This window comes from Chenopodium album, chromosome 12, assembly GCF_948465745.1.
Source record: "Chenopodium album chromosome 12, dcCheAlbu1.1, whole genome shotgun sequence".
NCBI lineage: Eukaryota > Viridiplantae > Streptophyta > Magnoliopsida > Caryophyllales > Amaranthaceae > Chenopodium > Chenopodium album.
The window spans coordinates 43,358,945-43,431,033 of record NC_137845.1 but is presented as its reverse complement, the minus strand read 5'-3'; the positions used below and the strand labels follow the sequence as shown (position 1 = coordinate 43,431,033).

Genomic DNA, 72,089 nt, shown 5'->3' with positions numbered 1-72,089 from the left:
TCTCTAGAAACCCTTCTCCCTAAACTTTCCTCTTTTAATTTTCCTAATCCCTTCCCTAATAAGACTTTACTAAAATAAAACTTTCCTTAAATTAAACCCCAACTTAATTAAAATAATTAATTAAATAAACTTTCCTTTTATAAAATATTCCCAAACTTATTTAAAATAAATAATTAAAATACTTTAAATAAAACAATTCAATTTAATTAAATACTTCTCAAAATACTTATTTTAATTAAAATCGTATAAAAATACGAGGTATTACAGTCTACCCTCCTTAAAAGAAGTTTCGTCCCGAAACTTGGGAAACGAAATTCAAAGTTTTTCCTCACTTAGTATAATATTGTTGTACTTTTTGTCATACCTTTACCTTTTTGTGTGTAGACACCCAAATGTGTCTCGCCAAAACCAAACCCAGTGATAAATTCCTTTCACGTCATTTGATTATCGAACGAAGTAAAAGTGTGGAAAGTCTAGTGATGATGATGTTTTTATTAAAATATTTCTCTTTCTGTTTTCAAAAATATTTCTTTTCTTACTCTATTTATATAAAAATAGCCAGTCCAATTTGGTTTGGTCCATGATAAGGGTCCAATAATAGTGTAGTTGAATTGGGTTTGAAAAGAGCTTTCCAATGATATATTATAAGTCCAATTCCGATGAATTATGAGGAAGTTATGGATTAAATTAAATTAGGCCCAATGATTTTAAATGTGGTCCAATGATCTAGAGGAGGGCCTATTAATTATTATTCCTAAAGTAATTAGGATTGATTTTGAAGGTTCTCTTTAATTCTAATAAGATTAGGATTGATAATTATATTTTAAAAAAAGATGTTTTATTTTGAATAAATATATTAAATCTGATTTTAAATCTGCTTGGACGCAGAATTACCTGTAATCGGTTTAAAAAGTGATTCCGCATGTAAAAGCGCGTTGTACTTTTGAACCAGCGCGAGACGGCAGAGTCGTCGCCTAGCGCTGACTTTCGTCGCTTGGACTGACCTTGTCGCTTGGCGACGAGCTTATCGTCTGGCGTTGACTCCTGTCATTGACGACAGGAGGTATTTTATTTCGAAAATGACTTTCTTTGATCCCGTGCTATTTTTTCTATAAATAGGGGTTGTATCTCCCCGTTTTTAAGGATTCACAACAATCATCTATCTCTTTCTCTATTCTCTCTCTAAAAGCTAGAAGCTTTCCTTCTCTCTCTGTTCTTTTACAAAACCTTCCCTTTTAAAAAATTCCACATACATTAGCTCTAGACACACCTAGCCAAGTTCGAGATTGCCTTCGCCCTAGACGTGAAAGGTTGATAATTTCTGAGGGTTTGGTCCCAAATCCTATTTCAATTCTTTGATTAGATTTATTGTTTAATATTTTTCCTTGAAGTTACTAACATGTGTATTTTGTTATTAGAAAGAGGTACGAGGCATCGAAGTAAGTACTTTAATTGTTTTATTGATCTTTTGATATAGAAATCATGCTTAGATTATTTTGTTAATTCCTAGTATCATGTTAGGATGTCTTTATGATTCTTAGTATCATGTTTAGGGTAATAACTAAAATTTCTAATATCATGTATATTATTATGATGCTTCCTATTTCTTTCCTAATAGCATGTTAGTATCATGTTAGGGATAAAACTTTGATTTTTAATGTTTAGTGACATGCTAGGGTTTGTTATTAATCTTGTTAGTATCATGCCTAGGATCTTGCTAATATTATTATGCTTTGAGATTGAGAAGATTATTATGATTGATGATGATTGTGATTATTATGTTGCTTGATATATATTTATTGTTATTGCTTGATCACGCCCTCTCTTGTAGGTTTAAAGGGAATTTGTACTTGTAATCACGCTTAATAAGATAATTAATAATCTTGTTTAGGCTAATATGATTATAATTCAAGTGATCGCCAATAATAGATTTGTTTGTGCATTAATATTCAACCAACATAGATTAAACAGGTTTAGGGTTAATTTACTGGTTGCATGTTAGTCAGAAAGCGCACATGAATACGAGAAGAATAAAGTAGAGGCCTATTTAGGGCAGATTCAATCTCTTTTAGGTTGGATTTGTACCTTCATCCCCGAACTTCCAGTCATGGTTCCAGACCTATTGGAGTTAACGATCTCCTGGATCGTTAAGGGGTGTAACCTTCACCATGTGAACGGTTTACAAGTTCCTAAAACTTGTTGGCGACTCTTTTACTCTAGCTTCCTTCCCTTTGGACGCCACCATGCTTAAGTGTATGATCACAGTGGGGCTTAAGTGTGGAATGCTTGAAATATTCCCTACATTGTGTCTCACTGAGAACACAATAACTCAAAATACTTGTGCAAAAAGCACAAAAATAACTGAAAATATAGGGAAAAAGCGCGAAATTCTACCGCATTCTACCCCCCTAAAAGAAAACAAGTTACGTCCCCGTAACTCAACATACCTGAAACAACTCTAGGTATTTCTTTTTCATTTCCTCTTCTGCCTCCCAAGTGGCTTCCTCATAATCTTGGTTAGACCATAGCACTTTCACAATCTTAACATTCTTATTGCGTGTACTACGCACTTTGCTGTCAAGAATTTTGACAGGTCTCTCTTCATAGGTTAAACTTTGGTCTAGCTCAATGGTTTCAGGTTGTAACACATGAGATTTATTAGGTATATACCTTCTTAATTGAGACACATGAAATACATCATCCACTTTGCTTAGCTCTATAGGTAAGGCTAACCTATAAGCTACTTTGCCTATCCTTTGCAGTATTTCATATGGACCAATGTACTTTGGGCTCAGTTTTCCTTTCTTCCAAAATCTCATCACTCCTTTCATCGGTGATAACTTTAATAACACCTTGTCACCAACTTCAAACTCTTCTTCTCTACGCTTCAAATCTGCTATGATCTTGAGCTGCTTGAATCTTACCTTGAATTTCCCTTACTTGCTTCACTGTATCCTCAATCATTTGAGGCCCTAAAATCATTGTTTCACTTATGTCGTTCCAACATATTGGAATACGACACTTCCTTCCATATAATGCCTCAAATGGAGCCATTCCTATGCTCGAATGATAACTATTATTATAGGAAAATTCAATTAAATCCAAGCTATCTTTCCATCCTCCTTGGAAGTCTATAACACAAGCTCTCAACATGTCCTCCAAGGTTTGAATGGTTCTTTCAGTTTGTCCATCTGTGGCAGGGTGAAACGCTGTACTCATCTTAAGTGTCGTACCAAAGTTTTCCTGCACGCTTTTCTAGAATTTTGAAAGAAACCTGGAATCTCTGTCAGACAAAATATCCTTTGGAACTCCATGTAACCTCACAACATTCTTGATGTAAGCTTTTACAAGTTCCTCCATCTTCCAAGTCTCCTTCATTGGTATAAACACCGCAAATTTTGTAAGTCTGTCCACCACTACCCAAGTGGTATCATTTCCACTCTTCGATTTTGGAAGGCAAGTCACAAAATCCATTGAAATGCAATCCCACTACCATCCAGGAATTTCCAATGACTGCACAGTCCCTTCGGGTCTCTTGTGCTCTATTTTCACCTTTTGGCAAGTTAGACACTTTGCTACAAATTCCGCAACTTCATTCTTTATTCTAGGCCACCAATACACCTTTTTCAAGTCCTTGTATAGCTTATCCCCTCCTGGATGCACTGAATAGGGTGTATTGTGTCCCTTTTCCATTAGTTTTTTCTTCACTTCCTCACACTTTTGAGGTACACACCATCGACCTTTGTACCTCAAACTCCCGTCCTCATGAATTCTGAAATCTGTTGCTTTATTTTCTCACGAATCCTATCCAATTTCACATCTCCTACTTGGTTTTCCCTTATTTCATCGAATATGGTTGGTTGGATAGTCAAATTCGCAAGAATACCAACAGGTACTCCCCATTCTACAACTTCTAAGTTCATTTTCCTCATTTCTCTACATAACTCATCAGCCACTACTAAAGTGTTCAATCCATGATTGGTCTTACGACTTACAGCATCTGCAACTACATTTGCTTTCCCTTCATGATACTGAATGTCCAAGTCATAGTCCGTCGTATACTCTAACCATCTCCTTTGTCGAGAGTTCAAATCCTTTTGAGTGAAAATGTACTTCAGGCTCTTATGGTCTGTGTAAATTCTACATTTCACTCCATACAAGTAATGATGCCAGATCTTTAGTGCAAAGATAATTGCAGCAAGTTCTAAATCATGGGTTGGGTAATTTACTTCATGGGTCTTTAACTGCCTTGATGTGTATGCAATCACCTTCCCATTTTGCATAAGCACACATCCCAAACCATTCTTTGATGCATCACTATACACATCATAGATACCACTATCGTCTGGCAGTGTAAGCACTGGTGTTGTAACCAGCTTCTGTTTCAAGAGTTGGAATGCTTCTTCACACTTATCATCCCACCCAAACTTCTTGTCCTTCTTCATTAGAGTAGTCATAGGTTTAGCAATCTTTGAGAAATCTTTCACAAAACGCCTATAATACCCTGCTAGACCTAAGAAACTCCGAACATCAGATACTGTTTTGGGCATAGGCCAACCCTTCACAGCTTCAATTTTGGCTGGATCTACTTCCACGCCATCTTGAGACACAAAATGACCTAAGAATGCTACCTTTTCCAACCAAAATTCGCATTTAGAGAACTTTGCATAAAGATTGTTTTCCCTCAGTGTTTACAGAATTGCTCTCAAGTGTTCTACATGCTCTTCTTTGCTCTTTGAATACACCAGTATATCATCTATGAACACTACCACAAACTTATCCATAAATTGATGAAACACCCTGTTCATCAAATCCATAAAGATTGCCGGAGCATTTGTTAATCCAAATGGCATCACTGTAAACTCATAGTGTCCATATCTCGTCCTAAAAGCAGTTTTAGGTATGTCTTCATCTGCAATTCTCAACTGATGATATCCGGACCTCAAGTCAATCTTAGAAAACACGGTTGCGCCTTTCAACTGATTAAACAGATCATCAATCCTTGGAAGTGGATACTTGTTCTTTATTGTCACCTTATTTAATTCTCTATAATCAATACACAACCTCATGCTTCCATCTTTCTTCTTAACAAACAAAACTGGTGCTCCCCAAGGAGATGCACTCGGTCTGATGTATCCGTTGTCTAACAAATCCTGCAGTTGCTCCTTCAACTCACTCATTTCTGCATGTGCCATTCGATATGGTGCTTTGGATATTGGTGTTGTTCCTAGGACTAAGTCTATAGTGAAATCAATTGCTCTCTTAGGTGCCATTCTAGGGATCTCGTCCGGAAATACATCCAGAAATTCATTTACCACTTCTATATCTACTGGCTTAGTTACCTCATCATGATCCATGTTCCTCACACTGCAAAAGTACACTGGATGCCCCTTTTTCATGTGCTTTGCCAACTTTAACACGGATATCAACCTAGGGCATTTGGCTTCGCCATGCATCCAATAAGTCACTGACTCATTCTCACTTGTGTTCATTTTCACTTTCTGCGAACGACAACTGATTTCTGCATTGTACTTGCTCAACCAATCCATTCCCAAGATGACATCAAAATCCTTTAACCCAAACTCAATGAGGTCAGACTGAAACACTTTCCCTTCGATCTCTAAAGGTACATTCTTAAAGGTTTTGGTACAATTCACTACCCCACCCGTCGGAATGGTTATTGGTAAATCTACTACTTCTATTGTTTTCAAATAGTCTTTAAGTTTCGAAACAATTATTTTTCGAAATGAAAGAAAAAGTTGCACCAAAATCAAATAAAACTTTAACAGGAATAGAGTGAACAGAAAAAGTACCAGTGATGACATCTTTCGTGGAATCAGCCTCATGCCTACTCAACACATTTAATTTTCCTGCCGCTTCACTTTTCTGCTGATTGTTCCCATTGCTGCTGTTATTGTTATTCTTTGCTTCATTTTGTTGCGCTCCCTTATTTCCAGTGAAGTTATTGTTGTGTCCTTGAAAGTTCCTTTGGGTTCCTCTTGAATTATTGTTTTGCTTATTCCCATTAGAACCTTTGGAGAAACACTCGTATTCTCTATGCCCTAACTTGTTACAAGCACGACTAGGGGTGAACATGGTCTGGTTTGGTGCGGTTTGAGTCTAAACCAAACCAAACCGCAAAATACGGTTTGGTCAATTTTCCAAACCAAACCAAACCATATTAGTATTGAAACCAAACCAAACCAAACCGTAATAATGCGGTTTGGTTTGCGGTTTATGATGAGATGACATTTTTTCCTAAAAAATTGTCAAATATTAATACATTTATAATAAAGTTTAAATAATTAGCCCAAAGGGATTAAATTTTACTACAAAGTTTTAATAAAAATAACAACCAACAAATCAAGTGCTAAGTGCTAACACAATAAGAGCAATATGAGTTATATGACCTATTGAATTTTAAGTATTGATATTTAAGAATGAGTATAGAGTATAGTAGTATACTGATCGTATAGTCTTCTAATGATTTTTCATTTTTTTTTGTTTTTTTTTTAATTTTTTTATAATATATAATAACTATTTTAATTTGATTAAAAATTATATAAATATTAAAATGCGGTTTACTGGTTTATGGTTTGGTTTGGTTTATAATTTTCGAAAAATCAAACCAAACTGCAAACCATATTACCCCAAAAATCGAAACCAAACCATATTTTTCCAAACCGTAAACCAAACCAAACCGCTAAAATGCGGTTTGGTCTGGTTTGGTTACGGTCCAGACCAAACTGTGTACAGCCCTAAGCACGACAAGCAACCAGATTTCCATCACAGTCCTTTCCAGGATGGTTATTCTTGTATCTCTTGCAATAATAATGCCTCTCGTTTCTGTTATTCCCTTGGTTATTGTTTCTAGCCCTTCCATTGAAATTACGTCCTCCTTGACGATTGTTACTTTGGGAATTGTTGTTGTTGTTGTGGAAGTTATTGTTGTTATGGTGGTATTTTTGCTTCTTGAAGTTATTTTGGTTACCCTGTTGGTTCCCAGAGTTCTGTCTCACTTCTTTCCTCTTCTTTTTCCCTTCCACATCAGCCAGTTCCTTCTTTTTCTTCAACTCCAAAGCATACAAGTGTGCAGCTCAGCCATACACCTCATCAAAGGTTTCAAACACTTGTCCACATAACTTCAGCTGTAAATCAGTAGTCAAACCACTCTCAAATTTTCTAGCCTTTGCCTTCTCCGTAGAGACGGACTCTTCAGCAAAACGAGACAGCTCAATAAACTTTGTATAGTATTCAGTCACTGACATCTCCTCCATCTTGAGGTTTAAGAACTCCTCAACCTTTTGCTTCTGTAAGAAGCTAGGGTAAAACTTATCCCTCACCTTCTCTTGGAACTTAGTCCAATTAAATCCAGGTAATGCTCTAATAGTTGTCTCATTTTGCTGCCACCAAAGATTAGTTTCACCTCTCAAGTAATAAGTAGCACAACCCACCTTAGAATTTTCTGGGCATCCAACTGCCCCAAACAGTTTCTCAAACTCCCTTAACTAATTTTCCAGTATGGTAGGGTCAGGCTCTCCTTGATAGGTTGGTGATTTGCTTTGGGCCACCTTTTTGAAAAGTTCTCCCTGAGCATCCCCATTGTTGGTTGAATTCCTAGCCAACTGTTGGGCTACAACTGCCAATTGTCTCACCACTTCATTCAAATCACCCCCATTATTACTAGAATTACTTCCCCCTGCCATTTTGCTTCTCTTGAATTAAGAACAAGGGTTTATATTAAAAATGGCTTTGGTTAGCTCTCAAGGCATACACTCATCTATTACTTAACACCCTCAAAACAATCACAGTAAAATTTGAAGCTAACAAATTGGGATAGCAAAAGCTAAGAATTCCCTGAATTTGTAGCTTTGTCAATCAATTATTGATTGCTAATCAACCATGCATTTGATAAAGCATCACATAAATAATAAAAAGTAATTCCCATAGATCCTCATAGCTTAGAAATAATTTATTGGAACTAATTTGCTTGGAATTTTGGGTATTAGGATGGTGATGTGAAATGGAAGATTTTGGAAAATGAAATGAATTATTTATCAATAATATAAATAATTTAACAAAGAAATAAATAGGATTTTATATTAATTAAAATAAAATAGAATTACTGAAATAAAATTGAGTTCTAGAAACTTATGTACTACATAAGCTCACTGACTCACTGTGGTCATGCCACTTATTAATTTAAAACTGAAATAATAATAGTAATAAACTGTAATTAAAACTAATTATTCATATCGAGGAAAACTATAAAAATCTAATCCTTTCGGATGTTGTCTCTCTTGTCTGTCGATTGCTTGTAGCTACCAGGGTCAAACTCAGGATCATCTGCCTCCTCCATTGGTTCAGGTGACTCTGGTTCAGGTTCTACCTGCACGAACTCTCCCTCTTCCTCCTCATCAAAAGAAATTTCTATAATGATTGGAGTTGGAGGTGGATTTGGATTAGAAATTTCTATGAGTGAACTATCTTCCTCCCCTAACTCTCCATTCTCTGCTTGACCAACCTATGAAGAAGAAGAAGAAGAAGAACTTCCTGACTAATGACTAGGAGAAGGGGGATTTTGCCTCACTGGATTTTCAAAATAATAGTCATGGTATGGAAGGTGAAGTTGTCGACAATGGGCTTTCTCGACCTTAACAAGATAAGAAATCAAAAATCTGTAATCCGGGTACCATTGTCCATAATTGTCCCTATATTTGTAGTAGTTCGGGATGTCCCCTAGTAAATAAAAATCAGAAAATTTGGATTTGACAGCATAATAAGGAGGCTCATTAGGCAAGCAACGGACAATCATAGCTGATATACGATCAGGGCTATCAAAAACTCTGTCCCTTAAAACATTGCTCCTGTAGGAACAGTAAAAGCGATTCTTTTGAACGTAATCATAGGGATGTTCATTAGGTTTCTTAGTGAGAGTGCCTAGTTCGGTGATCTGCTAGGAAGATTCGGCATCTTGTAAAGAAAAGACTTAGAGAAGAATTCCCTTTCCCAAAGAAAACAAAATAATACAGTTCTTGCATGAAATAGGTTCAATATTCAATCAAACAATTTTCTTACTCCTAAACACATAAATATATATCTTCAAGCAATACATTCATGATTAAATATTCATAACCTAAATATTAATGCATACAAGAACATGATTATTTCTAACTTATATGCCCGAATTCTTTCCTACCCATTCTCACCAACATGCTTTTAAAAACTGTAAACACATAATACTTACCTTAATCCTTGCTTTCCTGCAAAATGAACAAACTAAAAAAAAAAAAATTTTGACTCATTTTTAATTTAATTTTCGAAATTAAATAGGAAAGAAGACCAAAAATTTCGGCCCTCCCCCCTTAAAATATTTTTTTTTCGGACCTTAAAAAAAAAAAATTCGGTCCTTATTTTTTTTTTAAAAAAATTCGAACCTCTGTAAACTAAAAAAAAAAATTTCGGTTTTTAAATTTAATCAATTAAATATTTGATCTTCTCAATATAAAATAAAATAACTCTCTAAAAATTTTCACCAATAAATAAGTACTTGGCCAAGTTTAAAATTAAAACACTTTAAAACATGTTTTTGGCTTTAGTGGTAATAAAATCTCAACCAAAGCTCCCAGATACCACTTTGTAACACCCTAGAAATTCCTTTCGTTTAAAATACCTGTTTTTCCCTGTTTAAAACTTTAAATAGGAATATCTAAGACATTACCGCCACCGTGAAAACGGCTAAGGCAACTATCAAAGATACACAGCGGAAGACTAATTTCATAACCATTCAAAACAAGTCAACTTAAAAAGTCAATCAACGAAAGTAAAGTCAAACTAAAGTCAAACGAAGTAAAATAAAATCAACCTACAACTTGGAACCATTATAGGCCCTTATTAAAACCAAACCAAGTTCAAAACTTTCGTGTTAGTCATGCATAATAATAATATCATAAATAATTAAAGCATTTAACACATCATATACTCATAGAAATTAGCACGATTCGCTCTTCACTCATGCCCATTCATGAATTTGCTTCTTCACCTGAAAAGCTTCTCTCTACTTGTTTCCACTACTCTCCATTAAAAATGGGTCATCATAGGGCCAAGATAAAGGCCAACAAACACACAAAACACACAATCAACAAAGCTGAGTACATAAGCGTAATTAACACACTAACATGCAATTACCTATTAACACACCGCTTACCTTGTTGCACCTGTCTTTCAAGCATACAACATTCAACAAAACTTCTCACTAGACAACTACATAATTTATTTAGCGTTGATTACGCATCGAACGGGTTTCCTCACTAACCTCCCCCAAATAAATTGAGGTTACTGACACGGGAGCTAACCGTGCCAGCATCAATAACCACTCGTAAGTGGCGGAATTCCTGCGCATAATAATAATAAAAGGAATGTACATCGTCCTGTACTCCAGTAGAAGTTATGATCAAATATAAAGTCACATAACTCCCCCCATATGTTCATACTCAAGGTATATACGTTCCAAGAGTTTTGGTGCGTAATCTCTTTCACTTTACGTTATTTACATATTATTAAACTTGGTGATGACTCTTAAACCATAATCATTCAATCAACAATAATTATTCAAACAATCAAACATACCAATTTAATTCTTGAATAATTGGTGACCACATAATATTTAATTTTACCTCGGTGCCAATGACACCTTAAACTCATAAAGCGCCACAAATCCTATCTCTCGGTATTAAAAACACCTTAAGTGCACTAAGGCACCAACATATAATTTATTCCTCTTGTACATAGACACTTACATAGCTCCTTTCCCATGCTTAAAGCATCAATAAAAATTATATGAACCATAATAAAATTCTCTTTTGATATTCCAAACCAAATTAAATATTTAGTTTAATTAAACATGCTCTCTATCATGCCATAAATAAAAGTGTGGTTCATAAACAACATACCAAACTATAATTTTCCAACCATTAATCCATCACAAATAATTCATGCTTCAATATGCAATCTCCAATAACAACCAATTCATAATTTCCATTTCAAATCTAGCATGATAGTACTTGTAATCAATTAAACACATTTAGCATGCTACTACCTCAATAAAATTATGCTAAGTAGGCGAACGTACCTTGTATACGATCTTAATATCGCCACAACTAATAGAAATCACTCACTTCAAAGTCTCCTACAATTTAAAATTATAGAAGAGTATTAAAATCCTCTCTACACAAATTTCCAGCAATATATACTATTTTAAAACCCCTCATAATTTAATTAAAATAACTTGAAATTATATTTAAAACATCATACTTTAATCCCAATTAATGGGTAATTAAATTCCTTAAAGAAACTAGATTTTTAAAGCACTACCAAAAATTCCAGCACTATAATTTAATTAAAAGTTGTTGTATTAAGCCTTAAAATACTTTAATCAAAGGTTTAAATCCTTATACATCATAATCTTTCAATAATTTATAATTCATGAACCTAGGGTTTTAAAAATTGGGGCTTTTCAATTAAAAATATAATCTGAAAATTAATTAACATAATACTCATAATCAAACATCAAAAATCAAATCACAAAACTCATAAATTAATAATTAGATCTAGGATTAAATTGATTTTTAAAACAAAGTTTTAATTTTTAATTTTTTTTTTCGAAAGAAAAGTTGGCAGCGGTAGCCACCAGGCCAGCTGCCAGCGCCGGTGGCTGCCTGCTGCCGGCGGCCACCTGCTGCTGGTGGTCGGGGGTGAGGGAGAGTGGTGCCGAGAAGGGGGAAGGGGAAAAGGAGAAAGAAAAAGAAAAAGAAAAATAAAGAGAAAAGGGAGAGAAGATTACCTTGGGTTTTCTCCACTCTAGGCAAAGTTTGATTTGGCTCAAGTGTTTAATATTTATACCCCTTCTCTAGAAACCCTTCTCCCTAAACTTTCCTCTTTTAATTTTCCTAATCCCTTCCCTAATAAAACTTTACTAAAATAAAACTTTCCTTAAATTAAACCCCAACTTAATTAAAATAATTAATTAAATAAACTTTCCATTTATAAAATATTCCCAAACTTATGTAAAATAAATAATTAAAATACTTTAAATAAAACAATTCAATTTAATTAAATACTTCTCAAAATACTTATTTTAATTAAAATATGTATAAAAATACGAGGTATTACAATAACTTTCAATTAGTAATCCGCGTACAATAATCACCAAAATCCCATCAAAGTACCTTGTTCCATCCTTTTCTTTCTCATTATACTCTCTTTACATCAACTGAATCTAAACCCCAAAAATTAGATCGAATCAATTAAGCTGCTATCACTTCACGATTTTTCTATTCTATTTTGAGCTTAATGCCTAGTTTGCTGTAAGGTTAGCTGGGGCAAGCTCTTCTGGCCAGCCCTGTCCATTGTAGAGGCCGAGATCAAGGAGAAGACGATGTTCGATGTGAAATTGGAGAAGTTTGATGCAGGACGAAGTTTCAGGTGATTAAAGAAGTGAGAAATTTACTTAATTGGTTGAGAAAATACATGCATTTGTGAAGAAAGGAGTTACTGAAGAAGAAGGTGAAGATATTATATATAAATTTCAACTTGAATTAACTTTTTCCAGTTTATTAGTCCGATTAAATCAGTGTTTTTCTTGTTGTCATCATTAATTGAGTTGAAAAATGCTACATGTTGCAGTGCATTAATTAGAAGTTAAAGTTGCTTATTTGCTTATCATATTAGAAGAAAAAGTGGGTGGAGGTTGTTTCAAGGCTTTAATCATTGTGTCAATCATGAGTTTTATTGGCTAGATTTGGAACACTTTAATATTTTTATTTTGTTTTTGAAGAAAATAATTTTTAAATTTGTTATTATTTGTTAGTGTTTTTTTTTTTTTTTTTCACAAGTAGTATTTTAAAAGAAAAGGTAGGGGAGATAATAGAAACTAATCACCATAGTAGTGGTTGCTTGTTGTTCGTAATTGTAACTAACAACGTATTATAAACTATCTCATTCTTGCTGCTCATGTATTAATTTAGCATGTTTTAATTGAGTTGTAAATCTGTAAGTGTAATGAATAATATGGATTATTTAAAAATTAAAATCTTTATATGATTAATGTGGTATGATTTTAAAAAAATATTGTGTTTTGCTTAAAATAAAAAATATTTGTAAAATTTGGGTCTAAATAAAAGATATGACTATTACACAGAGGGTAAGTTTGAGAAAACTTCTTTGTAGATGATGTTCTTTGTGCTCCTTTTGTACTTTTGCAAAGAATCATCAATAAAAAACTTTAGGCCTTCTGGTGAAGTTGTTCTTGAAGCTGCCACATAGAGTTGTCCATGACTGAAAACAGGATTTGGTAGGTATACTCCCACATATGAAAGTGACTGTCCTTGGCTCTTGTTTATTGTCATTGCATAGCAAGTCTTTAAAGGGTATTGTCTTCTTTTCAATATAAATGGCAGTTTGTGGTCTGTTGATGTCATTACAGTTCTGGGTATCAAAACTTTGTTTCCCTGTTTAAATCCTATTATGATCTTTCCTTCAATCACAAACTTCCCAAGATGCGTAATAATAAGGCGAGTTCCATTGCACAACCCTTGTGGTGGGTTTATGTTTCTGAGGAGCATGACCGGCATTCCTTCTTTCAACTTTAGCTCATGGTGGGGTAAGCCCGGTAACTTTAGACTATTCAAATACTCTGTAGGGTATGCATCAAATTGCTGGTCACATTTTGTTGAGGATAAGCATATTTCATCACAACTTTTGTAGGTCTTCTATGGGTAAGAGATCCATCATGTAGTCATTTATGCTATCCGTAGTATCATTTAGGGGTGTGAGTATAGCCCTCCCCCTCAAGTAGTTGGCATCACTTCTTCTTTGTTCAAAATCTTGGTAAATCGTCTCCACGTCCATTTTCAGATCAAAGATATCCACATTTGCTATATGCTCACTTGGTATTTCAATCCATGTTCCTTCGGCTTCATGATCTTCATTTTGTGTTTGAAGCCTTCCATCTCCCATAGCTAGCAGCCATTCATTGAACCTCTTATTTTTAAAGTAGTTCTCTGTCTTGGTGTCCCCTTCTCGTACCCTCATGCTTTGTTTCAGTATAAACACATTGCAATCTTTCCATATGTGGGATCTATTAATCGAAGCCTGGACAATTTTTTGTCTACCTCCCTTTGGCACGATGGGGAGTACTTGCCGGAAGTCTCCTCTGAGTAATACCACCTTGCCACCAAATAACTTAGATGCTGCGTTTGGGTTTTTGTACCCTGCAATGTCCCTCATAGTGCGATCAAGTGCTTCAAATGCAAACCTGTGGTCCATTGGTGCTTCGTCCCATATAATCAACGATGTTTGTAGTAGTAGTTCTGCTAGTTGTGTTTTACGACTAATATTACATGTTGATTTGCAGTTTGAAGATAAGTGACTGGTAAATATTTTTTTTTCTTCTATTTTTTGTTATCTTACCTAGATTAAATATCGTGAAGATGTGACTAATTTTACTGTTTTATTTTTAATTAAATATCACGTAGAATTTGAATTTAGTAATAGCATTTTTAAACATTAGTGCTTTACCTGATGATGCCACATTTAGAACAATTTTCTTTTTAGTACGAAGCCTTGCTGATATGGTGCAGTATAGGAAAGTCTTTCCAGTCCCTCCGCGGCCATATACAAAAAATATCTCTCCTGCTTCGTTCTATACAGCCTGCACAACTCTGTCATAAACAACCAATTGCTCTTTGTTCAGTTTTCAATACTACAAAAAGTGTGTTTTTTGGACGCTTTTTAGGCCTTTTTTCGACGCTAAAAAGCGTCGAAAAAATATTTCTCGACGCTACTAAAAAGTGTCGAGAATACGTGAGTCGAGAATTTTAAGGGACACAAAAAAGTGTCGAGAATATCGACTCTTTTATGTGTCCAAACTAATATACGAAGTGTCGGAAAATACTTATTTCGCGCATTATCCCAAATTTGTGTAGTTTTTTAGCGACGCTTTTAGATGTCCACATACTCAAATTTAGCGACGCTTTTTGTTGTCTTGCGTTTATTCGTGTTAGCCTATGGTATGGCGGGAAACTCTTGAAATGTGAAAATGTGCAAAATATGTAGACATTAAAAAGCGTCTAGAATTTTTTTTTTAAAGCTTTTTTTCTTTTTTTTTTTCCTTTTATTAAATTATTACCATCATACATACATTATAGTTATTTAAATTTATCATAAATTAAATTAATAACATTAAAATTAAAATAAACAAATATTCTATATAACTAGATCAAATTAAATTAAATAAATAAATAAAAAAATAAAAAAATAATAATTAATCAACAATAATAAAAGTACGTAGTTAATTAAATTACCAAATTTATAAAAGAAAACATCAACACAATTAATAAAAAAAAAGTCGCATATTCTAGTAGCTTGTCCTTAAATAAATACATCACTAATATAAATAAGACTTAAAAACCAAAATAGATAGATGATGGCGTTATAGACAATATAGTCGCTTGTTTTGATGCTCAAGTGTCCCGGCCTATTCTCTTGTTGCACCTACATTGCCTTTTCCAATCTTAAAAAAAAAAAAAAAAATACAAAGTATAAATTAGTACATTACACAATATAGGCTTATACACACACACACACATACACACAAGCTCTGAATTTCACACACACACGCACACACACACACACACACAAGCATTTTGAATTTCACACACACAAGTTAAGCATTACACAAACGTCTTTGAGAATGCCAACACTTACAATAGCAATCTTATAACAGCAATCTTATAAACGTCAGGCTTGCAGTCTTATAACAACAATCTTACACACACACACACACAAGCATTACACAAACAACAGCAGAGGAAGAATTGTACTAATGGTGCAATTACATCACCTATACAATCTTAAAAGTAGAAAGGAAATTACAAGCATTTTCTGAATGAATATTCTCTCACATCCTTTTCCTTATCACTCCTATTAACTTGTTGCTTGAGAGATAACTATCCTACTTACATCACTTTCTCAGTCCAAAACTATCCCAGTTGCTAACAAAATAAAGAATTATATTGGGTATCAACAATTTTCCACATGGAATGTAAAAGCACGAATTGTTTCTGCTATATCAACTAATCATCTCCTATCATGCTGAATTTAGCAGCAGCAAAGAGCTTTTCACATATTAGGTATTAAAGCATGGCATCAAACATAATGTCTAAAAAACAAATGAACAAAAACTAATACTCTGCATTTCTCTATATATGAAAAGAATTGGTATGAGATATAATATCCATATTAACTTGTTGTTCAAGCCAAAGCATAACTAACAGCCGACACAATCAATGCCTTTTCACATTGCCTAGCATACATAAGGCAAGTATGAGGCTTGGGGTAGTCAGGTGGGTTGCACAACAGAATTTTTGGTTCTCTAAACTTGCAGAAAGATGTAAAATATTCCAGAGTCCAGAGCAGCCCAGCAGATAAAGATACAGCACATCACTTCACTACATCTCAAACCACTAAAGATTCATAATTTTCGTTGTCATGCCCTTTTACCAAATGCAAAAAGAAAAGACAAAACAAACACATGAAACTAATCGTACCCAGAATTTCTGCGACAATTTGGGTCAGGCAGCGAGGGGGGAGGCCTTTACTACATAAGGTTTATAAAGCAAGCAATGACCATCAGAAAAACTATTCAAATTCTAACCTTAGGTAACTTTACTGCAAAATACTTAATGTAAAGTTCTGATTTTCAAATTCAGTTCTGATTTTCAAATACTATCAAATCCTAATCATCTGATTTTCACTTCTGATCTTTAGATCTGAAATTCAGCGCTGAATTCAGAACACAGTTCTGAATTCAGTTCTGAAATTTAGCTCTAAATTCAATTATGAAATTCAACACTGAATTCAGTTCTGGATTTCACCTCTGAATTCAGTTCTAGATTTCAGCTCTGATTTCAAATCTGATTTTCAGTTCTGAACTTCAGATCTTAAATTCAACTCTGAATTCAGTTCTGAAATTCAGCTCTGAATTCAGTTCTGAAATTCAAAGCTGGATTCAGTTCTGGATTTCAGCTCTTAGTAGTTGCTTAACAAGTTTGTGGCACTCTAGTATTTGCTGAACCAATTTTCTTGTGATTTGTAATCCAAGATAATATAACCATCAATATGGGCCATGCAATTATAAGACTTTTGGTCCACAAAATAGGGACTCTAGCATCTAAACACAACACATGTTATAAAGAGAAATGCGACTTTGTTATTACCTGGTGGTTTGCCATTTCTAAGAATTCAGATGTTTTCTTTAGAAGAATTGGAGATCTATTCCCTTGACGAACTGCACCTACAATATCAGAAAACTGTCCAACAAGTGCTTTAAGAAGAAGATTGTTGTGTTCGACCTGGTCTTTCAGCTTTTCATTTTCTTCAGATAGTGTATCATTTTTTTTGTGCAAAGCATTCACTTCTTCTTTAACACTATCCATCACAATAGTCCTCTTTTGAACTTTTTCATACCCTTCCTTCCTTAACACACCACGCACTCCGAAAATGTCCCCCTTTTTAACCCTTAGTCCGTAACTCACTAGACGATCAGGAATCTCATCGCGATACATAGTTTACTGAAACGCTTCATCTTTGAGCTCTTGTTCGGACATCTTAGGGTGTATCATCCTCAGCTCTTCAACCTTAGCTTTAACATCATCCTACACCAACATTCAGGAGTAATGTAAGACCACAAAATCTGCACAAAATTATACCACAAAATCTGCACAAAATCATACCAGAAATCTGTCACAAAACCATACCACAAAATCTTGAGTGACTGTGTTAGAAAGAAAGCTTCCGTCTTTACCCATATGGGTTTTAATCCACATCGCTAACAAGCTCATTTTCTGTCCATGTTCATCTTTCTATAAATAATAAAGCAAAACAAGCATTAAAGATACGTACAACAATATATACCGCATATAACCTGGCTTTGCTCTTACTAACATCCTAAGTAAATATAAAATGACATATATATTACTTATATAATCAGCTTGTTAACTTTTAGAGCCAGATCTATGAAACTGATTTTGAGAAGCTCGTGCTTTTTTACCGCATGCTGACATAGTCTACACTCACATTTTCAAATTTTTAGTTTGAGATTAATTAATATTTTATAGAGTAAACAGTAAGCTAAATATTGTCCTTACTTTCCCGTAATCCGAATCCCAATATTTCACCAACTTAACCCAATTACTACTGGTAATTCCATGTGGCACGTTATTACACATCTCATCCAATTTCTTTTCTAATGGCTTGTAATAAATCTGTTTCAAAGAGTATTTGAACTGTCTCCAACATTTATTGGCACACTTGAGTGCTTGGTTGTCATATTCCGCACCAAGAGGAATCACAAAGCGGTCCTTTAGTAAAGTAAAATAATTAGTTAAAATTGTAAATCAGTAAGTAATCTATTAGAAGTAAGAGACCGGCTAAGTATGTGTGTTTAGGCAATGAAAGGGAGTGTCTTAGGGACGAATATACTTACTCTTATGTCTGTAACTATCTTCCCTTTGAAATGCTTGTCGATTGCATGTCAATCTTTTTCCCCAACTGGACAATGTGACTCGCTAGGCCCAATCTAACACTACGAGGATCAGCGGCAAACTCTGTATATTTTTCATCAAATTTTTTCCAAGCCTCGCCATCAGAAGGGTGTCTTAGAATCTTATCATCCTTACGATTAAAGTGTCATCTCATGTCCTCTGCAGTTTTAGATGACATGTAAAGCCTCTTTAATCTAGGGATAAGGGAAAGTACCGCATTACTTTAGCTGCCACGCCTTTCTTACATGCTTCTTTTCCTTTCTCATTTACATCACCCTCCTTTCCTTTCACACTTTTCCACCTTGATGTATGGCATACATGACACTCACTTTTATCCGCGAATTTGCCCCAATATAACATGCAGTCATTTGGACATGCATGGATTTTCTCATATCCTAAACCCAAATAATTTATTATCTTCATGCCTTCATAATAAGACGATGGAAAATCCTTAATAATGGGAAATGCGTCAATTAGAAGTTCAAGCAATTTATTAAATGACTCAGTAGACCAATGGAACATACACTTTAGGTGAAACAAGTGCAATAAAAGTGATAGTTTTTAAAAATTAGTACACCCCTCGTACAGGCCTTTTTCAGAAGCTTCCATGAGATGTTTATACTTTGCCTGTTCTTCATTTGAGAAAGTTGATTGATACTCATCATCTACCTCGCGATTTATGGTAAACCCCTCATCCATGTCATATGAATTGTCATCTTCATTAATTTGTTCACTTAATGATGGATCTTGAGGTTTGTCGGTTGGTTGTGTATTAACTCTAAAAGCTGCTTTTAGTAACCCGTCCATATCATCTCGACCTACTTCCTTTGCTAGATCATTACTTAGATCATGGGTCTTACTCCCTTCATCTTCACAATGAAATATCCAATTTCTATAGTTTTTATAAAAACCATAAAATAAAATATGCCCTCCTACTTCTTCTACAGAATTCGCTTTATTTAACTTGCCCTTATTACATGGGCATTTAGTTTCCCATGAATTTGGTAAAAGAGTCTCTTTAGCAAGTTTCAAGAATTTCATGCAACCTTTATAATAACCAGGATCGCCTCTTGGTAAATCAATCCAACTAGTATCCATGTCTACAAAGAAGTATATAGTTAATTGCTAATTAAAAACAATGACATTAAAAAAAAAATCATGTTACAAGGATCCTTAAACCAATATATAATAGGGACATCACTTTCACTAAGTAAATAGACATCCATCAAACTTATAATATCAAGAAGTTTATCCACTAAAAAATGTAAGTAAGTAATTCAAGCCTACAAATTGTTGAGGGGTGAAAGAAGAAAACTAGAAAGAAACATGCAACAACAAAAAAAAGTTATACAAGTTCGATGAATTTCTCATTCAACAAACCACACTGAAAATCTACAATATATGACTCCAAGGCAGTAGGCACGCGTTATCAAGCAATTAGAAGATAGTGTCACATGAAACATCCAATTAGGGAAATCTAATCAAGCCTACACAATTGAAATAAGTATATGACATACACTAATTAAACTAGAATCTTTTAAAATGTATTCTAGTTTGAGCTAATGTCTAAGGTAGAGTGTACCTTCTTTTGCTGCAAAAGTACAGTAAGATCATACAATCTTTACGTTTCAAGCTATTGAACAAGGCTGAAACAGAACAGGTAGTGTTAGTAAGCCTGAGATGAAATGATCTGCCCAACACTCTGGAGTGACTTTAGATCATCCTCTGTTTTAGCGTAGTCCTTTTTGGCACTTCGCAACTCTTCTTCACTGAAAATATAGAAATTAAATACATTAGCAGCAGCCTTAAAAAAAAGGAACACACTACAAAAAAAAAGGACAACACAAATGATCCACTACCGGAAACAGCAAAATATCAAGTTGCATAAATACTAAGCAACCATTCTTAACTAAAAAAAAAAGTACACAAAATACTCTCCTCCAACCTCAATGAAAATTTATAGAGATAAACCAAAACTCATTACCACTATTCGGCATCTTCCATAACTGTTAGAAATGATGAAACTAGTTGTTTTTCCATATACCTTGTTTAGATATTTAAATAGCATAGTTTAAATTTCAAGGTTTCAACACAAAACCTAAGTGGCAAATTTATAAGACTGAAACGACCATCACTACTCATAAAACTAGTGGGTTTTCAACATTGCTTTCACTCACTAATCTTATTAATCTTTGGTCTGAAATTTTGTTTTCAACAAAAAATTTAAAGAGCAATTTTTAACAGTGTCTAAGGCATGCAATTTATTAAGAACAAATTTGCATGAAAACAGAACAAAAAAAAAAAAGAGAAAAGCATTGAGCACGAATTGGTCGTTCACTTGAGGCTTACCAAAGCTCCATTAATGAATAAATGTTGATTGACCAAAAAACTAGTTGAATACAAGTTACAAATTTTTATTTTGAATTGCCTCTTGTATGGATCAGGTTCATACCGAACAAACAACTATGTGTCCACTGTCCATGTTACAAACGTCACTTATATGGATGGAGATAAATTACTCACATCACATCCTCCATTCATTCTTTTCTAATGCCAAAATATAAATTCCAAATAAAACACCTAAAGTGATAGTTTCTCAAACTTTAGAATTCCAAGTTACTAAAATAGCAGCTAACTGAAAAAGAAAAGCATACTGCTTCTTCAGCAGCATTAAGATCATTTACTTAAGGTTAGTTAAAGCGTTGCTTGTCCATCACTGCCTCAGTTAACTTGACCATAGCTTAGCTTAGAGTTAGCAACAAGTAGCCTCTTCTGTTAGCAACTCTAGACAAGTTCTAATCACAAAATCGCAACACAACTTCATATTTATTCAATAATTTGAGATACAAACCCTAGCACAAGCAATAATTCCTCAATAAACTCAAATTTTGGTTTAACATTCTCCGGAAATTAACGTTTCTCTTGAGGCTACGATTACTGCATCTACAACAAGCACCATTGGTATAGATACAAACATTTAGTCAATATACATAGATGAACAATATTAATCACAACATGATATTGATATATTCCTCCCATCCAGGTGTGATGTTAATTAAACCCTTGTGAAAGCATAAGCACAACCCGTAACTAATCCTTAAGCACATTAATAGATATAATATTGTTTTTTTTTAATCGATAAGTTTATGCACCACATTGTCCACATATAACTTGACATCTTACACTTAACTTATGCATGTCCTAGCTATCCATGTCCTAATTACCTTTTTCACACTTTCTCCAGACACAAATGTTCTTATATGCAATAAGTTTAATCTCTAAAGCAACCCTTTCAACAGATAAAGAAAATTCCATCATAATAAAACTTCGCAAAAACTCACTGGAGAAAACAGAGTCCCAATTACCAATATAATTACCTTCTTAGATCTGCAGGGGTGGCTCCAACATTAATCTCCGGCCTCCGCTTCTTAACTGACCCTTCTCTGCCAAAATAACCAATTTGTAAAAATTCAATGTCAACACACTAGGGAAATTCCTAAATAAAGCTTAGTATAACCTTGGGAGATCAAATTGATTAAGAATGACAATATTTTCAGCATTATTATGAAGTTATGATCTTGTTTTGCATCAAATGAATGTGAAAAATGCATATACGAAGCACTCAAATGGATGAATAGTATTGCATCAAGTGCTGTTACAACTCTTGCACTTTTATCTTCAATAATTAAGCTCCTAATTATTTAATTAGTTAAGAATTGCAGATAGATTAGCTAAGCACTGATATTCAAACATTTTTCTTACCACTTATGCTACAAGTGAGTAGTTAGGTATATGTAGAATTGTAGATCAGTGACTTTCTTGGTACAGAATTCAAAGAGAAATTAAAAAACCACCACCATACGAACCCCCCTTCAAGCCAGCAAACCTTCAACTTTTCTAAACAATTCAAGACAATCTTCAAAACAAGAAAGTGATATCACAATATAGTCGAAAAATCCCAAACTAAAACCCTAGAAAATGCCATCAAATTCATCACAAAAACCCATAAAAAAACTAAAAAAAAAAAGCAACAACAACAACAGGGAAACCTTAAATTTGAAAACAGAATTCATGAAAAAAAAATTAAATTATCTAATTAAGGCCAAAAAAATTACCTTGCAATAAGAGATCGATTCTTGTTCTACTCCAATACAAAATCGAAGACATGCAAAGAATAATTCCCAAATTTAACAAAATTTAAAGAATTCTGAGATATTAGGGTACCAAAAATTGTAAAGCAAATTGTGAATCAATTACCTGAAATTTCTGAAAGTGAAGAGCAAAATCCCCCCAAATTCGTTGAGGTTTAGCAAGAAAACCCAGAATTTAACCCCAAAAAAACGAGGTACTCCGATTTGTATGTTGTAGCACTGAGCCGCAGTAGAGAGCAGTAGAGTTTCTGAATAATTCAATAGTGGGCGGTTTAATTGGGAGTATTTCTTTATAATACAACCCGCTTTTTTTCATTAAATTTTAAAATTGCGGGCACAGGAAGTCACGTGTATGACACGTGATTTTCTTGACGCTTTTATGTGTCGGGAAAAACCTTCGACACTTAAAAGTGTCGAGAAAAAGCGAAACTAAAAATTGTACACAGACGCCACAGACAAGGCGTCGAGGCAAAAGCGTCTAAAATATGCGGGTTTTGTAGTAGTGTTTGTTACTCTGCTTAACAACTCTTCTTGTTGTTGCTTGGTGTCATATAGTCTTTCTTCTGCTATAAGCTTGTTTTCCATGCATTCTTCTTCAGTGAAGTCGGGCTGTGGTAAATCTTTGAAGTCGGCTAATAACTTTCCGAATTTCACAAGGATTCTATTTATCTCCAATAGGGTGAATGTCTTTATTTGATCTTCTGTAAGTATTAGTTCTAGATGTTTGAATAATCGCCTTTTCTTTTGTAGTATGTCATCTGAGAGGGCCTTGAAGCTACTTTCCTATAGGCTGAATATGTCAGTCACTTCACAGAATAAAAGTAGTGTGACAAATAGTTCTCGTAGTTGCGATGGCATGCCCAATGGTTGGCCTCTTGTATAGAGTCGTGCCATTCTTTGTCATTGCTAAGTAGTCCCAAAACATAGCACGCTTCTTTGTAGGTAGGATGCAAGTAGCCATCGATTGTCCTTATTTCCTGAAAAGATTTAGGACCCTTGACAATGTTGAGTAGTAGACGAAGGTAGTACCTCTCTCCTGCTGTTGGGTGTACATATGTTATTCTTCCGATGCTTTTTCCATGATGTCATTTCTCCCATGATTTTTTCTTTTTTGTATTTCCAAGCTCATCAACCACAGCAACGGTAGTCCATACATAGTCTGTAGGGATATCTGCATATGTTAAGGACCTTGCACCCTCATCAATTGCATTGGTATGCATCCATTCCGTGAGCATAGTCTCATTGGCTTCTTCATTGTTAATGAGCATCCTCGAATAACAACCGCCTGTTCTCCTTCCAAGTGTATAGGTAGACGTATGACTGACGAACTTCTTTCGTGGATATCAAATTCAAAAATTCTTCATGCGGCCTCTCATGATGAGATATACCTACAATCAAGGTATGATTTTATCTCATCTGTTTGGTCGTCACTAATTATCATGGTTGTTCTGTCTGGTCCTTTGCATATATATTTAAACAGGTACTTGATAGCACGTGTGGTATTGCACCATTCCACATTTATATGAGCATCAAAAATTAGTAGTAGGCCTTCATTGTATAGAACTATTGATCTGTTATCCATTAGATGATCACCCTTTTTAATGAACCTGCGAGTTTTATATTGGGATTAGAGTATGAAGCAATTTATGGCATTAGTAAGTATTAGTTGTTAAAAATTTGTCTACCTTTCGTTGTCCCTTCTTCTGTATACGGGGTGACCATTATTATCAAAAACAGTTTCTTGATTGAATTGCTTTGGATAGTTTTTGCTGCACTTCTTATCCACCATGCATGGGCAATTTGGATTGGAATTTCCGCATGGACCATGTAACGCGTAACGGCCTCATATAATTCTGGTTTCGATTCTTTATCTGGGATCTCTGCTTGTATGATTGTGTCTATGAATTGTAGAGTGCACTGTAACTCTTCTTCCTTTATCCATAAAAGTATATGAGCATGAGGTAGCCCCCTCTTTTGAAATTCCACAGTGCATACATCTGTATTTTAGCCATACATTACTGAAAGTTAGTTGTAGTATTTTTGGCTATTTGTTTGTTTTTTTTTTTGTCACTTTTAATTAACTTGCTCATTACCAGTTCATCATAAATTATTATAGTTTGCTTATAACTAAAAAAGTAAACCTTGGAAAACTATAAACGTAAATTAAGGAAACAAAATGAATTATCTGTGTTTGAAGTGTGTGTCTGTCCTCCTACTGGTACGCATTCAAAAATTTGCAAATTCTTTTTTAAATTACTTTACCTACCACATCAGTCCCAAAGTAATGGTCTTCTTTTAGACACTTCATGAGCTGTTTTAGTTTGAGCTTGAATACTCTTGCCATGATATCCAGTCGATCTTCTGGCTTTTATCCTTCAATATGACTCAACATTGCTTGTACTTCTGGCAACTTTGTGTTTGCTGTAAATGTGATGAATAGATGTGGGCTTCCATACCGTCTGCAGATTGCCATAGCGTCTTGGTAGTTTTGGTACATGTATCTTGGTCCTTCCGTGAATGATTGCTGGTAGGACTCTTTTTCCCACTGCTGCCCCATTCATGTCTCCTTGTACCACAGTATCTCGTATGTTGCTGTAAATTTCACACCTAAATTGTTGTTGGTTGTTTCGGATAAATGACAACCTTTCTTCTTCAATCGTGCAATAGCAGTCTACAATAAATTGTAAAAGTAACTGACCTACAGCAAGATATAAGGAATTATGTTTTGAAAATATGAATTTATTGTCATATAAGTAAACAAATTCTCGTATCCTTTTTGGAGGTTTATATATGTGTTATATTAGTAAAACGTGCATATTAATTTGAATAAGATAAGTAGTTTACCTGCTCGTAGTAGAGTTTGAGCTTCTATTTTTCTTGTTTGCAACCTGTATACGTAAAACTCTCTCATAGTCACACATTCCCTCTTGCCTTTTCCTGATCCTTTTTTCTTAGCATATACTATCCCATGATGGTAACTATCTTCTCCATATAGGAATAGCAGAGGATATTGTAAAGCCATGAAGCTTGGGTGTAATTCATTTATTCTTTGTAATCCTTCTGATTTGTGCTTAATTATTATATCCCTTCCATATGTGTTATGTCCAATATCTCCTACTATAATTGCAGCTATCTCAGATGACTTTGGCATGTTGTATGTTTTGTTTTTATTGTCCCTTATACCAAGTAGCCTTGTGGTCCACTTTTCTCCCACATTTTGTCTTATTCTTTGTTGTGCCATTCTAAAGGTTTGTGCTAGGGGATTTATTTTGTCAAGCATTGCTTTCAATTTGGAGAGTAATTCAAAATCCAATGTTGGGCTGTTTTCATTCTTTTGAACACCTTCTGTTCTTAAATTGATCTCTGATGCACCATCATATATATATATATATATATATATAGCTGTGCAAATGATGGTTGTTTATCATCTACCAGTAGAAGAGACCCTATGCGATGATGATTCTGTCCACTTGCTCTAAAAACATATGGGCCTGCTGTTGTGTTTATTGAATTATCAATCTTAGCGCCCATTGACGTAAATGCAAAATATGAATTGTATATACGAATTAGTTGTCTGAAGATTGATGTGCATTTGCCTCCTTAACAATTCTGCCAGCAACTTGGGTGGTTCTTTGAATTTGGGTAATTTTACTTTACCCTCTTGACAACATAGGTTGAAGATTGTCCTATTTTTTGTGCTTCTCTTCTTAACTCTCTCTTCGTACCACATTAATGCACCACACTCTGGACATTCGTATTCAGGTAGGCCTAAGCTTATATACTTGTAGCTTTCATTATTTGTTCCTGTACATTAAATTAATTCATGCTTAGTTACGGATAGTGATTTAAAGAAAGTGCAAGGTAAGTTGGTAAGTTTTATGATACCTGTTGATGTTGTTTCGAATTGAATTTGTCCATTCTCTTTGTTATTTATTAATCGCCTTCTTTTGTCTTTATGCAAATGTGCACATACAATTCAAAGATGAGCAAAGTGTTAGCAATTGATAAAATATTATAAATTTATGTATTGCAGGTTTTAGGTTTTCTAATGTTGCTTTTCCAGTTGTGGTTTTTTTTTTTTTTTTTTTTATAACTTTTACTGTTGAATTTTAATACTCTATGCAGATCCATAGTTAATGTTGTTGTAGCATGTGTTTCATAGTTGTAAATTTCATTATATCCTAATAATCTTGGGTTTTGTGTACAACGCTATTTATATAGAGCTATTAACTAAAATTGGATCGGGAACATGATAAGTTGTTCGACTTAGACGTGAGCATTTTTTTGCTATAATTTATATAGCGCGTAGAGCATATATTGTTTCATAGAGAGCGTATAATTCTTGTATTACATACGGTTTCATGTAGCAACTTTTTCTCAATGGTAATCAAATTACATCACTTTCAAGTCACAGTAGATTGATATGTTGATTAATTAAATTAGAAAGAGCAAGTTATGTTTTATATTAATTACCTGGTGCTATATGCAGTTGTCTTCGTGCTTTTTTCTCATTGAGTATTACTTGTCTCCTTTTCCTTCTTTCTCTTTGCAAAGCTTTTTTAATGAAATCTTGGTTCATGCTATCTCTTAGAATAAATTCACTGTACGATGATTGTGTTCTTTCTTGAGTCGCATATATGTTATTTTATAAAAATTATGGTTTAAATAGGTATAATAATTTTATTAAAGTTGGGTTATTAGAATATAGAGTTATGAGTAATATCTTTACAATAAAAGTAAATTTTATCTTTTTAATTTTAGAATTTTTTGTTTTTAAAATTTCATCACACATGAAAAGATTATCTTGTTCCTTATAAATAATTCAAATAGGTATGATAATTTTTTTAATAACAATTATGATTCAAATAAGTATGATAATTATTTTATTAAAGTTGGATTAGGATTAGATTATAGAGTTTTGGCCTTGAAACTTAGAGTAGTATCTTTACAAAAGTTAATTTTTAATTTTTTTTCCCGAAGAATGTCTTTTTAATTTTAGATATATACTTGTTTTCTTTTCATCGTACTTGGAGTGAACATCAATCATAATTTTACACCTAATTTTGTGAAAGCTTATTCTTATGTGCATATATGTGATATCATTTTAATTTAGTGGGGTCTTAAGCCATAACCATGCATGTATAAGTGATAGAAAAACACGAAAATATTAACACGAAATATGATAGTAATAATAAAACGTATAAGATCTCTTAAAAAGTTAAAATCTAAAATATTGGAGTACATAATAATTTAAAATCATATGAAGTATTTGCTAAATAGTCTAATGACTAACTTAATAAAGAAAATCTAAAATCATCAATGATTATTTAATAAAGTACATAAAAACTACATAATGGATGATAATTTCGAAGCTTGAATATCCCTCCGCACTATGAAACTTATTATCTTGATCATGAAATTAAGCCTGCAATATAAATAGATTTGTAAATAGCTAATTAGTATATTATTTTAAAAATAAAATAGCTAATTTTTGAGAAAAATTAGATAGATACCTTTGATTTTTTAAATTTGTTGTTGCTTGAATCTTCATCATCTTTATTATCAAATTCATCATGAGGCCGTTTTCCATTATCCTTAGTTGTATCTTCTTCTTTATTTGTTGTAACTTCTTTGTCGTCCTTCATATCAAATAGTTAGTATAACAATTATTTTTTTGGATTTAAAATTTTTAAGAGTTAAAACATACCTCAAGGATAATTGTTTCAAAAGTTTTCATCACAGTGAAGGATTGTCGTGATGTTTTACGATTATAAGCAGTGATTTTAACTTTGAAAATCAATTCTTTCCCAATGATATTTTTAATTGTCATTGGTATTTCTGATTCTGCATCATTATCGCTAGCATCGTCTTTGTTATTAACCTGTAAAACATTAATTTACAATAAATATATTTTTATATAATCAATATTTTGAATGATCATTATAATATATAATTGTTTTTTATTAAAATTTTTGTAAGTAATTTAAAAAAAGGACAACCTTTTCATAAATATGAGCTTCAAAAACAGTACTTGCATCTTGACCAATTAACTTCTTAGCTTCTTCATCAAAAATAACAAATATGGCCGAACCACTATGATCTTCAACACCAAGCTCCAAACAATACCTAAAGGTCATTATAAAAAAATAAAATCAATAGCTAATTAAATATGATTAACATTTAAACCATAAACTATTCGTAGATCTCTAACCTTGGTATTGGTCTTTCAACTGATTTTTTGCAATTGATTCATAAAAATCAGTTAATCTTGGAGTGACACGTCTTATACAAACTGGACATGAGATATAATACCAACCATTCTCACCCATGATATCAGTCACTTTAGCCTTACAGTAGAAGATTAAATCCTATATTTACGAAATTATTAGAAATTTTTTTGTATGATATAAATCTAATTATTAAATAATGCTTCAAAATTATAAAAATAGCATTTTTAATATAATACCTTTTCAACAGTTTTTTGGATGTGATTCATAAGAGTTGAGTTATCAATCTTCTTGGAGATAATTTCTTCTGAGTCCGCAGAAGTACGTTGTATCTCAAGTTTTCTAATAGTACTATTTTTCGATTTTTCACTACAATAAAAATATAAATAGTTAGTAAAAAAAATTATAAATTATAAGAGTCGATGGACTTTGAAACTCACATAATGAACCCACCAAAAGCAACAAACCAATTTGATTATATCTTCAAACAATAGTGTTAGTAGAGTCTATTATATGTAGCAATTCAATAACATCAATTTATTGTTAAAAGCATACGCTATGTACCAAAAAAGAATTTTGAAAGATAGAAATCATACTTCCAAATGTCTTTTAAGAACTGAACTTCTGGAACTTCTACATTTGTATAGATTTTGGTCGATGACGAAGTGGTTAGATTGAAAGTGCCTATATATTAAATAATAATAATAGATAAATAGATAGAAAAATAATAAAAAAATAGTAAAATAATAAACAACAATAAACTTAAATTACCATTAAACTCTTTCACCATCGTTGACGTTACTATAATAGGAAAAGGTTTAGTGAAATCATTGAGTTGGTTTTTCTGTTTCGTATACTCAGCAAAAACTTTATTCCAAAGCTTAATTTGAACTCTTTTCCCCCTAAAAACAAAAAAATAAATATTAGATACATATGAAATAAATATATGTAAGAAGCATTATTTAAAAGTAATAAAAAAATATGCATACCATTTATCTTCTATTTCGATAGAATCACCAATTTCGTTCACAACCACACCTATTACGTCTAATATAAAAGTAGAAAAATAGAACATTGAAATATTAGCAAAAATAAAATTGATATAAATCAATCTATACATTTAGATGAAATAAACCTATATATTTACCGGGAAGTGAATAATTGTTGCGAAATTGATCTAAAGAATGTAATTGTATAAAATCAAATCTATGCATTGGAATTTTTTTATCATCCCCAATCGCTCGGACAATAGTATTATGAAAAAATTGAATCATTATTTTGTTGTCACTGACAATGCGATATTGATTCTTATTTGGAATGACTGAAAAGTATCTAATGGTGTAAACTTTTCCTTCAATCAATTTCGAACAAAAGGATTGAACAAAGTTGGATTTGATTGAGGCGTGAATGTAATCACCCTGTAATTAATAAGAAATTAAGTTAATTAATTACAATAAAAACTAAAGAGGTTTCAATTAAAAAATTAATAGAGGTAAATATTTTATAAGAAATACCTCCTCGTCCAATAGGACCATATCCAAACTTATTAAGCTATCTTGTTTGCGAAAATTCAGTACGTCAAACAGGCGAGAAACACATACTTTGACCTTTCAATCATTTTTGCTTGAATTTAATTCTCTGATTAAATTTGATCTGCATGTAAAAATAAAACATAGCATAAATCCCAAAATAAACACAATGTACATAATAATTACAAATATAAATTTTAAAAATAAGCTAAGAATTACCCAGCCATTGATGAACTTAAACTGACACAAAATTACTAACACAAAATTTATTTGATTTGGTTTTGTATTGGTACAAAAGTTTGTTAGTGTCGTATGATGCGCCAATATATAATGGTAGGTATCACAAAGTTTAATTTAATTATAATTAACGAACAATTTTTAATTCTTATCGTAAACACCATCAAAATTTATCTTATAATGGTAGGTATGTTTTGTCATATGATTATAAGTATTTTCAATTTATTTTATTGGGTTATTATTAAAATAAATTTTATCTTACTATTATTGTTACGATTATCTTACGCTAAACCAATAAAAGCCAATCCAAACAAAATAGTCCAAAGAGTATGTCATATTACTCATATAGTTTAGTCGCAAATATATAGTAGACATGGCAAATTATAATCGATTTAAAAAATTAGATTGATTGTGATAAATATTTAACTACATGATATCGTTTTATTCACAAAATAAGTATAATATTTATATGTAGTGGGTGTTTATTATCATATAATTAATATTTTAATCAAAGATATTTCAATATTTATATGTAGTGGATGTTTATTATCATATAAATGATATTTCAATACTATGCACGGTTTTTTGTGAAGATAGTTTTTAGATAGTATAGTGGTATAATTAATATTATCTTTTTGGAGAATATGTAGTTTATCTATATCATTAGATTTTTATTTAATTTTTTTACCATTAAAATAATATAATTCGTAGATAATTTTTTAAAAGATAATTTATAGTTTTTAAACTAAATTAATCTTAATAAATAACTATTCGTTGTTTTTACCTACGTGGCAAAATTCTTAAATCTCATTCATCACTTTTATTTAGGTGGCAAGTGAATTTTTTAATTCTAAAATAAAATAGAAGTCTAATTTTTAATTGGTCTAAAAAATACCTTTGCTTATGTGGCACTCTGAATGCTCTCCAAAAATGCCTACTTTTTATATATATATATATATATATATATAAGGCCGTGCGATGCACGGTTCTAGTAATCATTTAATTTAATTTAAAATTGTGTATATTTATGAAGATCATTCATTAATTGTATGGATAAAATTCCTAATATCATAAGATAATTTTTTTAATTTTAACACTAAAGTTATCTTTTGTTGTTTTATTTATTTTATGTGACGCTTGAATTTAAAATCCCAAACTTTATTCACTAATTTTACTTATGTGACAATTTAAATATTTAATTCAAAAAGAAATGACAAATCTCGTTTTTTTATTGATCAAAATAAGTCTTTTGCCTATGCGTTTATTTAATATACTCGTTCTGTTTAAAATGTTAGTCTCATTTATAATCATTTAACTATAAAATATTATGGGAAATTAGTCATATGAGATTTAGTTTTATTCATCTCGATGAGTACATTATTAAAATCAAACTTTTACAATATTTTCTAGGGATAGATTAAAGATATTTGCGATTAGAAATTTGCATCCATATATGTAAAAAAGATAATTATTACTTAGTTTCTTTTTTTTTCTTTTTGTTAGAGAAGATAATTATTGGTTTTTAAAAATAATTTAAATTTTAATTATTCTCATTCGTTGTTTTTACCTATGTGTTAAAATTCTTAAATCTTATACGTCACTTTTGCTTAGGTGGTGAGTAAATTTTTTAGTTCTAAAATAAATTATTAATCTAATTTTTCATTGGACAAAATAATACCTTTTCTTATGTAGCGCGCCAAATGCTCCCGAAAAATTCCTACTTTATTTATATATATTAGATTAGATTGGATGTACAATAAATATTGTACATCCGTTGTAAAGTTACCCCTAAAACGAGCAAAAGTTAACCTGACATATAAAAGTTACGAAGTATTTATGCTTTATTGATAATAGTTACCCAAAAAAATTGTAAAAGTGACCCTAAATTTGATAAAAAGTGGCCTCGATGTACAGTAAATTATTGTACACCGGATGTATACAAAAGTTATTCATAAAAGAGTACAAGTTTTCACATTTTTCACCCTCTAGGTACTCGGTTTTTTTTTCTCTTTTTAGGTACCAAGGTCAAAAATTCGGCAAACTAACCATGATCTAACCCATCGTTAACCATACATAATTATTAAAAAAACCAGAAATTATTAAATGCAACTTACCTTCAATTATAAAAAAAAATAGCCATTTGAGCATAATTTAGCACAATACACAATGTACTTCAATGTCTAAATGACTATTGTTACCTTAAAAAATTTAATACACCATCCTTTGACCACAAAAATAAGGCACAACAAGCCACTTGAATAGTTACATAGGAAGTTTTACACTTCTTATTCATTCTTCAATTTCTAAATTCTTTTGCAATCTTCACTACTCCTCCGTGTTTTAATAAGTGTTACAGTTTGACTTTTTTTTACTATTCATATAATGGGTTTGACTTGATTAATTTACTAATATATAAAAAACAAATGTTATTGTATAATACATTGTTGGATTCGTTATAACGTATACTTTCATAATATCAATTTTCCTATAATTTTATAAACATATGATTAGATAAATTAATGGTCAAAGTCATGTCTCAGTATGTGTGTTTGGTCAAACTGTAACACTTATTAAAACACAGAGGGAGTAACTGTTTTGAAATGGTCTTACAACAGTCTCACATGTCTTCCTACCTTGAACATGTAATGGTTGAAGCAAAAAAAAAAAAAAAAAAAAGTAAAAGAATATATATATATATATATATATATATATATTGAAATTGTGAATGCAGTTATGTACTTGTGCTTGTCTTTGATGGCCATTAGGATAGGTGTATACTCCTACCCCTCTATGTTGCATTGATACAATGCTTTCAGATTGATGTGTAGGGTAGTATGTGCTGGTCCACCCCCCCTAAAACCATTAACCTCATCCTCTGAGTCTAACTCATGCTCGATAAAAACATCCATCACTCTGTATATGTGGAGCAAGCTTATGAACTTCATTCACAAATGTTGCATCATCATAAGCAAGAAACCTCACTCCTACATCAACTGTTTTCAAAGGATCGCAGTAGTGTAATTTAGCTATGTCCTCACATCCTAAAGAGCAAATCATCTTCCTAAAATATGCCATTCATGTCCAAAGTCAACTCATCAAAAATCTTTGTACTCCCACCCACATATGCTAATGATGGTGTGTATTTCCAAGAATCTCCATAATGCACAATAACAGACAAAGGTATGTCTTCCATCTACAATGTATACGTGACACCATTAATAATGCTACATTGTAAACTAATCACAACTATTCAATAAAACATCTAAAAAATACGAAAAGAAAACCCCTTTTCCCCTTTTTTTTTCCAGAAAAATCAACTTGAATTTTATTTTAATTTTTTGAAAATTTAACCACAATTATTCATTACAACAACTACAAAATCACACACATGTTTTCACCACCAATTAAGTGATCATAATACACTACAAATCAATCCAATTACAAATTATTGATTTCACACACAATCATCATCATTAAAAAAAAACTATTGTACCATTAAAAAAATAGATGAAATACATGCCTTGTGCAAACACAATTAATAATGTGAGTTACTTTCCTCTTTGAGCAAGAACACAAGAGCAAGCTTCTTTTGGATGAAATGGCATCACATGTGTGGTACCCATTTTTGACTAATTTAAATTAGAAGTCAAAATCCCACATAAGTCGATAATTTGACTAAAAAAAGAAATTAGAGTTGCCACTCTATTTTTGCCCGAATAGAGACAGTCTTTTTTACGATCGTTTTCAAATAGAAAACGACATTGACTCCATTAGGTGAGGCACTATATATATAAGGATGGTCTTAGGAAATTGGAAATCTAGGCACGGGGTATAAGTTAGGAGATCGAACGTTTGGAACTCGTCTCTTCCTCTGTTCTAAAGAACAGACTCTTACTAATACGTTGTTAATTGGTTATAGTTATTCACATACCTTTCCTTAAACTAATGCATAAAAACACGTAAATTTCCACATTGTCAATCACATTCAAATGCAAAAGAGAAATCAACCTTACGATATATGGTGGGTTTGAGCATTAAATTAAAGTTGCCCTCTGTATTGTTCATTGTGGGATTTGAATCCACTCCCAGATCAAAACCCTATGTAATTCTAGAGAATGTCCATTTAAACATGGTAAAAATTTCATATGAGGTTTCAAAAAGGCTGTTTTTTTTGGGGGGGGGGGGGGTCGATCCATATAGGATTGTTTGAATGAAGCTGAGCAATCTTGCTTTTAAGGTGGAGGTCAATTTATTGAGGTTGAGGAAGTCACTAGAATTAGTGACACCATATGAGTTTCTTTGAGGAGAATGGTTTTTTTTTTTTGGTAAAACTAGGGGTGCCCACGCGCGCTATGTGCGTGATATAGGTAGTGTTTCGAGAAGAGTTATTGCAGTTAGGCTTAATACCTTATGCATGTTTGCATGACATTTTATTAAAATTATATGTGCATACGCGATTAATGTGTTAAATGTTGTGTATCTTTGCAATGTTCAAAAATTTAGCAAGCTACTTTAGAATTAGTGAAGGAGCTCAAATCAAACAAAAAAAATAAATCAATTCCAATAAGAAAGTATGAGAATAAACCTAGAAATTAATGACCACATAAATTAAAGAAGAAAAACAAGATAGATTAGAAATAAACACAAATTTCAACCAAAAATAATTATAATAGGTGAGAAGAAAAACTTTCAGATAGGGTAAGAATGAAATTATATCAGATGGTTGAAAGGCAAAAGAAAAACAATCCAATTGATTTGATATTCAACAATAAAAATTTAAAAAAATAAACAAATAGAGAAAAAAAAGAAATTGAAGTGAAAATCATAAACTTACATCAACTGAGCGTCGATTTAAAGACTATTAAAATGCGCATTTGAGCAATTTCACTAATAGAGCAAAAAAAAAAAATAAAAAAATAAAAAAATAAAAAAGCCGATCACATTTGGTTTTCCATAACATGATTTAAAGAGATGAGTTGAAAAAATAGCCTAAAATTCGGAAATTCGAGAGTTCAAATTGCTTGAGTAAGTATAACTTTACCTTCGATTGTTCTAAATTGAGCTTACAAATTCAACAACTGCAGAAAAATGTATTAGAAAACGAGATTAGCTTAGTCATGTTGTTAGAAATGCCAAAATTTGTGGGCGAACAAGAGTGAATGTAAAGAGAACCTATGACAATTAAATTAACAATTTACCCAAATTGTGAATTTGATCTCAATAATAAAAAAAATTTAAGAAATTGCCTCACCGCAGCAAGTCAAAAACTACTTCGATGGAGGAGATACATCACGGTAGGCGCTTCAATGGAGAACTAATAGTGTGCTTCACCGGAGGAAACTACTTCGATGGAGTTACTTCAATTGAGGAGAGAGGTAAAGGAGGAAGGAGAGAAAGGGATGCTTATGAAGAAGAAAGAGGAAAAGCATTAGTCAATCACATCATAATAACGCATAGAGACAAACAGTCAACATTAATGAGGGTAGAAGGGTAAATAAACATTTTAAGGGTTATATATGTCATGACATTGTTCATAAGAGTATTCTCCCACTTTTTAAAAGGTAGGGATGCATTTCAATTAATGACTTTAGGATTGACCAACTTCCGAAAAGAGATTGTATGGGCTTATTTTAGTATGCTTAAAAAGATATTTTATTTGGTAAGAATCGAGAGGAAAGTGAAGGAAATGTATTGGATTGTATGAAATTGACCTATGCAAAATGGACATTCTATATGGCCTTGATCCAAATGATAGGTAGTGAATTGAAAGTTTTGATCATGTTAGACTACATAAATGATCAATCTAAGGTAATGAAACTTAAAAGTATAATTCTCCGTGGCAAATAGATCATCGTGTAACCCGTCATGATTAGATATTCAATAATACCCTCTTATTTAAATATAGGCCGGCCATAACCCATAAAACTTTAAATCAAAAGATTTATTTTATTACTAAAATGATATAAGCATGCAAAGTCGTATTTCACTTAGCTAAAAGTTGGTTGTCTTCTCAATAAAAAATGGATAAGGAAACTTTGCTCTTTCGAATGATGATGGAATCAATCTATCTATATCTATACTAACCTATACTGATATATTAAAAGACGTTCTTAAGAAGGTCTATACGCCACGTTGTGGTACCTGGTTTATAGTGAACAAATTAGTCTCACTAGTAGAAAAAGTGCTATTTGAAACGCCCTATTAGTAACTGGCGTATGTTATGCTAGTTACGAAAGCATTAATAGTAACCGATTAAAATAATGTCAGTTACTAATTTTATGACATTTGTAACCGGCATAGTAAATGTGAGTTACTAATATGTGGTTTATCATTGTTTGAAGTTTTATTAATAACGGACTATATAAATGCCAATTACAAATATTAAGTCAAAAAAACTTTGACCAAAAAGTTTATAACTAGCTTACAAACGTCAGTTACAAATATGAAGTCAAAGAAACTTTGACCAAAAAAATTTATAACTAACTTACAAACGCCAGTTACAAATATTAAGTCAAAAAAACTTTGACCAAAAATTTTGTAACTAGCTTACAAACGTCAGTTACAAATATTAAGTCAATTAAACTTTGACAAAAAATTTATAACTAACTTACAAATGCCAGTTACAAATATTATTTAGTAACTTGTTTTTAAACGCAAGTTACTACTTCCTATTATTTTTATTTAATTTTAATCTATGTTAATTAGAGCAAGCAGACACTAAAACATAGACTTTTCCTTAAAAAAAACACAGACTTTAAATTTTATTTTTCACTTTCGTTCCTCTTTCGAGCGACAGAGGTTTCTATATCCTCCACAGCTTCTTCCTCCTTTGCTCCAACTGCTCCAATCATAAATGCTTTGGTGTTTTTGAATTTTGGTTCAGCAAAATTGGTTCTATATTGTTGTTCAAAGGTATGTAATTTTTCAAATTAGGGTTATTGTAATTTTCCCTTTCTTAATTCTAAAATTGCGCCCTAAAATTTGAATTCAATTTTGTTTTGCATTAAAGTCGAATACCCTAAGATTATGTATGAATTTATATACTCTAGAATTCTATTTGCTGCTAGGTCTGCTATTTCATATGTTACTGTCTTTATTTGATTTGAATTTATTTTCAAGGAAGGATTAATGTCTTCTGGTGTGATTTTATTTTGATTAAGGTTTAATAGATAAAGGTTCTAATTGGATTACACTAGCCGAGTATGTCAGGCTGCTGTTTTTCTCCTTGAAGCATGTGTAAATTTTTGTGTTGGCAAGTTTATTGAAATAACAGTCACATTGAGAATGCTGCTGTTTTTGTTATTGTTATTGCTTCAATGTTGAACGCTGCTGTGGTTGTTGTTGTGTTGAACGCTATTATTGGCAAGTTATTATTGTTGTTATTGCTTCAATGTTGAACTAGCCGAGTACATCAGGCTGCTGTTGAACGCTGTTGTGGTTGTTGTTGTGTTGTAATTGTAGTTGCTTGTTACTTTATCTCGGTCTAATAGTCATGCTAATGTGTGTATTAAGATTGGACCATAATATTTATGTTGCAACTAGGAATTCTTGGCTGAATTACATTCTTTTGCTTTGTTGTTTGTTCTTGACAGAATATAAAGGCCAAGTCTGCAATCAAAATCTGAAACACTACTTTGTATAGTATAGTGAGACATAAAATATCCAATAAGATAATGAGCATATGGTAGAGTTTAGTAAGACATAACATAGATTTGAAAGCAGTTGAAATTTATAACATGGATAGGGTGGGGGAGTGGGAAAGAAGGCTTAGCTCTTTTCAGTTCAAAACTTAAAACTTGAGTTTATTGGATTTGAATTTGGTTGTTCAAATTTGATCATGTACTCGGGTTCTAACCACCAGATTGAGGTTGAGCAGTCTAGGTGTGGATGTGTAGTTTGAGTTTGAGCTCATTTGGGTTACATTAAATTATACTTTGTTTTTATCTTCTATGTAATATAAGCCTTTTTTTTTATTGTTATTTTGAATGTTATGGGAAGGTTTCACTTAAAAAAGCCTTATGGCTTATATTACCCCTCCAGTAATAGTTGTACTAGAGAACCATTCACGGTTCACAATTTTACTCACTCTAAAATTCCCTACACAAACATGCATGATCCTTTGACTTTGTTTTGAGAAACTATGTCCTAAGGTGTTACTTCATTGTCTGACTAGCTGTTTGTCTGCACATTAAGATAGATTATAGTTTTCATCCTAGTTCTAAGCCTTGTTACTGACCCTCCTAAACATATCATGCTGCTATTAAACCTTCGAGAGCTAGAAGTGTTGACATTTATCAGCAAAGTAGGATATATTGCTTTCGACGCCACTGTTTCAGACTATCACACTTTAACATCAACACCATAATATTTGATTAAGTAAAGCCCATAAAGGTTAATAAAGGGGAGAGGGAATGAGAGCTGAAATTTAGAACTGAAATTTAGAACTGAAAATCAGAACTGAAATCAGAGCTGAAATTCAGAACTGATTTCACAGCTGGATTCAGAGCTGAATTTCAGAACTGAATTCAGAGCTGAATTTCAGATCTGAAGTTCAGAACTGAAATCAGAGCTGAAATTCAGGATTGAAAATCAGAACTGAAATCAGAGTTGAAATTCAGAGCTGAAAATGAGACCATTATAACAAATCCTAAACTGCAATAGCATTGTTGTCTCCCGGTCTCATTGAGATCAATATCTAACTGTCCCTAGATCATTAAAACGAATAGGGTCACAAGTTTGAGTAAACACAACAATTTTATTCAGTTATCCCCATTGATTGTATTGATTTTACCGAACTATAATTTTATAGAGAAAATGAACTAGTGGTAGCCTGGTAGGCATATATGAAGTGTGGTTGCATTTTGATCATACTTGGAGTTTGACTGTTTTTTGAGGTGTTTTTTCTTGTGGGAGTTGATTGAGAATGTCTGGTTGTTGTTCGAAAATATGGTTGTTGTTCTATTGTAATTGTCTTTGTTATCTTTGTTTGTTTCTAATGTACTTGTTCTAATAGTTATATGCTTGCTTTTCAATAATTTGTAGTTAGAAATGAATCGTGATTGGATGTATGTTGAAAATCGAACTCAACCCGATTTCTGAACGGGATTGAGGAATTTTGGAGAACTGCTATAGAACACCAGAGGACTACTAAAGGGGAAACAATCTTTTGCCCTTGTCGTGATTGCAACAATGTGATGAAGTGGAAGGAAATTAGTGTGGTAGAAAACCATTTATTTCGCCGTGGGTTCATGGAAAATTCTACCATTTGGTATTGGCACGGTGAGAAAATAATTCCTACAACTAGTAGGTCATAAATCAATGGCATTGATATGGAGAATAGAGAACAATGTGATAATAATGAAAGGGATACTGATGAAAATTTCGAGGAGGATCACATTCCTGAGATGATGGATGGTTTGGGTGATCATGTGAATGAAGAATCTCGTATGTTTGAAAATGTGTCAAAGGCTGCCGAAACCACCTTTATATTCTGGATGTGCAAAGTACTCTAAGCTTTCAGGGGTTTTAATGTTATTTAACTTGAAAGCGAAGAACGGTTGGACAGATACAAGTTTCAATTCATTGTTAGAAGCTTTATTAGACATGCTTCCTGAAGGGAATGACATTCCTAAGTCTACCTACTATGCAAAGAAGCTATTGTGTCCCTTAGGTCTAGAGTACACGAAGATCGATGCATGTCCTAATGATTGTGTACTTTTTCGAAATGAGTAACTTTCTTTTCTTAAAAAAAAAGAATAAAAAAATAAAAAAATAAAAAAACAGGAACAGAGTGAAAAAGGGAAGGAAAATGCAAAGCTAAACAAATGTCGTCATCACTTGGGTCGAAATAGTTTTCAAAGAGCTCGGATAATTTAGAATAAGCAAAAGAGACTTGAAAATAGATTTCCTGCTCTGGCAGAATCTTCAACTACTGGCAACACTTCCTAGAGCAGTACATCAACTGGTTCTATTTTTGATCGTCGAGTTCTTGAGTGGGTTTTAGCTCATGAAAAGCGGTTGCCAGATGGAACATGGGGCATCGACCCAAAAGATACGGAGACTATTCGAATTGCCAATATAGTTGTATGTCATAATTTATCAAAACAAAGAAATCTACTGACATTACAGATTTCTGTTCATTTAATTAACTTTTTCTATGTTTTGTCAAATAGGAAGAGAACTTGAAAAAACAAGCCAAGGAATATGAGGAAGGAGTGTGTAAGCAATCAGAGCGAGGCGTTGATGCCCTTACTTTGGCATTTGGGAAAAAAGGACCATCGTGGATTTGTCAAAGGACTTAGTGGATTTGGGATTGGTGTCGGCTATAGAAAAGCATTTGGCCCGGTAAAAGGTAAAAACATGTCTTAAAGTGGTTACTCATTACAAGAACTAGATGATATGAAAGAGAACTTAACCCGAGAATTTAAAGAAAAAATAAAGGAAGGCATTGCAGCAGTTGTAAATTCTTATCTTTCTGCTTTCATACCACACATGACTGGTTATGATTTGCATGTAAATGGTGCTCAACCTTCCTCATATTCCTCAACCAATCCAATGAAGCTAAGTCCTCGTTTGTTAGAGGTATACCTTCATTTGATTGAGTAATTGAACTCTTAATTATTATCACATGAGATGAATTTCAAAACTGAATGCAGAATTGAAAATTAGAACTGAATTTAAAGCCGAATTTCAGAAATGAATTCAGAACTGAAAATCAAAACTGAAATTCAGAACTGAATTTAGAACTAAAAATAAGAACTGAATTCAGAACTAAAAAATCAGAACTGAATTCAGAACTGAAATTAGAATTGAATTTAGAACTAAAAATTAGAACTGAAGAACTGAAAATCAGAACTGAATTCAGAACTGAAAATCAGAACTGAATTCAGAGCCGAAAATCATAACTGAATTTCAGAACTGAATTTCAGAACTAAATTCAGAATTGAAAATTAGAACCGAATTCAGAACTGAAAATCAGAACTGAATTCAGAGCCGAAAATCATAATTGAATTTCAGAACTGAATTCAGAGCTGAATTTCTGAACTAAATTCAGAATTGAAAATCAGAACCGAATTCAGAACTGAAAATCAGAACCTTCAATGTAATTTTTCTCTTAAAAAAAGTAAATGATTGCATTATTGTTTCTTGTATCATTATGTAGAAGCCTTATTGGGCTGTATAATGTTGCAGTTCTCTCTGTATTCTGCATCTCTGGTTGTGTGTGTTAATGTTGTTCACTTGTATTTTATTGTATTTTTTTGTTCTTTGAATTTCCTCTTTTAAGGTATAGGTCAAGTATGATTTAGCTAAATAAATATTCTATCTTAGATTAAACCTAAATTTTAGGCTAAAAATACTGGCTTATGATTGTTCAAACTATTCTATCAGGTACTTGAATGTGCAGAAACTTCCTAAAAGCATGTTGAACATGTGTGTATCCATGGATGTTCAAACTGTTGACTGCATTAGAATAGTTTTAGCAATTTTACAAGAACTTGTTGAAATGGAGAAAGTAAGGACAGTTTGAGTTATGGTGTTTCAGCTGTTTCCTTAAATGTTGAAAGTCCTAAAACACATTAGTATCCATCAAAAGCCATGCTCCATTTTGTCCTTTTTGGTGAGACTCAATCTCAAGTCTTTAAATTTGCTCAATGTTTCTTACAACTAGCACTATTATGTAGGTCCCAACTAAATGTCGTCTTGCTTTAATTGATGAGTTTAGTGGGAACTCAGTGATTGTCGCCTATGGAATGGCAGAACCTTGTCCTAGTGGAGTGACTCATAACAAGAAAATGAACTGTGACATCTACAGAGTTAGTGTTGACCATGTTTATAGTGATTATTCTCACCTAAATCTCCCATAAGAGACTGATGACGGCACACTAAGTTGGGTCAGGCGAAAGGTTATTTTTTGGGGTGGCCGGTAGATTTAGTCTTCTTTACTGATGAGGTAATATATTGATATGCTACGTAATGATCTAAGATATTTGTAACTGAATTATATTAATATTTATCTTTTCTTGAAGGTTATGGCTTTGGCAAAAAAGACGGATAATGAATTGGTGCAAACCAAAGAGAAAGTTGATAGTTGCGGACCTATTAACTCAGAGCATTCAACTATTAAAGGCAAAGGCATAACTGTTCCGGAAAATATTGTTGAGAGTCTTGGTGAACAGTGTTCTATGTTGTATTATTGCATGACTTCAGGAAGTGGAGATTATAATACTGCGACAATTCCATTGAAGGCTCCATTGTTTTATCAGGAGGAAGACACACAAATTTATGTTACTAGTGATGATGTCTCTGATACTATGAGGAGCATGGGCTAATATTTCATTAATCCATGTCTACATATTGTAAATACAAACATACATTTAAGTTATTTGAAATTTTTTCACTATGAAATATATTTTATTAGATCCTTTTCTTATACTAATTATTTATTTTTTCTGTAAAATGCAGGTACTTAATTGAAGAGCATATCTCATTATTTCAAAAGACTAAAATAAAATTCTTATGCCCCCAAAAAATTTCTACAGCTAAAATCACGAAAGATTTCCTCGAAGTCCAAATGTAGTTGAAAAATGCTTTTCTCACTAAATTAAGGAAAAAGGATGCACAATGCAAATTCATTTTGGCTCCATATATGGAAGAGTATGTACTACTAATCCTTAAAATCCTTACTTTTTTCATAATTTTATTATTTTAATTATGTGAATAATACAAACAAGTTAATTGAAATGTAGGAACCATTGGGTACTCTATGTGATTGATTTGCGTATGAGTCTTGTGTATGAGTTTGATTCTGTTATTCAATCACCTCCGAACGCTCGAAACTCAGAGTTTTCCAAAATAATGAAGCTGTTAGTACACAACATTCCTAGTACTACGTACTCATATGCATGTAATTAAAAGTTATTTTTCATTCGTCTAACCTGATGCTTTTTATGATTTTTTTTAGACCTTACAATGTATATAGGTCATACCTCAAAGGAAATGCTTTCAAAATGAGTAAGCCACAATTATTACACATAAGAATGGAGGTAAGCGTATAATTCTTGCTTTTTCGTTCTATTAGTAATGAAAGTACTATTTAATTTATTAAATAAATGTACTATGTTCATTTGAATTAGTGTGCTCAACAATGTGGTGGTACCGAATGTGCTTATTATGTAATGAGATATATGTATGAGATAGTATCTTTCCATAGCGATTGCAAGGGTAATTTGAAAGAGATTAGTGATGAATTTACCTCTTGTGTGCAAGATAAAATGCTTTATACGAGTTTTGGTTAATGTTTAATTTTTATAAAGTATAATAGACACGTATTTTTTTTTATATTTGCAAGAGTATTTGGCAAGACTTGCAGCCTACAACGATGTAGAATTGGATGAGATTCGAGAACAACGGGCTAAGTTTTTTAGGCTTAATTTTTTGTTTAAAGACTAGTTATCTTATTAATTGATGTTATGATTAATCACATTTAGCTTAATAAAACAATATAAAACATTTTTATATGTCTACTTTAATTTTATTTAGCCTATTGGTTATTGTTATTACATTTCTAAATTATAAATCAATGATTTTTTTTTATTCAAGTTTTAATTGTTTTTTGGAAATTAAAGTATAGTTAATTTTGTTGTATTGTATGGTTGTGGATGAATAATTCAAGTTGTGTGGAACTATTTAGAGTGTTTGTATTGTATGTTGTGGGTGAATTTAAGTTATATGGAAGTATTCGGAGTACGTGTTTTGTTGGTTGAATTGTAACAGGTTATAACCCATTTGACGATGGGTCATTTGGTTGGATATACTACCATTCTTGTATTCGAATCAAATATTTATAAAAAAAAAATAATTATTTATTAGTAACTGGCGTAATCTAGTGCTAGTATCTAATAGTATTTTTAAAAAAAATAAAAAAAAAATATATTTGTAACCGGCGTTATGATTTTGCCAGTTACTAATAATACCCAAATTGTAACGACGTAACTTAATGCCAGTTACGAATAACATGATTTCTAACTTGGAAAATAAACTTTTTGTAAGTGGCATTGGGTTAAGCCAGTTACGAATAATACATTATTTGTAACTAACATTAGCCGGTTACGAATAATTTTCACTAGTTGTAACAGTGGCATTCGCAACTAACAATGCCAGTTACAAAAAGTCAATTTCGCCAGTTACAAATAGCATTTTTTCTACTAGTGTCTATAAAGATTCCACTTAAGTGTCTGATAAAACTTTTAATTAAAAATTTAGAGTCGCCACCTTATTTTTACCCAAATAAGGAAGGATTGTAAAACAATCAATTTTGAGAAATAACACTAAAAACTAAATGCTAACTCCATAAAAAGAAAAATTTAAGGCACAGTCTTGGGTTCGGAATTTAGGTTAAGATCGAGAATAGAACGTCTGGAACTCGTCTTCTCTTCTATTCTTTACTAATGCGTTGTTTAAAGTCAAGTTTTAAGGCATTTTAGTCACATAATAATTAATATAAGGTAGGTTTGAGCACCAAAGTTGCACTACGTACCGTGGGATTTTAATTCATTCATGGATCAAAACCTTCGTAGTTTTGACAGATGCTTTGTTTTAAATAACCAATTCTATTGGGTTTTTAATTTGGGTAGTTTAAACGTCATTTTTGTAAGTGGGATTTTAGTGATCTTTGATGGATTCACTCATAAAATTAAAATGAACCACCTTGGTTGAGGAAAATCACCCCGATTAGTGATTACCAAAAATGTCTTTTGAATAAGACAATTCAACAAATGTGTCCCAATTGACCACTATTTTAGTGGGTCAAGGTATTTTTTGGAGTGAAATGATAGGGGTTCACTATGTAATCACACTTTAGGTTTAAAAATCACTCGAGGGTAGTTTTTGTAAGGTTTTAAGGGTTATGGGTTTAGGCTTAATGGAATTGACCAAATAAAACACGACACCTGTCAAGGCCTTACTTCCAAATAAAAGGGAACAATAAACTACTTAATCATATCCGATTGTCAATTAATCCATCGGGTATTATAAAGGAATATAAGCTTATTTTTATGGAGATGGATAATTGTTACAACCTTATACAACTAAATAATTAATCTTAACCTCATGTTGGGAAATGAGGCCATAACCTTATATTAACTATCATTAATTATTAAAAACAAGTATGCAAAGTCATGATGCATTCTTGTGTTATAAAAAAGGGTTTGAGATTAAAAAAAAAGTTCATAAAATTATAAAAGTTTTTATTTCTAAAATCGTCTTAAAATAAAATTAAAGTCTCTTAAAACGTTATTTTTTTTGAAGTCGTCTTAATATAAGATTAAGTTTCCTAAAAAACAATCATTTCAGAACAAAAATTAAAGTTTATTAAAACTCTTATTTCTAAAGTCATCTTTAGATAAAATTAAAGTTCCTTAAAACTCTTTTATTTCGAAAGTCATCTTTAGATAAAATTAAGACATCCTAATAAAAGAAAACTAAATAATTAAAGTTCCGTAAGTTAAAATTACATAATATAGTGTAATATAGAATTCATGACACCAGTAATTCCTTAAAAATAAATTAATACAATTTTAAAAAGGTAATTAAGAAAAATGTCCTTTTTCCTCATTTTAGATAGCTTGAATGAAAAAAATCATTAAAAATCATAGAAAAATCGAAAAAAATTATTGTGAGATATGGTTGGAAAGCTCTTGACAAATTCTATGACTTGTGCTAAAGAAAGGGAACTATTTCTGGACATAAGGGCTGTTGTGGCAGACCATCTTTAGGACATGGTAAGTTACTCTTTATCCTTGAACACTCTTTACATAAACTCTTAACTTCTTAGATCTTTAAACTCACTTAAAAAGAAAATTATTCTTAATATATATTTTAGACAAACACATGAATGCATAAACACTTTATATTTTTAATGCATTAGAAAAAGATGAAATGCAAAATGCAACTAATCCCTTTTTTTTATAACCTATCACCTCACCAGAAGGCTTGACTTTCTAATATGGAATAATTAAAGATTTAGGACTAATTTAGCACCTAATATCGTCATTACTCCTATAGTCCTATTGGTAACATCACATGGAAACAAACACATTAGTTAGCATAATAATAATTATTAAGGAAATTGAGAAAAGTAGAAAATAATACATTGAGCTAGATGTAGCTATTTTTTAGATGACCCCTTTTACTTACCAAGGATTAAAAGATGAGTCTTCCTTAATTAAAATGAAATAAGAGAGGCTAAGTGATATTTTGGAGTTTTTGAGATATTAAGAGAGGCTAGTGAAAATAAAGCTAATGAACCTTTTTTTTGGATTTTTGATTAAAGAAAATAAACTTGAATTAATAAAACTAGATCTTGAGAAATAAACTTTTTTTTTTTTTTTTTGCTCTGATTTCTAATATAGGCTAGGAATACTTAAGCAATTAAACTAAATTTTTTTTAAAACAAAGATAATAAATAACAATAATACTTGAACTTAAAATATTTTTTTTTGTGGTTTTTTTTATAGGAATTAGAGATAATAATAATACTTAATAATAGTAAAAATAACAAAGATGATGCTTTTTATAAGCTAATATCTTCAAAATAAAGCTAAATTAGAGAGATTTTAACTAAAACAAAAGATTCGAGGAGAATTTTTTAGAGAGAATTTTTAGAGAGAGAATTTGTAACACCCCCGATTTACTGACTAATAATAAATAAGAATTAAAGGAAAAATAAACAACCTTTGAATAAAATTGCGGAAGCATACATCTAAATCGAAGGTATTATCGCCACACTCGACAACCTGTCAAGTTCTAAGGCTTACAAAAACCCAAAAATTACAACTCAATAAACTAGGTGAGCTATTAATAAACCCTTACAAACTCGTTATAAACAAACTAATCAAAACACTTGAGCCCCTTTAGCTACGATCACTTGATCAACCTGCTAAAACAATCTTGTCTGCTCACCATTAATGACAAATTCCAAAATAGATCGTTGCAGGGCCACCATAAGAAAAAGACATGGCCGCAAACACAAATAGCACAACAAAACAACAATCACACACGCGTCAGCAAAAGCTGAGTAATCATCACATATCAGAATACAGAGTATAACAGAATAATCAACATTACTAGCTCAATTAAACAATGTACTTAAAAACTACATTACACATTGTACTCTAAAAAAATAACCTTTGTCAACCAACCTCGAATAATAATACGAACTTTTACTCAATTAACTCATCTATCCCATAAGTGTTCCATGCTCTTTGTTCTATATCTAGCCTTGAACATGGGTAATTCGAATAACAAACCAACAAGTATAAAAACTTGAATACTCTCAATAAAAAAAAATAAAAATAAAAAAAAGAAGAAGAAAAGAAAAAACACCTTGAACCAGACCACATACGGGCCAATTCCCATTGTAGGGACCATAGAAAAATAAATAATAAAGATTGTATCTCATTCTTAACTCATGATTATCATCTTCTTACCAACATGCCAAGGACTAAGGTCTATAATGCCGAGCCTCAAACCAAAAACAAAACAATATGCTCAACCTTTTGATCTCAATATCTCATACATTGATCAAATAACCATTCACAAATTTATAATATCTCAATAATGGCATATGTTCCCAAATAACATAACAATTCGATTCATAAATATCTCAACTCTTAGGGTAATAATACTAGCACCCAAAAATAATCAAATCTCAACCCAAAAATAATACTCCGCATTAGCATCCCTAAAACCTCAATAAAACAATACTCCCTATAGCAACAACATTAAAACCCTAGAAATAATCAATCAATGCGACAATTAAATCATATAATACCACACACTAATCATATACATATAAATCATGATCATATATAATTCACAAATTATACAATTTACACGTAACAATACGGTGTACAATTAATACTAACAATTTATAATCAAACAAATCCAAAAAAAAACTAATTAAGGTCGTGTGATTACATATAATAAATAACATAACCAAATTATTATCAAGCGACTCCAAAATATTGAGATAGTGTGATTACATATAATAAATAATACAATCAAATTATAAACAAACAACTCCAAAACATTGATAGTGTGATTACATATAATAATACAATTAAATTAATCAAACATCTCAAAAGAAGTTTGTGTGATTACCGTTCGGATAAAAAAATAAAATAAAGGGTTGTCGAACTTGTGAATTGTACTGTGGATAGCGATCCAAGACATCACGCATAGTGCTCCAAATTAATTAGCAAAGTCCCAAACTGTGACCTCATATATATAGTGATAAATGATAATTACCCATAATTAAAGGGGTGGAGGTATTTGGTGAATTGATTTTCACGCACCAACAAAGTAAAAAATATCAATAAAAACCCAAATAGCAAAGACACGGCTGCACATATGACTATATATATAAATATATAGGGTTTAAGATAATTTATATAGGATAACAAAAATAGAGTATAAAATAAAATTCATAAAATAATTTAAAATATCTTATTTTAGCCATAAAATATATCTGATAAAATCTTCAAATATTCGGGTATTACAATCTACCCTCCTTAAAACAAGTTTCGTCCCCGAAACTTAAAATAGAAAAATTTAAGGTATTACAATCTACCCTAAAGTTAGAAAAATAACTTGTAAATTTGAAGGAAAATAAAATCTAAACCTTTTCTTTATAATATATATATATATATATATATATATATATATATATATATATATATATATATATATATATATATATATATATATATATATATATATATAGAGTACTAAAATATTAAGGGTATTACAGAATTAGTAGAATTTTTTTTTGTGTGTTAAAATGAGAAAATTAGGGGGATATTTATAGGAAAATAAAGGGGTTAATTTGTAGATAAAAAAGGTAAATAAAATATAATTCAAGGATTTAAATTATAAATATCAAGATTTTGGTAATAATAAAAATCTTTTTATTAAATTCTTTTGTTTTATATGTAACAAACTACTTAATCTCTTTTGTAATACTTAAAGTAATAAAATAAAGAAAACCGTAACTAAATTATACTCTAATAATGTAAATTAGACTCTAATAATGATATAAAAAAAAGGTTCTAAAATGCCATGACATTACAAAAAAGAAAAATATATATAACTAAATCATGTCAAAACTCAAAAAATAACTCAAAAAATGCCTCATGTGATATACGTGTGACATAGTACCTAAACCTATTAAGTGATTATTCATGAATCTCTCAATTCATTATACTCGCCAAGATACTAAAGCAACACTTATAAAATAAATATCTCCCTAAGATGTCAGCTCTAAAAGTTACTCAAAGACATAAGGTTACAATACTAGTAGGGTCAGACAAAATAATTTCAGAGTTTATATATAAAAATAAAAATTAACTTTTGCCCTTATTAGATAGTACATATAAATTTACAAAAGGACATCTAACCATACAACAAAATTTTATACACACGAGCATTACAAAGAATGACCCTTACTAAAAAAAGGTATAAAGTAAGGTAAATTATACTCCCTCCGTTTCATAATGTTAGTCCCATATACTATTTTGGAAATTTCAAAAAAATATACCCATATTGAATATATTTCATTTATAACTTGATTTTTTTTTTGGAATTAATAAGTTGTGGATTGATGGCATGACTCTAAGTAAGGAAATCTTTACCTTAAATTATGCAATTATGACTTGTGCTTTCCTAATAAAAAATTTAAAAAGTTAAATAAGGTAAACTATTTATGAATTATGTTGCACTTCAATGTTAGATTCCAAATATATTTCTAGTCTTACTATATGTGATTGATTCCATATGGGACTAACATTATGAAACGGAAGGAGTATAAAGTCATAAAATTGACGTGGTCAAAGTAAAAATGTAATATGTAAAACCATACAACATAAAGTTGACATGGTTAAGAGTAAAAATTATTCCCTTAACCGAACAACCTTAAAAAGTATAAATTTTTAAACTATCTCACCCTATTAAAATACAAATTTATATTTATCACGGTCGTATTATTTCACTATTGGCGATTAAAAAAAAATTTGATAAAAAGATACAAAACTAGATCAAAATAACAGAAAAGTGAATAAAATAGAGATCTAAATTCACGTCGAAGACATAACTAATCATAATGGTGAATAGTATTTTAAATAGTGGCAAATAGTGTTTGAATAGTAATATGCAATATGTGATGCGTATGAAATTCAGCTGTTTCAATTACCGTCAGATAATTATTGATACAGTTGGTTCGAATTGAAATTAATTGGATACAACATTAACCGTGGGAGATAAAAAAAATGTAGCATTATTTCACTATTGACTATTATTCATCAAAATTGACGAAAGAATACAAAAACTAAACTGAAATAAGCAAGACATAAAAAAAAAAATAATAAGATAAAAAATTGGAAAAGAAAAAGGAAAAGAAAAAGAAAAAATGTAAAAATGGCAGAAAACCCCATAACATGGCGTTATGGCGTCCACCAAAGCAACAAAAAAAACAAAGAGAAAAAATAAAACAAAATAAATAAGTAAGAATCAAAACGCAACAAAAAATGAAATCAGGCGCAAGATTCGAACTTCGCGCCGATGTTACTATTCCCATATACTTATTACTATTTATCAACGTGTTGTATTCATACATCCCACAAGTATTTCTCTTTTACTCTCGTCCATACAACACTCAATTATCCTTAGATAAATATCGATGTGTTTAGTCTGAACTTATATTTATCGGATCAAATATTAACCGCTGGACAAAAAGGCAATATTATTTTAGTCTGCAGTAAAAAAATGTATATCAAAGGAAATCCCTTTAGTACTATGACAGATAATACTTTTTTAGGTGTAGCAAACTTTATTGCAGGAAAGGGAATATTTGTCATTTCCCTACCTTGGTTGGGCATGAGTCTTTGAAGTAGTGGACTTTATAGGTAAGCTGACCAAATTTGAGTATTGTGCACAAGTCGTAAAATCACTAGATAAAATAAAAAAATACTCTAACATTCTTAATGAACATATCAATACACTTACTATACTTTAAAGGGTTAAACAATACTTGTTTATAAATAAAATGACATATTCCCCTGGTGAGACAAAAATATTGTACTTTTATACTATACGATTGTCATACGTATACAAAAAAGAATACGATATAAAATACACACTTTTTACTATAAAAAGAAGATTACCCTTATCCAAATCTCCACTCACCACTTATTTCTTTTCTTCTTCTATCTCCATCCTTACCCGAAAAAACTAAGCAAAACCACTATTAATTTCGGCCACCATGTTCCAAGATAACCAGAAAGATCAGCCTGTCTTCACCTTCGAGGAAGACAGAAGACATGAGGATGATACGGGTATACTTCATGTACATTGTGGGGCTAGTGGTCCTAATGGCTGTATTAATTTATTTGCTAGTTAACAAGTGAAGCCCGAAATTACTTCAATGGAGCAGGATAAAAATACATGTGGTGTTAGTTGTACTTCAAAGTTTTGTAATTTAGTAGTTTAGAATTACAAATTATAACATGTATTTTTGGAAATTATGAAATAATATCATTATTATTACTCGTTTTTTTCGTTTAAAATAGTTTAAAAATTGTTATTAAGTTATAAAAATATTTTAGTATATACTTGTGTTATTACCACATAATTAAAAAAAACAAAATAATGATAATCGTTGCAAAAATAACAATTATAATTATAATGATAAAAATAATAAATAATAATATTAATGGTAATAATAATAATAATAATAATAATAATAATAATAATAATAATAATAATAATAATAATAATAATAATAATAATAATAATAATAATAATAATAACAATAACAATAACAATTAATCACAACAATAAGATCAAAATTTGGTGTCTACACACGTAGACCACCTTTTATCTCGCCATGTCACTTACTCAAGTTCTTATTTAGTTGAGAAGGTTCGAACACTTGACCTCTTACAAGAAAAGTTATTGTTTAACCATTTAAGCTAATAATTGTCAATTATGCTTTAACCTTGCACAATAAATAATATTATACTACAAAATATTGAAGACACATACTAAATACAAACTATTAGATTCTCTTAAAAATTAACAGCTGCACAACTATTAAAGTAGTAACCCGGGGCATAATGTTTAAATAATGTTCTTTAAAAGGTATATGACATTCTATTCTATAATGAAATTAATTCTTATTTATAGTGCTTCTTTCATATAGTCTTAGAATATAAAGAAAACTTAGAAGAAAAAAGGTGGGTCTGAAAATGATACATATATGTTTTCTGTTTTATGGATAAGATTAATATTAATTTGAGGCATGAGTAATTTATAACTTCCTCAAATAACTTAATTCAAAATATTTTAAGCAAATATTTATGTAAGGTAAAAGAAAAAATGGTGACATGAATTATAAAACTCATTTCTTACTTTTTTTTTTTTTTTTAGGAAATTTTGATTTTTATCACCACAAAAACGCCAAAAAATGGCTTTTAACACTACCAAAAAAAAAAAAAAAATTTATTTTAACACCACTTAAAAAATTAATGAAATTACCACCTAAATCCAAGTTCCGTTAACGGAACAGTTACAAGGGCCCACTCCAACTGATACTTTTTTGATTTCTGTTATAAGTAGTCACGATATTCTTCTTCTTCTTCTTCTTCTTCCTTTTTACGGTTCATTTTGTCATCGAATCTGAAATTCTTATGAAAATTGCAACAATCCAAAGAGGGGAAATCAACCTAGCAATCGAGATTGTGTCTGGTATTAGGTATGTATGCAAATAATTTGATTGTTATTAATTACTGCATATATTAGTGAATTTGCCTAATTTTAGAATTAGGGTTCATGTAAATTCAAAATTGGGGATTTTTGTATTACTAAATTATTGTCAAAATTAGTGTTGTAGACTTTCAATTAGTTCATATATACATCATTAAATGTGTTTGTCTGTGTGAAACGATTGCAGATTATGTCAATTATAAGTTCATCTCCTTCAAAGGAACCAAAATGCCAATGTGGTTTTCCTATGGGAAAGCTAACTAGTTGGACAAGGGAGAATCCAGGGAGGAAATTCAGGTTATATAAGTTTTATGATCCAATTACAGAAACAAGGGGGTGCAAGGCATTTCAATGGGTTAATCAACCTGATGGAACAGAATGGCAAACACAGGTTATGAACAACCTTTTTGTTGGACAAGAAGCTGTTGAAGGCTGAAGTAAATGAATTAAAAAGGGAGGTTAATGATATCAGTGGACAAAGGAGGTGCTTGCTGAACGAAATTGACAATCTCAACATGAGGTGTAAGGCTTTAACTGCTGATAGGAAGAAAATGAACAAAGAAGTGAAACAAGGAAAAAGGTCCTCCATTGGGTGCCTTGTTTCTATTAGCATCATTATTGCAGTGGCAATGGGAGTCTGTGGGCTAGGTGTAGTACTCAGGGGTGTTTAGTGTTTAATGTAGTTGGAAGTTGTAATGAATTTAAGGGTTGTTTGTTTATGTACTTTGTTTTATTTGCTTAGAACAATGCAATGTATGTGTATTTGAACTTTGAAGCTTTGAATTGCATAAAGTATTAACTAATAAAGCACTTTTCCAAACAACACTTTCCCTTCAAATATATCAATTATAGTGGCATTCAATACCTTACAAAAGTAGTGTTGTGCTAATGTTAAAAAACTATGCAATTAAACTACTGTTCTTCAAAAGCATGTGTTAATTGGCATTCATTGCCTTACAGAAAATGATAATATTGTTCTAAGCACTGAATTCAACACAACATCACTGAGTCAGACTCATCTTGCTCCTAGTTTGGAGCTTTGCTCTAGTAACAGGACCACTTAGTGCAGCAGTTGGTGGTGGTTGACTTGATGGTGTTTTGATGTTTGCTTTGGCTTTGCTCTATTTAAATGGAGGCTCTTTCAGTGGCTGACTTGACTGTCCTGCAGCAGCAAGTTGTTTGCTATGAGGTAGGCAACCTGGCTGCTCCTGGGGGAACTTCTTTTTGCTTATGCTATTTGGTCCTGCTCCAACTGCAGCTTGTCAAAACCATAAGGCAATGTTAAAAGTAGTTTAGGGGAGAAAACATAAACATAAATGTGAGTTCAATAGCTATACCTTTTTAGCAGCCCTTAACTCTTTCACCTTTCTCTGCTCTTCCATCCAAGCTGTGTTAACAGCTGGTCTGCCTACTGGCTTTGGGATTTCTGTATCTGGTTAAGTAGGGAGCTTGCATGTCTTTGAATAATGGCCAAAGCCACCATAGTTCTTGCATTGGTTTTTCCTTTTACTTGTGCTTGGCCCAGCAGAAGATCCCACCCCAGGTTCTAGTTTTCTCTTCTTACTTTTTGGTCTGCCTGGCTGAACCTTGATTGCAGGTGGTTGTGGTTCCCTCACCTTAACCCTATCCCAATGTTTTGGTCCAGGCATAGGCTGGAGAGCTGGTTCATGTGCTACCCTGTACTTTTCCAAACTATAGTAGCTATGCACATAGGCTTCAATGTCTGCCCTGCTGTCCAATATGCAAGCATAAGCATGCACACATGGGATTCCAGTTAAATCCCAATGGTAACAGCTGCAAGTGCCTTTCCCTAAGTCAACTAACACCTAATCATCTTTGAGCTGCACCTCATAAGTATCCCCCCTAGATGGATGCACTACACATGATCTAGCTACATACTCAATCCTCTCCAACAGCCTTCTCACATATGGCACCAAGTTCCCAGTCATTTCTTTTGAATTCTCCCACTTGTCCTTATTTCTATGCATCATGTATCTCCTCATCCATTCCATCTGGGTGAGTATAGGCTTGTCCCTTGCATCCCTTATCACTGCATTGAAAGTCTCACACATGTTGTTTAACAACATGTTGGGCTTGCAGTGTGAAAGCATGTCTACACCAATGATGAGTTGGGATGTTTTGCAAATACTCATAAGCCTCTTCAGAAGTGAATTTGATTGACTCCATTTGTATCTCATAATCAAACTGGTAGCATACACAAATAATAAAAAACAACCAGATAATCTAAAAACACTTATTTAACAACCAAGCCTAACACATACACTTATTTAAACTCAAATAACCAAGTTTACCACATATACACTTATTTAACATCCAACATTGTAACTCAAAAAAGGTCAAACTCAAAGAGAGAGGCACACATAGAACATTGGAACATGCTAAAGTGGAAACTTACATAAGTTGTAGCCCTTGCTGCACTCCAGAACAGTTCCTTAAACACTATCCCATTGAACTTGAGCTTAAAGTTAGCCCAAATGTGTCTTACACAAAAACGAACCTCAGCCCTTGGCACACCTTCAACCATGGCTTCAACTAAACCCTGCCACACATAAATCACATATGTTAAAACACAGCTGTTTAAGATTCTCAAAAACAAACTGAGAGTAAGAAAAGAAAACCATACCTTCTGTCTATCAGACATGAAGGTGAAGCCAGCTCCTTGATCCCCGCAAAGCATTTCCAACAAAGACTCAAGGAACCACACCTAAGTTTCTTTATTTTCTATCTCCACTGTAGCCCATGATATTGGGAATAAGCTGTTATTTCCATCCTTAGCCACAACTACCAGAATCTGACTAGGATATGCACCTTTTAGGTGGCAACCATCTACACCAATAAGTGGCCTGCAACCCCTCAAAAACCCATCTCTCAAAGGACTCAAACATACAAACATCCTCAAAAAAAGAGGTGGCTCAGGCCTGTCAAGACCCTCAACAACCACATTACAGCCAGAACCAGGGTTATGCTTGATGATTGTTTTGCCATAGTCCCAAACCCTGGCATATTGTTCCCTAGCTGACCCAAAAATAAGCAGCTTAGCCCTGCACCTTGCTAACCAAGACTTGAAATAACTAACTTCTATCCCAAAGTCATGCAACACCCTGTCCCTGATTTGTTTCACTCTCCAACCAGGATTACTTTTAAAATCCTCCAAATATCTCTCTGCTATGTACTCAGCTGTTATCATCTTGTTTTTCTTTACCCTAATGCAGGTGTGTTTCAGTTTCAAGCTTTTAATTTGCCAGGTTTGTTGTTTAACCAGTTTCCTAGCATGAATCTTAAAATGGCACTTTACTCCACCCACACAAGTGCATGCAGGCATCCTACATGTATAGCTATTGAACTCACAATCACATCTAGACCTACACTGCAATGTAATCCTAGTGCTATCATTATGCAAATAGTAAAACTGATACCTGTTCTGCAGAGCATGCAACCTCAATGCCTTTCTCAAAATTGAAGCATTACTGAACTTCTGTTTCAACTTTAGATCTACAGAATTGCTGAAGTTCACAGTTGCATCAAACCAAGGTGCATAGTCAATTTCATCATCTGAACCAGCCACACTTCCGGAATCATCAGAATCAGCCTCACCTTCTTCTTCCTTTAACTGGATCTGGCCTACATCCAGATCCTCATTCAATTCTGAGGTTGGAGCTTTTTGTTTCCCCTGATCTATATCAGTCCTAAGACCCTTTGACAGACTCTTATTCACCTTATCCAGAATCGGGCCTGAATTCTGAATAAACCACTTTTCATCATCTTCATCAATTTCTTCTTCTCCAGGCTCCCAATTCAAATCATCTTCACTGTGCTCTGAAATTGAGTACTCAGAACCACTGCCTTCATCTTCAGGATCATCCTCAAATACCAAAGCTTTCCCTTTCCCCTTTGTGGTAGCTTTCCCCTTTTGCTTCCCACCACTTCCAGATGCATATACTCCAAACTTTGCAAGATACGCCCTCCCTTTCTTTGTGAGATCTTTGGTCCTAGGTTCTGGACTGTTTTCCTCTTCAACTACTTCAGTTTGTACTGGATTTAACCTAGGACTCTTCCTAATTGGCATAGTTGAACCCTTCTTTTCCTTGGGCTTAACAAGAGTACATTGGGCCTGCTCATTGTTGGGCCTAATCTGCTCTCCTGCTATAACAAAAACTTCCACATATCCTTCATCATTCACTGACTCTAACAACCCCCTTATATCCACAATGTCCTCTATTCTCCTCTTTTCTGTGTTAAATGTTTTACCCTTCTGCCTATACCAAAGGCTATAAAGCATAGGCACTTGCATGTCATACTTCACAAATCCATGGACAGCAACCTCCTTTATCAAATTAACATCCAACTTAGACATCTTCACCTCCCTCCTCAAATAACACCACCCCCCACACCACACAGGCAACTACCTATTTTTGCTGACTCTTTTGGGGACAAACCCTCCCCCAACTCTCAGAAAAAGATCAATTGTATCATCACTGTTGTTATCCATTGTCTACCAACTACTGAACCAATAAAAAAAGTGTACACGTCAATACCCAATTAACAAATACATTAGCATCTTAAACTTATCAAACTAAGATTATTTTTTTCTCCTATTTCACAGCATCCCACACAAGTTCCAATATCTTTGAATAACAACACTAAAACACAACATATTAAGCAACTAATTACAATTTAAAGGCAGCAAAATCAACAACTCCAACACACAGTGCACTAACAACATAAACAACCATTTAAATTAATCAATAAAACCAGTAAAAAAAATTTGTGAACCCTAATTCACACAGTAACATTTATGGTTTTATGTCCTATTTCCTAAATTGCCCCAAAATTCAACAACAATTTGCAACTTTGTCATCAATTACACCCCAAAAAGCAGTTAAAGGATAAAAAAAAAATACCTAATTTGAAATCTTCCGCCAATCTTTGTTAGTAAAACAGCTAATTTCACCTTTTACTTTGAGGAAGATGATGACACAAATGGCTGACTTGTCGTTTTCGTACGACCTTGAATTCTCACCTCTTAATTTCACTCCTCAACCACACAAATTAAGTTAGATTTGATTTTCGCAGAAGCTTTTTTGAGTAGATGAAGAAATTCAATTGAATTTCTTGCAGAAGGTGGGTGAGAAATTAATGAAGGAAGTGAAATCGTAAATTGAAGGTTGAAGTTTGGAGGTAAAACATAATTGTAGGCCCCACGTACTTTTTCTGTGACGGAAATCGTTATCTGGTGGTAATTTCAAAATTTTAATTTTTTAAATGGTGTTAAAATAAAAGGGTTTTTTTTTTTTTTTTTTTTTTTTTTTTTTTTTTTTTTTTTTTGTAGTGTTAAAAGCCATTTTTGGCGTTTTTTGTGGTGTTAAAAATCAGAATTTCCTTTTCTTTTAATTTTTTTTATTGAAATTCTTAAGAGTTTTTTTGTCTCCCTGATCTTTTCGGATCTTATATCTTATGATCTAGTAGTTAGAATTGAACGTATGATATTTTTTTGGAAAGGTCTATATATCTTCTATATCATATTAAAAATTGGAATCCATCCAATGGTTAAATTAAGAGATATTGAATTTTCTTTAAAATCGATCCAGTTTGAAACGTTCATGGGGAATTGGGTGGTGATGGTCAAATTAATTCAAAAGTATCATATTCCTTTTAAGCGTATGTTAAGGACTTACTCCCTCCATCCCCAAATGTTTTCCCATTTGCCATTTTTTATGCCCCTAAATATTCTTCTCATTTCACTTTTCCAACTTAATTTATAATTGAAGTTTTTCTTTTCCAATGCACTTTTTCTTACTTTACCATCATTTTTTCAATAATAATTGAGATTTTATCTTTCCCAATGTACTTTTTCTTACTTTCTCTCTCTACTTTCCTTACAAATTATTGGGCTTTATTTTTCCCAGTGTACTTTAACTACTTTCCCATACAAACCTTAATCCGTGATTTTTCACCAAATGGGAAAAATATTAGGAGATGGAGGGATTATATATAAATTCTCTACATGAAATTCTCATTTTATAGAAGCAATTTGATAGGTCATATAAAAATGATACTCTTGGTTGGAAAAAGCAGTCTTGAACAAAGTTAATATTTTAAACTTTTAATACTCTATTTCGTAAAAATCATAAAAAATCGAGTATTCATCCTATGAGGACGTGTGACCCCAATTTAGAAAGCTCAAGGAATCTAATTTTTAGGTAGCCAATGTGGTTTTTCATATTATATAATAGGATTGGTCGAAATTGGCAAATGGCCAGACCTGTAGTTAGAAGTTGATGATATTGGTGAGCCTTGATGTCTGATTTTTTTGTGGATTGGTTAAAAATTGTTTTTATAAAATTCCAAGTCTCATAATTTCCTAAATATATAATATTACTGTAAAAATTTTATTTCTGATTTTTATCATGGAAAACGATTTTTTTACATAATTAAAAAATAAAATGGTCAAAAATGGTACTTTGCTAAAATATCATCATTCATTCTTTGGAGCTTCCTTATGCATTTTTGTACAATTATCATTGCTTCCATTTCATATTCTAAAAAACGATGATACATACAAGTGGTACGACCAACAAATAAACCATGTATACTCATTCTCAAACTCATTCGCAGTCAGTCAAATTCTACTTGGTTTTTAAATTAGGAAACCGGTGCCCTAGGAGGTTATGGAACACACAAAAGTAGAAAAGTTAGTAAATGTATCAAAATAATTGGAAATTACAATGAAAAGAAAGAAAATATTATTTTTGGCTTTAAGTAGTTATCAAGATAAATTAGTAAACGTAATGCCAAATAGAACCGATGTAAGGTGATTGAGGCAAAATTCTTCTACTATATTTTGTTTTATATTTTAGTCATTTTTTTTATTGACAAATAATTTTTTTAGATTATTTTTTTATATTTAATAATAAATTTGAAATAATTTAGACTTCTTTTAGAGTTTTTTTTTTTTTCAACAGATCCTCTCTGATTTTTTTTTTTCCTCAGTGATACAACATATTATCATACCATACCATTATCTGATTTTCGTTGCTAAATTACAATCAAGGCTTACCATTTTCTTCTTTTGCATGGATTTGACACATCATATAAGTGATAATGGCAGAGGTATCTTTGCTTAGAGCCACTCTTTCACTGTCGAAATTGTCTTTATTGTATTAATCAGGAAGAAAAGTAACATGTATACCTTACACTTGTTATTTCTTAGTGTATAGAGCAGAGAAAAAATATGTTATGTAATTAAGGTTGTAATAATAGAGTTTTGGTGGGGAGTTAGAAGAAAGAAGAAGATGAAGTTAGGATAGGTGTTTATACGTTAATAACAAGGTAAGGTTGATAGGATTAAAACAAGTTGAAAGAAGTAAAAAAAAAATAATAAAAATGGAAACAAAATGGGGTGGCCGTGACTTTGGTAGTGTTGCATGCATGTTGCATGCATTTTCATGCAACTTTGTCTTTGGTTATTGGTTTTGTATATTTTTTTGGAAAAATTTTAAAAATATCACCAACAATTCAATTATACTCATTTTTTTTACAAAACCACCAATCATTATTATTTTTTTTTATTTTACCACCAACTAATCTTCAAAACCTTAAAAATTACCACCTGTTTGCCCAATGACGTCATAGTGAGCCCTACTCTTCAATTTCCCTCCTTATCCCTTTCTATTTTCTCGATTCTCACTTCTATTATCACCTTTTCAATAAAATAATTTGGAATTGGTGTTGCATTATTTTTGTTTGGATAAGTAAGAATGGTAAATTCAAACCCTAATTGCCGCACTAATCACAATTTTTTCGCAAATTAAGTAGAGAAAGGGAAGAAGAGGGAAGAAAAAAAAGGTGAGAATCGAGAGAAGAGAAGGGGAAAATGAGGGAAATTGAAGAGTGGGGCCCATTATGACATCATTGGGCAAACATGTGGTAATTTTTAAGGTTTTGAAGAGTAGTTGGTGGTAAATTAAAACAAATAAAATTGTTGGTGGTTTTGTAAAAAATGGGTATAAGTGTTGGTGGTATTTTTCAAAATTTTAGTTTTTTTTAATTAAACAGTTATATATATAAAATGATTACTTAATATATTAGTAATAATAACAATAGGATAATAATACATGATATTAGTAGTAGTACTAGCTTAAGGCCCGTGCAATGCACGGTAAGTCTAATTTTTTTTTTTTTTAAGAAAATTAATTATATCCAACAAATAAAATTTGATAAAACACACAAATCAAATATATAGAAATTATAATGTCATAATATATATAAATAGGCAAAGCATCAAATTATCTAAAAAATAGATTTTTTAGTCTGCCCGAACTCGAGAATTTTCAGGCGGGGCTTGATCAGGTCTAGTGGCCATATTAGTGAATATTTATTTATAAGTGCATTTTTAATAAACATCAAAAATCAATCGAACAATGAACTAAAATCTCCACTAAAATTATTAGCAAAAGTGCAAACATACACAAAATTACAAATAATATATCATCTTTATATCTAAAAAATCATTTATTAAAAACAACATTTATTTTATAGCAGTATATCAGCTTGTGATAATATGTACGTATAACAGTAAAATTTCATAAACAAAATTGTAATTAACTTGAATATATAGTTATATTGAATTGAAATTGAAATAAAATATTAGCTAGAGATATTTGAAAAAAAAAAATTTAAATGATGTTTTAAAGTAATTTCTTTAGCATCTATTATATGAATCAATTTATTATAACCTTTTTGGAAAAATATAATAATACTCCATTTAAAATATAGTTAAAAAGGAGTTGATTTTTTTTTTTTCCTTTTTGAAAGAAGTTGAAATGTATATATATAGAATAATTATGAACACCAAATAAAAAGGAATATATAGTTTTCATAAAGATGATAGAAAATATTTGAAATGATATTATTATAGAATCAATAGTAATCAAAAAAAAAAAAAGGTTAAAAAGGGAAGGGGAGTTTTGGAGGGAAAAAACAGCACCAGGATGTGACACGTGTCACTCCGGTGTCTGTTTTAGTATTAAGTTATTGATTGGTAATACTATAAATAAGGATCATTTAAAAATTTATCTGGGGTTAAAAAGTGGTAATATAAAATGAGTCGTTATTTTAAAATTGTGCGGATTGGATAATCAATATTTAATACTATCGACTATTACGTATGAATACATACGAATCTCCGATTACATGATATTTCAAATGGAATAATTGTTATATACATTAGCGGTAACAATATTTTTTATTTAATTTTTAAAAGATAAACTTATTACTGTTATTAGATTAGACGATTATATAATTGGGATATGATTAAAAATATGGATAAGATTTACTCCCTATAAAAAAAAGATTTCCCTTATCCGAAATCACCATTTACCTCTTATCCACCCTAAAACACACTCATTTCCCTTTCCTTTTCGGCTTCCATGGCTTCCGGCAACCAAAACCATCTAGCTCTCTCTTCGTCTGAGGAGCATTTTCGAGTGTTAAATATATATTTAGCTTTGATCATGGTGTTAGTGGTGGCTACTATGGCGTTAATGATTTTAATAATCATGAACAAATGACGACTTGAAGTTTTCGACACGGAGTGTACAAGGTTCAAGTTGTGCTTCAGATTAACATCGTGTTTTATTTCGTAAATTAGTAGTACAAATTGTAAGAATGTTGTGTATTTTGAAATTATAAATAAACATCACTTGTATTCGTCTCTTATGTCTAATTATTGCGGTTGTTGTTAGCATAACTAAATTTATTATTATAATAAAAAAAATTATACAAAATTTATTAGTTAATTGAAAGTTATAAAAAAAAAAGCATGGAAAATAGGAGATCAAAATTTGTTGTTTACAACATGAACCAATGTGAAAGGTTTATTTTTTGAAGAAAACTTATTAATGTGAAAGTTAATAAAGAAGCGGTAGAAATTGAAGTGGAGTCAAAGAGAAATGATTGTGGTCCACTTGTTTTGTGAGAGATGACTCGTTTCGGGGAAGTTACATAAGTAAAATCATCTCCTATACCCATATCTACATTATTTAATACCAATATACTATCCTTTTTCCCTTAAAAAAAACCTTTATTTAATTAATGTTAACTAAGGGTTCTATGCTTTCTAACCCAAGGTACTAAGTTTTTGGTGATAATTATTTGTTTTTGATCAGATTTCACTGTTGAGTACCCAAACGATGAAAATAAAAACTTGAGTACTCAAAGGTGAAAATGTAAAAACATAGTACCTTTTTGCGGGCTTAACTCTACAATTTCGCATATGAAAGAAAAAAAATAAAAATTGTAAAAAAATGAAGTACTCCGTATTACCGTTCATTATGTTGTTACGTCCCCTAATTTCCACAGATGTGGGTTCTAGGAAAGGAATAATCAATCTTCGGAGCTAGGTCGAAACAATGCGGAGAATTGGAGAGAGAATGGTGGTAGTACGATTGCTAAAGTAGAGGATGGAGTAGGTGTGCGTGCAGTGCGTAGCGTCCGGCGTGCCTTTGGGTGAATACTACCACCGTTTCGTATTATCTGCAACAAACTTGGTTGCACAATCCCCAAGACAAAATTCGCTAATGCTTGTTTAAGAAAACTAAGACATGTAATTAAGGCCACGAGAGAGAAAGTGAAGACATTTAATAAAGGGTAATTCCAAGTTTCTCTCTTTGAGAAACGTGGTGTGTTTATCTTGAGGGTAATTTCGTCCAATTTGCATGGATTTCAAGGGTATAACTGACTTTTACCCTTGGCTGCAAGCTCTTAAGTGTATACAGCCGTTAGTTTGGAAACTCCTCGAATTTGACGAACGTTAGTGATTTATTTTTTAATTTTTTATCAAGGCACAGTAACAGTTTCTAATTAGCTTCTTAATTTTTTACCCTGACACGTATCTATTTGAATTTACTTTTGTGGTTTGTAATTTTTTTTAAGCAAACCCCTCTGAGAACGATGAGTCTCCCTGCAGAACTGAATCTGGGTACTCCAGACCCTTAAGAAACACACGACGGCGAATGCTGGTGGCGGAGTTTTGGAGAAATCAACCTGGGATATCTGCACCTGTATGAAAGCGGCGCTATTTGTTGTAAACTGGGATCTGTGGACGTTTACGGCGGAAGGGACGCAGATGTGGATGCGTTTATTCGGCCGGTAAATTCAGGTCGCATCGTGTTCTTGCCCCGGTGAATTCAGGTTTGTTCGATTTCTTAAGTGCGGTTTTATTATTCTGTCTTTGATGTATGCGGTATGTTGATGTAAAAGGAAAAAAAAGTATTACTGTAGCTGATTTAGGGTAATTTTGAAATAGGGTTGTGTTGATTTGGGTTGTAGTTCAAAATCGTGACGAAATAGGGTATAATTGAATGAGACTCTTGATGTATTGCCGATTCAGGTGATGATTTTGGTTTCGAAACTGCATTGAACCCGTGTTGATTAAAATAGTTTTCGTGTAATTATGCAATGTGGGTTATTTGGAATTAGGCAATGTGGTTTGTTTGGGATTATGCATTTAGGTATATTCCTTCATTGAATCGGTTGTTCTCTGGTGTTTAATTGAGTTTATTTGGCAGTTATTTCAGTTTAATTGGTGTTGGAGTATTAATGGTTGTGATTTGAGAATGAACACATGTTAATAGGTAGTTATCTGGTGTTGGAATTGAGTTCAGTTGGCAGTTATTTCAGTTTAATTGGTGTTAGTTGAGTATTAATGGTTGTGATTTGAGCATGAACACATGTTAATAGGTAGTTATCTGGTGTTGGAATTGAGTTTAGTTGGCAGTTATTTCAGTTTAATTAGTGTTATTAGTGGTTGTGATTTGAGCATGAACACATGTCTGGTAGTCGGGTGTGTGCATTAAAGTAAAGTGTTGATATGAACGTAGGCAATTAGTTAGTATTATGTAATTGTTAATTGTGTATCATAGAGCTCTGAATAATCTTCCACATGTTTTTTAATCCATGCGCAGGCTCCATAAATTATATCGATGTCCTTAGAAAGGTACCCTGTTAAGCGAAAGCGTAGTGTATGTGATGAATTCGTGGTGAGCATATGGGTTCTCCCTTTTATTTGAGCTCTTTTGTTTTTTGGGGGAATCTGATTCATGTTTATGGTCCTTTCTTGGTTAGGATGGTGGTGGTGAGGTGTCGGACATGAAGAATGACAAGGTATGAATGGTTTTGTTTTGTGCGGTGGCTGTTTTTACTGTATATCCTGTGAACCTAACTCTGTTATTGTAGGACTCCGGGGGGGTGTCTGTCCAAAAGTCTATGCAGCAGAAGACAATCACCCTGTACCCCAATCTCTTTAAGGTCTGTACTATTATATCTTATAAGTTATTCTTATGAATCTTAGATTTATATGTCGGTAGAACAATAAAGGTCATGTATTTTTCCTGTATTACCGACTTTGCAGGGTGACAGCATAAGCTTTGGCGGATGCGTGAAAGCTAGATCGGAGGTGATTGCGTGGCGAAGAAATTGTTGTAGCAGGGTAAGTGAAAAGTGAGCTTCATGTGTTGTACATATATTCACTAGTACTGTGGAATTTGATGTGTATATGGTGGCAGCCCCCAAATATGAAATGCAGAATCGAATCTTTTGGCCGCATATGCCAGAAGTTCGATGACTGTAGGAAACGCTGGGTAGTTGAAATGGGTTTTGGTGGGCTGCTCCATCTAGCGTTTGACATGCATTTACCAAGACTGCTGTCTTACTGGCTGATGACCCGGATAGACCCGATAAGCCAGAAGCTGGTCACTTCTGGTTGGGAGTTTAAATTGTCCAAAAACCAATTGCGGTGGGTGTTAGGCATTCCTAATGGTTCAAGAGCTGTGCCGTCCTCAAAAACTATGACTGAAGAGTGTCGGGAGAAAGTGCAGAACATTCTATTGACCTATGGAAAATCTTGGGAGTCCAAGTCTAGAAAACCTAGTGGGCGGGTGTACACATCTGTAGGGATACCAGTTACCGGGGAGATGATGGATCGTTTAGAGCGATATTTTGGGGAAGATGAGGAGGAGGATTTCAAGACATTGTTTTTGATAGTGGCGCTGGAGATGGTGTTGTGCCCAACGCAGAGTCCCAGGCTTGCGGCTGATCTTCTTCCTGCAATAAGTTGTGCAATGGATGCGGCTGAGTATGACTGGTGTGGGTTGGTGTTGTCCAAATTCATGGATTGTGTGACTAGTTTTGCGCGACGGTTCTACGCAACTGGCGTAGCTGGTGGATGTGGTGGATGTGCAATCTTTGCTGTTGTATGTTTTTCTAATCTTTAGTGGCTTTCCTGTTACAAGTCATTTAACTATTTCGTATATTTTCTCACTAAAGACTTTGTGGTGTGTCAGATTTTTTATTTGGATCGGTTGGATAGGGATCCGGTTGAGTGGGATGCCTTTCCTAGAATTAAGGTATGGAACATGCAAGAGATTGGGAAGGCAGCTAAGTGTGATAAGTTATGTTCTGGGGACTTTGGAAAATTAGGGGTAATTGTTTGTGTGTATTCATTTGAAATTAATCCTTGTTGTATTTATAACCGTATGTGATTTGAAATTTGGTAATTGGTGTACATGTATTAGGTGTTGGATGTTGCCTACGGTGAAAAGCATCCTAGAGATGCGAGGGATACTGAAGGACCTGACCAACGTGTATTAGTTAAGGTAAGGGTTCCTGTTGGTTTTGCATATGGTGTTACTGCTGCAAATTTTTGTAGTTGACAATTCATATATGATTTTGTATAGGAACTGCCACAACCAGGAGTAGGATTTATGTATCGGAAGAGGAGGGGTAGAACGGCTGCTTGTAAGGGTTCTACGCAGATGAAATCCATATCCCCATGAGTATTACTCCTGTCCTCTAAATTTGTTAATTTTCACTCCAATAAACTATTTGAGCCCTAGGTTTTGTTTGATGTTCTGTATGTTTGTGTTGAGTGTATTAAATTTTCTGCATGTATTGTGTAGTAAGGGACTTTACTTGAACTTGGTTAGTGGCCAATCTGAAAATAATTATTGCCAAATTTTCCCAAGTCTTTATGTGTTATTTAATCAGTTATGTTTGAGCTGCCGTACTCTACCTATTGTTTATGTGAGTCACTTTCATGTAAGCTTTAATAGAGATAGATGGCTGTTGTATTATGGGTTGTATTCTGGGTTGTTTTATGGATGCCAAACCGCTTTTTTGCAGAACTTAACAATCTTTAGATCCAACAAGGAAATATATGCACTTGATTTAATAATACTATGATTTCATACACTTTCGCATGAAGTAATTATATTTGGATCAAAACGCCTAAATAAATACAAATACACATACACTTATGTTAATTGGTCCAACTGAATTTAAATAACACATTGACTAACTAGGCTGGCCCATAAAATAAGTGGCCCAAAGCTGAGTTTCAAATAAACAATGACTGAATATATATAACAGGCTGGCAGCTTAATTAATTTGGACCAAACATAGAATTACAAATACACATACATATATATAACAGGCCCACTTAGGATTAAAACACCCATTGAGTTTGTGGCCATAATTGATCCAGGTTACAAATTGGTGGTGTGGCACCAGTGGCTGGTACAGGACAGTGTTAAACATGGTGAACTATATTAGTGCTTAAAACCCATGGTGAACTAGATTTCAAAAGGGGAAACAATTAACATGAAACAATAAACATGAGTTGAAAAGGTCATACACTAAACATGATCATTTAGCTCAAACTATGTTTGATTAAAGACGATTATCTAAAGATGATGAAATAGCCAGGTCGATCCGGTCTCTTGTTGTTCCTGAAGATGTAGCCTTGTGCTCCTGCTGAATATGATAACAACAAACCCTCCAATAGGCCCCCTCTCTGACCTCCCAATGATATATCGACCATATCCTTGACATATAACTCTCGCCATGTTAATTGACACCCTAGTCTCAGTTAGAATTAGAGTGTCAGGCAGGTGAACTGAAACAATGTGTTTGAAGTTCCCCATAAAGGTTTTCCGTGCCATGTCACGGCAATTCCATGCCACGATCCTATGACAGTTGTTTTCTGTGGCTGAGGATGCAACTTTGAATGTTGTGGTAATTTTTCTTCCATCTAACGTGTTGCTTGTAACCAACTCGGAAACAAAAGATAGTCCTTCAAACATAGAACGACCCTGTACGTTGATTAGCTTGATGTCGTTTGAGTCGCTGTATGTATGTAGTTGGTGATTTCCATTTGCTAGGCTGCAGCTTTCCCGCAAGCGTGGCAGGACAGAGCATGGGTCTACGATATTTTTAATTGCCTTTGGTATAACATGCTCGTACCCGTCACCGCTTGCACCACCTTCGGTTTGAAGAACCCAACGAATTGCAATTTTTAACGCTGCTGGTAGCAAGGCCAGGTCTGATAAGTCAGGTACATTTGCAGGTGTGACCTTGTTCCCCTTTCTTATTACCAGCAGGTCCCCCTTCCATCTTGTACCTTCGGCAATGGTAGCTGCAACGTCCTGTGCTCGTATGATTTAAGTTGGCACTGCACCACCATACCCAAGCATGTATGACTTAATCTCCCCTAAGAACCCCCTTCCATGGAAGCTGTTACCCCCAATTGGCTGTGGTAGTCTGTTTTGAATCTGCAAGGAGTTTGTGTTTATTATAATTAATGGGATTGGTTTTTTGGTGTTGCACATAAATTTTTCTTTATCTGCCATGAGAGTCATGATAGACCTATTTGGATCACTCATTATACATTTCACAGGGACTGGTATTTCATCAAGTCCCATTTCTATCTGGGAGAGGCAACACTCAGTTTACATATTCCTAACCCTTCTATTTATATTAGTTGTTGTATTTCCCGCCAAAAATGCTTAACATTCCCCTTCCCACCAACATTCCCGCCATTTATTGTTACTGTGTTCCCTTATTGGTGCTCCTTCAGTGTAGGGGTAGATTGGGTAAAATTATTTTTTAGCTTAAATTTGGGGTTTTTACTATAATGTACACGTGGCACTTAATACCCTATGTATATGGTCTTGTTTCTGCAATAGTGAGATTACAAATTTTGTAAGTTGAATCACCTTCAATCATATGGGATAGCTAACTGCAAAATGTGATATTCACTTGATGGCCTTTAGGCGGGATCTAGTCTTCAATAGTGTACTCCATAATTAATGTCCCTTTTATTGTATATGTGCTAAATAATGTTCTTTGGTAGTGGTAATTATCATAATGCAAACATGGACTGGAAACTAGTGTTTGTCATTCATATCCTCTTAAATTATGTCTTTTGTACGGGGCTGAATTACCTAATAATTTCTTTGTTGTTCTTTAATGTGGGGTCCACTGTATTCATTTATTTATACAACATCATATGTCAACGTGTGCAAATTATCTTCTCTTTGTATTACATGTATAATACTTGGTAATTAAATTACTTCCAGTGTACTCTTTTATAATAATTTGTAATTTTATATTTTAAAAGTTTTCCATTTAATTGAACCTTTTCTGTAACGCTACAATATATTAGTTAATTGTATCAATTTCCATACTATTATGCGCATATCAATTTTTTTAATATAAGTGTTTGCAGTTCATACATGATGGATTGGGTAAGATTACTTATTTTTTTTGTAACATTAGAACACGCTACAAAATTAGAAACATCACCACGTAACATTAATTTAGTAGGTAGAGTACACACGACTTAATACATTAAAGTCCGAAAATACGATACAAACACAGTACATAATTACTATAGACCGAGTACATAATTAAGGCATGTCACTAGATGCATCCCTAACATAGAAGCCTACAGCATAGGCAATTTAAACTGGGTTTAAATAAACAAACACAAATTAGCATATAACACACAGTACGGCCGCAAGAGTTAATGAAACAGAACGCAAAGCTTCATAGCAGAGACCAACCACCCATCACCTGCCCACTTCCTTTCTACATAAAAGAAAAAACAAATAAGTAACAAAAAATGCATACAACTGCAGCAATTAGTTTAATTAAGATGGTATCAAAAAGTCGATTATATTCTTAAGTCACACCTTGTTCTTGCTTTAAGCACCACTTCTGCACTAACTAAAACAAATAGCTAACACAAATAGCTTACCTTATCCCTCTGATGTTACCATCACACCGCAACTTCCCTCATGGTACCCAGGACTCGAAGCGGAATATCAGATTCAGAGATATGAAGCAAACCTTCAAACCTCGTTGGATCCCAAAACACCGCGCTTCCCCCATGTAATCCAAGCCCTGGGTCCATTCTCCAGCACATAGTGGTTCCCAGTGACTCAATGAGCCTTGTACAGTTGGTTCTCTGGGCTCCAAGTTCAGTGACAATAATCAAAGCAGGGCTGTGTGTACTTACCACCTCGCGGAAATGTGGCTTAAAAGAAGGTCTAGTTATACGGCGTGCATTCCACATAACAACACTAGCACCGTATTCAAGAGTACGCTTGCCTTCCTCCTTCCTTGAAAGGAGCTCAACGGTGCAGTAGCGGCTAGACGGATCATCATCCATAAATTGGTCACGCACCACATTGAAAGTCAGGCAAGTCATGGGGGATCGTACCTGAAACGTGACAAGCTTTTGTTAACACAATAATCGGCAAACAAAATCAGTGCTACACATTAGATTTAGTACATACGTTGATCCCATACCTGAAAATACAAGATCTCATCAGTGTAGGATCCGAAGTCACAGCTGAATCTTTCGCCAATCGAGTAAATCGGACCACTTCGACGAATTTCTGGCTTAGGATCTACTTTATCAGCTAGCTTGTTCGGGATGAGGGGCGTTGTTCCACTGTACTCAACCTCCTCTTGGTCGAGTTCATCAATAGCGGCTTGAACATCAGAATTGCCGATGACATCGGCGATGTTAGGGAAATGGGCAGGGGCAATGTCGCCAACAGCGTTAACCATCATCAACTTGTCTAGCATACCTTGTCTTTCTACAGGCTTGGCAATGATGGCCCTAAGGATGGCACCGGGGATAACCTTTGAAGTTAGGCGACCTGTGTTACTATAAAAGCACACATAGTCGTTGAAGTTCATTTCTTGGGTACGGTTGTCTGTGTGTTTGAACAGGTGTAGGCTAGGAGGGGGTGTTTCACCGTAAAAGCCAGGTGGGTATGGTAGTTCATTGGCCATGGCTGATAGTGGTGTTTCAGGTTTTGGAAGGAAGGTTTAATTTTTTGAAATAATATTGGTATTTTTATAGCAGGGGAGCTCTCTACTCTGAGAACTATAGAATGAGGTGGTTGTATATTTATATGTAGATAATATGGACCCTACCGTATATATCAAAACAAAACAAAAAATATAGCTTAAAAAGCAATTAAACTAATTGATTGCCCTTAGTAACATCTACACGTGCTATCAGAGGTATATTTGGGTGTTAATATCCTCCCAATTATTTACAATATTTTGAAATTGATGATTTATCATCAACATAGCTGAAATTATTAACTATGTATTAAAAATTATGACCTAAGAACACATGTTAATGAAAGATAGTAG

General features: G+C 32.7%; 2 protein-coding genes and 3 long non-coding RNA genes across 8 annotated transcripts; 1 reads left to right on the top strand and 4 right to left on the bottom strand.

Moving 5' to 3' along the window:
• Positions 1–13,749: 13,749 nt before the first annotated feature.
• Positions 13,750–14,325, bottom strand: LOC145571206 (uncharacterized). The gene has a single exon (XM_081630275.1). It carries the CDS (start codon positions 14,323–14,325, stop codon positions 13,750–13,752), a length of 576 nt encoding a protein of 191 aa, XP_081486401.1.
• A 5,943-nt stretch (positions 14,326–20,268) lies between these two features.
• On the bottom strand, positions 20,269–25,994 carry LOC145571204 (uncharacterized). The gene is made up of 10 exons (XM_081630274.1): positions 25,598–25,994; positions 25,210–25,451; positions 24,489–24,685; positions 24,238–24,360; positions 23,887–24,046; positions 23,614–23,730; positions 23,267–23,536; positions 22,718–22,743; positions 21,980–22,045; positions 20,269–20,371 (listed from the first exon to the last, which is right to left on the bottom strand). Exons 1-10 carry the CDS (start codon positions 25,992–25,994, stop codon positions 20,269–20,271), a joined length of 1,701 nt encoding a protein of 566 aa, XP_081486400.1.
• A 2,367-nt stretch (positions 25,995–28,361) lies between these two features.
• Positions 28,362–30,610, bottom strand: LOC145572429 (uncharacterized). Its single transcript, XR_014096842.1, has 8 exons — positions 30,495–30,610; positions 30,128–30,398; positions 29,970–30,027; positions 29,577–29,882; positions 29,220–29,349; positions 28,965–29,121; positions 28,753–28,879; positions 28,362–28,634 (listed from the first exon to the last, which is right to left on the bottom strand). It is a non-coding gene; the product is annotated as an uncharacterized LOC145572429 (long non-coding RNA).
• Positions 30,611–33,029: 2,419 nt separating this feature from the next.
• LOC145572428 (uncharacterized) lies at positions 33,030–36,130 on the bottom strand. The gene is made up of 3 exons (XR_014096841.1): positions 35,998–36,130; positions 35,788–35,824; positions 33,030–33,939 (listed from the first exon to the last, which is right to left on the bottom strand). It is a non-coding gene; the product is annotated as an uncharacterized LOC145572428 (long non-coding RNA).
• A 1,362-nt stretch (positions 36,131–37,492) lies between these two features.
• LOC145572427 (uncharacterized) lies at positions 37,493–44,275 on the top strand. Of its 4 annotated transcripts, none has more exons than XR_014096838.1 (7): positions 37,493–37,658; positions 40,919–41,097; positions 42,428–42,696; positions 42,773–43,102; positions 43,209–43,400; positions 43,493–43,789; positions 44,095–44,275. It is a non-coding gene; the product is annotated as an uncharacterized LOC145572427 (long non-coding RNA). The 4 variants fall into 4 exon arrangements; XR_014096839.1 differs by lacking the exon at positions 37,493–37,658 and adding an exon at positions 40,537–40,829; XR_014096840.1 differs by lacking the exon at positions 40,919–41,097.
• The last annotated feature ends 27,814 nt before the right edge of the window (positions 44,276–72,089 follow it).

What these genes read in the sequence shown, in the direction of transcription:
- LOC145571206 (XM_081630275.1), bottom strand. Translation starts at nt 14,325, where the DNA reads ATGGACCACAGGTTTGCATTTGAAGCACTTGATCGCACTATGAGGGAC.
- LOC145571204 (XM_081630274.1), bottom strand. Translation starts at nt 25,994, where the DNA reads ATGGCACAACAAAGAATAAGACAAAATGTGGGAGAAAAGTGGACCACA. An exon ending in AATACCACACGTGCTATCAA is followed by an intron (nt 24,047 to 24,237) that starts GTACCTGTTTAA and finishes TACACTTGGAAG; the next exon opens with GAGAACAGGCGGTTGTTATT. An exon ending in AAGAAGAGTTGTTAAGCAGA is followed by an intron (nt 22,744 to 23,266) that starts GTAACAAACACT and finishes GTATTGGAGTAG; the next exon opens with AACAAGAATCGATCTCTTAT.